General features: G+C 38.3%; 3 protein-coding genes across 3 annotated transcripts; 2 read left to right on the top strand and 1 right to left on the bottom strand.

Annotated features, from left to right (window-relative positions):
* Nucleotides 1–30,958: 30,958 nt before the first annotated feature.
* On the bottom strand, nucleotides 30,959–37,290 carry MRPL32 (mitochondrial ribosomal protein L32). The gene is made up of 3 exons (XM_037837140.1): nucleotides 37,136–37,290; nucleotides 35,426–35,607; nucleotides 30,959–33,536 (listed from the first exon to the last, which is right to left on the bottom strand). Exons 1-3 carry the CDS (start codon nucleotides 37,263–37,265, stop codon nucleotides 33,282–33,284), a joined length of 567 nt encoding a protein of 188 aa, XP_037693068.1. The 5' UTR covers nucleotides 37,266–37,290; the 3' UTR covers nucleotides 30,959–33,281.
* Nucleotides 37,291–37,439: 149 nt separating this feature from the next.
* PSMA2 (proteasome 20S subunit alpha 2) lies at nucleotides 37,440–49,371 on the top strand. Its single transcript, XM_037837139.1, has 8 exons — nucleotides 37,440–37,523; nucleotides 41,126–41,202; nucleotides 41,970–42,102; nucleotides 43,710–43,832; nucleotides 44,763–44,844; nucleotides 47,752–47,825; nucleotides 48,945–49,002; nucleotides 49,090–49,371. The coding sequence occupies exons 1-8, from the start codon at nucleotides 37,483–37,485 to the stop codon at nucleotides 49,204–49,206; spliced, it is 705 nt and encodes a 234-aa protein (XP_037693067.1). The 5' UTR covers nucleotides 37,440–37,482; the 3' UTR covers nucleotides 49,207–49,371.
* Nucleotides 49,372–54,191: 4,820 nt separating this feature from the next.
* C5H7orf25 (chromosome 5 C7orf25 homolog) lies at nucleotides 54,192–60,671 on the top strand. Its single transcript, XM_037837562.1, has 2 exons — nucleotides 54,192–54,347; nucleotides 55,326–60,671. Exon 2 carries the CDS (start codon nucleotides 55,342–55,344, stop codon nucleotides 56,605–56,607), a length of 1,266 nt encoding a protein of 421 aa, XP_037693490.1. The 5' UTR covers nucleotides 54,192–54,347; nucleotides 55,326–55,341; the 3' UTR covers nucleotides 56,608–60,671.
* Nucleotides 60,672–72,089: the final 11,418 nt, after the last annotated feature.

The raw sequence follows: 72,089 nt of genomic DNA, 5'->3' as shown, positions 1-72,089 counted from the left end.
CACAGCATCTCGGAATTTAGAAATAACACTTAAAACTCAGGAATAAGTGTGACTGCTGTAAGAGCTTACAATCTAGGCCCTAGTTTTCTTATAAACATTTTCTAAATGAGGCCATACAATATTTGTCCTTTTGGCTGTGGCATATTTTGCTCAACATAATGTCCTTAAGTTTCATTCACCTTGTTGCATCCCTTATGACTTCATTCCCTTCTGTAGCCATGCTTTTGTGGATGGTTTTAACATGTGAAAATGGACTAATTGTGAAATTCTCACTGCAGGCTCAAGTTTCCAATCACCTACACATGTATATTTCTAAAATGACCCACTTTCTAGAATTCCAGACCTGCATTCCCAAATCCCGGCTCACCTCCTGATTTGGACACCTTGCCACGCACTGTAAACTCAGCAATATCAAAAACTAAAACCCCATCTGGGTTAATGGCCTCCCTTTCTTCCTCTGACCCAGTTTGCCCATCATTCCTTTGCCCCTTCCCATGAGTCACAGTGTGTGTTCACTTTTGCCTTTGCTCTGTGATACCTCAACTGCCCTGTCCTTCCAGTGGACAAATTAAACCATTATAATGGCTTCTTAAGTGGTCCCACTCAGTCTTTCCCCAGATGACTTCTTTCCACACACTGCTCACCAGATTAACCTTTGTTAAGCACTAGTATGATCATGGCACTCACCTTGTTCAAACATTCCCATGGGCTCCTTATTAAATAGAGAAACCAAGCCTGACTCCCAAGCATCATGCTCAAGGCCCTTCACAATCTGATCTCCAGCTACCTTGCTGGCTTATCACTCATGGCTCCCTTTTATGTATTTTATATTCCACCCAAAACAGGCTATCCATGATTTCTTGAACTTGCTGTGTGCCTGCCCATCTTGGCGCCTTCACTTATGTGGTCCTTTTTCCCTATTAAGCTCAACCCCACCACTTTCAGTTTGGCTCTTTATATTCCACCAGTCCTTCAGGGTACAGTTTGAATGCTACCTCTTCCAGGAAGGCTTCCTTGATTCTTCTAGCCAATCTCTCCTCCTTTAAATCTCCCTTCAAATGCTTTTTTATGGCACCAATAGTAGTATGCTTTATCACCTATTGGAAATGTATTCATTCCCCAAACTCCACAGGGCAAAGACTATATGCTGTTTACTTTAACATGTCTTTCATCCTGCACCTAAGGTAAGGGAAGATAAGAGAACTGGCACTTGCTATCAACTATATAGTAGGTATGAATTTAAATGCATTTATACATTATTTAATTATTCACATTTAACAGATCAGGACACCAAGATTCTAAGAAGTTGGACAACCTGCTCCAGTCACTGAACTAACAAGCAAGTAAGATTGTTAGGACATGTGCTTCTCACTCCGCTGCTTCTCACAGCATTGTAGACATCTGTGGGTGGGGCAGGAAGGAGTGCCTGCTGTTGGTAAGCTTTCCTTTGCTGTTGCTCTTCAAATAAAAAGAGAATCACATGAACCACAGTGAACTCCTATTTACTCATAAGTGGGTGCTCTCACTTGGTTTATTCTTTTGCCTGTAAAAAAATGAGTTTTTACCATTCTACTTGCTGTTTTGGTTTGCTAAAGCTGATGAAATGCAATATATCAGAAATGCACCGGCTTTTAACAATCAGGATTTATTAGCTTGTAAGTTACAACTCTAAGGCTGTGACAATGTCCAAATTAAGGGATCAACAGGACAATACCCTCTTCCTGAAGAAAGACTGCTAGTGATCTGGACTTCTCTGTCACATGGCCAGGCATATGGTGATGTCTGCTGGTCCTTCCCTCCCAGTTTTATTGCTTCCAGCTTCTGGCTTCAGTGGCTTCATCTCTCAGCTTCTGTGGTTATGTCCTTGTCTCTAAGCTTCTCTGGGGCTCCTCTGAGCTCTCTGTGCTTTTCCTGTGTGTCCTTATCCTCTTATAAAGGACTCCAGTAAAGGAATTAAGACCCACCTTGAATGGGTGGGGTAACAGCTCAATTGAAACAACCTAATCAAAAGGTCCCACCCACAATAGGTCTGCACCCACAGGAATGGATTAAAAGAAAATGGCTTTTTCTGGGGAACAGAACAGCTTCAGACCACCACACTTGCTCTTCAGCATGACTGCCACCCAGGGCAGGTGTTCTGGTTTGCTAATGCTGCCATTATGTAAACTACCAGAAATGGATCGACTTTTACAAAGGTGGTTTATTTGGTTACAAATGTATAGTCTGAAGGCCATGAAAATGTCCAAATTAAGGCACCAACATGAGTATACCTTCACCAAAGGAAAGCCGATGGTGTCCGGAAAAACTCTGTCAGCTGGAAAGACATGTGACTGGCGTCTGCTGATCCCAGGTTGTTTTCCAGCTACTCTCTTACCTCCTGTGCATTCTTCAAAATGTTGCTCTTGGGTCGTTTTGTCCTCTCTTAGCTTCTTGGGAGCAAACTCTGGGCTAGCATCTCCGAAGTGTTAGCAAAAGCCTGCTTTCAACAGCCGTCTCCAAAATGTCTCTCTCAGCTGCTCTGAGATCCTTCTGTCTGTGAGCTCTTTTATAGGACTCCAATGATTAAATCAAGACTCTTGCCAAATGGGCAGGGCCATAACTCTGTGGAAATAATCTAATCAAACATATTACCCACGGTTGGGTGGGTCACAGCTCCATGGAAACAATCAATCAAAGGATTCTAACCTAATCAATACTAATACGTCTGCTCCCACAAGACTGCATCAAAGAACATGGAATTTGGGGGGACGTAATACATCCAAACAGGCACAGCAAGCAAGGCAGAACCCAGGAGGAGAACTCAGGTTTGGATTTCACTCTTCCTTGAGAACTCTGGGGAAATATAGTACATAAAAATGATTTCCTTAACCTAGATTCGTGGGCTAACGTTCTGACTTCTTAGAAACTTAAAATGTCCTATTTTGAAGGGAGCTAAGAGATCACGTGTAGTATCTGTTGGCCTCTCACTTCTTGTTACAGATACAGTGACTGTCTGAGATGCACTCTGGAGATCTCCGGAGTTAGGGGCCTCTTGTTATATATTGTGGGGCATGTCTTGTGATTGTTAACATTTATATCCTTTTAATAAAAGAAGGAAAAAAAGCCTGGTATACAATGCTTCCCTTTTGGCAGCAGAATCTGGGGAGGTAGACATTTAGCAAGGGATCTATTAAACTGGAAGGTAATTTTCTCCATCTTTTACTAAACTTCTGATCCCTCCATCAAAACCCCAAATGCAAAGCCATTAGGGGCATTCATTGCTCCCTTTAAGAGCTGGAGTGTACCCCCAGATTGTTGCCTTTGGATCACAAAGAGCCTGTGCACAAGATATGCAGTATTGTTCAGAACCATTCTCTCCCACTCCAAATAGATACTACTCTTCCATGGCTTCTCCTGGGCTCTATTATTATCATCTGACCCCAGGCTCCATCTTCCTTTGTAACCTCTCAGATGAGTAATAACTGCACTGTGGTCTTCGAATGCCAGGAAATAAAAAGAAAGGTAATGAGCACTCCCTGTCAGAGAAGTTTTCTTTTATTGCTTTCTTCCATCTTTCTTCATCTCCCCAGTGGGGGAAATTAAAGCAATGCATTTATCGGCGTTTATTATCTTGATTGATAACCTTAGATCACAATTTGGAGATAAAGCATAAAGGCTTGGATTTAAAGGGTACCAATGGTGCCTTCTCCATTTATTTTTTTCCTTTTGCCAGAAAAAAAAAAAAACAAAAAACGCTTTGATTTAATTTCATCACTCCTTGTAATAGTGTAGATCTGCCAGAGTAGAGACTGCATCACCTGCTCTCTTGTCTTTAGGTAATATCACACCCTATGAATGAACTACAATACACAAACTGTACGTTTGTGATATCCATGCCTGGTTTGCACGTGTTAAAGTCTATGTATAATGTGCGCCACATGGTTTATTGAATTGATTTTGACTAACTGTGACGAATGGCATTCACTAGCTTTAATTTATTATCTAGAAAGCTTTACTTCTTAACTTCAATCAGGCAATTGAAAGGATAGCTATTAAGATGACCTATTGAGTGTCTTCTTTCTTTTTCATTTTTTCACATCCACTATGATTCACAGTACAGAATGAAGACACTCATTCATTCAAGTATTCAAACAAATTTCATCAAATGTTTTTTATGGGCCAGGAATCGGTTATGGCACAGGAAACAACAGTGAAATAATAATCTCCTGCTTTCATGTAGCTAACAGGAAAGAGATGGAGAAGGACAATTGACAAATAAATAGTCTCTTTTATGACATATCCAGGGCAGGGCAAGGCAAGGGGAAAGTGGGTGACAGCAAATGTAACTGAGGTCTCAGTAGTCAGGGAAGGCTCTCTAAGAAGGTGAGCAAGAGAAAATACCTGAATGACAGGGTTGGGGTGTATGAGGGACAGAAAGGACAAGAAATCTGGAGTCCAGACAGTATCAGGGAAAGTGGTTGGAGAGCAGGTGGCTGATGGCCAGATTTATGTAAAGCATTGAGGACTAAAATAAGCAGCTTAAATTTCATTCTGAGATAGTTGCAGGCACCATTGGAGATTTTGAGCAGAGAGGACATAATCTGACCTTTGTTTTGAAAAAATCAGTCCACCTGTGGTGAGGAAAATGGATAATTCAATGAAAGATAATGGTGGCATGGGCCAAGATGGTAGTTGTGGATAAATAAGAGACAAGGTAAGAGTCATAATATCATAAGATAAAGTCAATATCCATTTGCTGACAGTTGGCTTGGGGTATGAGAAAGGAGACAAGGATAACACCAGGAATTGGGGATGCATAGCTGGATTACTGAAGGAGGTGTTCATTGAGAGAGGGATATCTGAGGGAAGAGAAGATGAGAGGGCAGGAGGAAGAAATCAAGAGTTCTCTTTAGGACACACTAAATTAGAAAAGGTTGTTGGACATCTAGGCAGAGATGAAGTTCAGAGTTGAGGTGAGGCTGCAAATGTGAGCCACCCCTCTTTTGGCATCTCCACATCATGCTAACCTCAAGTTTGTGTCTTTGATTAGGTATAAAGTTTAGTTCCTTTTCTTTTCCTTTTACCCCCTTATTTCCCTTCATGACCACATCTTATAAACTCTCCTTTCCCAAACCTCTAAACCAAGTATCTCCAGAGCACTGTGTGTGAACTAAAGAACTCCTTTGGAGAAAAGCAAATTCCTTCTCTCTAAAGTGTGTCCTAATTACCAACTCCAGTGTCTCATACATGGCATTCCTGAGGTACTTTACATTTTGAGAAATGTTGAAGATTCTTATTGAGAAAAATGGTTGCCTATAGGGTAAGTGCTGAACTTATTGGGCTGGCATTTATGTTTCTGAATAATGTGACTCTAGTTCACCTCTTCAAAGCTCCACAGTTCAACCTCAATTCCCAAGTCCCACAGAGGGCACTTTGAGAACTCCAAGAGTTGGTCAGGTTTCACTCAGTGGGAGAAGGCAGAGTGACTCCAAGACACCCAGGGAGAGCAGGCAGTAGGAGATGGAAGGAAGACACACATGAACAGAAGCTCAGTCCCAGAGGGAAGGGCTATTGCTTGGAGGACATACATGGCCCTGTCCCTGGGGAAGGTCTCTCCAGTGTATAGGAAAGCAATTTCACCACTGCTTAAGAAGAGCAGCCTCTTTGGACCCAGTTTCCATGTTCTTTTGTAAACATGCAGTGTCTTGATCTTGAGACGAGGGGTGCCCTAAATTGCAGCCAGAAGTATTTAGACCTCTGTAAACAGGCTCCTGCCTCACAAAACCACCACTCAATAAATTGTTCTTCTTAATAGAATAGTCTCAGCTGCAGCACAGAGTTGTGGTTGATTGTGGCCTCTGGAGCTCATCTTCCTGGGATGATACCCACCCATGCCATTTACTAGCTCTGAGATCTGGAAGAAAAGACTTAACTTTTCTGCACCACAGTTTCCTCACCTGATGATAATGAAAGAACCTATTTCATAGGGTTGTGGGGAATAGTAAACAACTTCATATGCATTACATCCTGGAACAGTACTTGTTGGGCATGTAGTCAATGTTTAATGAGTGACAGCTGTTGTTATTGTCATCAATCCACCATCACTGAGAATGTGATCATTGTGGGGTAATGAGGAATGTGCAGCATATGGAACTGAGAGGCTGCAGAGGAAACCTGGACTTAGATATTGACTCAGGCATGGTGCTGTTCTTGAAAGTTTCCCCCAGTGAAATCCCACCTTCCCATACCCCTCTCCCTCCAGTGTCTATCCTGAACCCATCATTACAGACTCAGTCCTTTTCTTTATGTCTCCTCCAGAAAAATATGTCATCATTAATGTATAAGTTATCTATTACTGTGTAACAAATCGTTCTAAAATTTTGTGGGTTAAAACAATAAATATTTATTGTGTGACAGTTTCTGTGAATCAAGGATCAGTTTGCAGCTTAGCTAGAAGGTTGTGGCTCAGGGTCTGTCATGAGATTGCAGTTAAGATGGTGGCCTGGGCTACAGTCATCTGAAGGCTTGACTGGGGCTGGGAGACCTGCCTCCAAAATGGCTCATTCACATGAGCTCCTCACCATAGACCTCTCCATGGGGCTGCTTGAGTGTCCTCTTGTGGCCCTGACTTGCTCCAGGATGAATGATTCAAGAGAGCAAGAAGGAAGCTGCAATGCCTTTTATGACTGGTTTCAGAAGTCACCTACTTCACTTCTACTACATTCCATTTGTTAGAAGCAAATCCCTAAGTCCCACACACACTTGAGGGGAGAAGACTTGGGCTCCACCTTTCAAAGAAAGGATTGTTAAAACATTTGTGAACATATTATAAAACCACCACAACTGGTGACTGAGACTCAGAACTAGTGAATTAAAAAATTTAAGGCAGTATAGTCATGCCTTCCTCATTTTTAAAGCTCTTATTGATTTATAGAACCTTGGGCCATCCACCCCATGGGATGTACTAAAACCTCTGAGGACCCCAATGTAGTTTTTTCTGTTCAGCCCAAATTGGGCCACTATGAACACCCTGACTACAGAGAAGTCCCTAGAAGCACACATGAGAATGGCACATATTGGGGATGGTAAAGAGAACATTTTGGTGTCTTGAGGCTCTGTTCTGTCAGCAATATGTTTGAGTGCCCCAGCCTCTTTTACCTTCAATATTAAAACCTTTTCCTCTCAGTCATGAGACTGAACTCTGTTAAATGAATTTTGGCATCAGTGGAGCGCTGCACTCAGGATTTTTAATTCTCTCATCCCTAGCTGGTGTCAAAGGTCTGAGGCTTCTAAGTAAATGATGGAATACACTTACCACAGAATCCTCTGCAGAAGTTGTAGAAGGATATTTTTAATAAGAAAAGATGTTTATTATAACATTAGAACTGAAAGAAGAGAAAGTTATAAAATAACATATACAGCTGTATCCCTTGTTAATTAAAAGCATGTACGGTGGGTTTATATTTCTATGTCAATTTATATCAACAGATACACCAAAAAGTTAACATTGGTTAACAATGATGATTTCTGGGTGGTAGATTATGAGGGATTTATGTTTTCCTTTTTGCTTATTGATTTTCTCTAATTTCTTAGTGATATATACATACTGTTCATTTTATAAGATAGTAATTTTTCAAGGAAGAAAGTCTGTGGAAAACAATTTGCACTAGAAAATATGTGCACTTAAATTGTCATATTTGGAACTTTCAAGTCATTTATAGACACAAAAAAAGCCTTGTTGGCATCTTGATTTGAGCTGAAAACACTAAAAAGACATTTTAGAGACAATCTGGGAAATCTGGTCATCCACTGGTTGTTAGATCAGGTTGGCAATCTGATGCCTATCTTTGTAAAGAAAATTTTATTAGAGCACAGCCATCCCTTGTTTATGTATAATTTTAGGTTGCTTTTCCTCTACAACAGGAGAAGTTAAGTCATTGTGACAATGAACCTATGGCCCACAAGACCAAAAGTAATTATGTCTGATCTCTTACAGAAAAAGTTTGCCAAGTCATTGCGGCTGTGTGAGAAACATCCATAACTTTTGGAGAACCAAATTGAATAATCCCTAAATATTTCACTATACATGTCTAGGATTTTCTTTATTTTTTATTTTTATTTTTATTTTTTTTAGGATTTTCTTTAAAATACTCAGCAAAGAAAAAAGAAAGAAAGAAAAGTATAAATGAAGTAAATTCTTGAGAGTCATGAAGCAGACGAAGACCATATGGGGATTCATTGCATTATTCTAATTTGTTTGAATTTTGTTTTACAGAGATAGGATATAGAGATGTGTTTATAATGAATTAGTTAATATGTGTGTCAGATTGTTTGCCAAAATGGTTCAATTACTCTCTTCCATCTTCCTCAGCTGGGGAATGGATAAACCACTGCAGAACATCCATACAGAGGAATGATATTCAGCAATAAAAAGGAATGAACCAATACACTCAATCACATCGATGAATCTCAAGCACACTATGCTAAGTGAAAGAAGTGTAGACTCAATTGGCTGCATGCTGTATTATTCCATTTGTATAGCATTCTGGAAAAGGTTGAACCATAGAGATGGAGAAGAGATCAGTGCTTATCAGGAGTTAAGGCTGGGGAGGGGGATTGACTACAAAGGGGAAATTCTGAAGGTTTCGTTACTGTCAGTCCATCAGCAGCACTCTGAGTGTTTCTGCCTTACAAGGGATATCCAGTTTCTGAGACGCTAATACTGTAGCCTCACTTTCTACTGTATTCTTTCCTGTATTCCTCTCAGTATGGACTCTCCTTTCCCGTGAAAACTCTCCATACATGACTTTTCTTCCCTGGTTCCCACTCAACAAAATGCCTTACTTTGATTTGCACTTGCCTGATAAATCTTTGCACAAGGAATAAAAAGCTTTGTGCTCAGAACCTTAGGTTGACACTCATGGTATCTCCTGACCCATCCCTGAGGGACTTGAGTCTTGTTCTTAAGGAAAAGGCGATTGGAATAAGCTGAATGAGTCAAGCGTAGGAGCTGTACCCCAGAGGGTGTTGCCAGAAAACTGCAGCAGGATCTGCCCTGTTTTATAATCTAACCATGACAACCCCCAAAACGTATGTTTACCCTGGGGAGAATGGCCCTTTCCTTCTCCAGGGTGGTGAAGGTTGGAGTGTAAGAAAGACTAGAACCTACTAGGAGGAATTCCAACAACGTGAGCCGCCAGGAAAAGGCAGGAGGTGACCAAAGTGAGGCCACGAGGGGCCCTTATAGGTGACCAGAAGGACCACTGGGAACACACAGGGGGTGGGCAAAGCACTAAAAGGGTGGTTTGTTGGCTGCTACAGAAGAGATGTAAGGTGCTCTAGGATCCTGCTGTTAAGGAAGGAGAAACCGGAGAGATGAGGGACTCTCAAGACAGATTCAGTCTCCCTCTTAATTGTGCCCTGCACTATGCAACCTGGGAGATGTGGCTTCATAAATCACTTTCACCTAGAAGTGTATGATTTCAGGACACTCTCTTTTGTACCTTCTTACTAGTTTCACAATAACCCTGAGATTGGGATCATTCTTACCCTTTGTTTTAGTTTGCTAAGTCTGCCAGAATGCAATATACCGGAAATGAGTTGGCTTTTACAATGGTCATTTGTTGGCTTACAAATTTACAGTTCTAAAGCTGTCAAAATGTCCAAATTAAGGCATCAACAGGACAATACCTTCTCTGAAGAATGGCTGCTGGCATCTGGGGCACCTCTGTCACATGGGAAGGCACATGGCTGGTGTCTGCTGGTCCTTCTCTCCTGGGTTTGCTTACCTTCAGTTTCTGGCTTCAGTGGCTTCCTCTCTCAGCAACTCTGGGGGCTTTTTTTCTCTCTACGCTCCCTTGGCTTTTCCTGTCCTTTATCCTCTCACAGAAGACTTCAGTAAAAGGATTAAGATACACCTTGAATAGGTGGGGTCACATCTCAATTGAAACAACCTAACAAAAAGGTCCCACACACAACAGGTCTGCACCAGCAAGAACAGATTAAAAGAACATGGCCTTTTCTGGGGTACATAACAGCTTTAGACCAGCACACCTTTGCTGTGTAACCAGGGAAGACAAAGCTCCTTACCATCATGGAGCAATACCAAATCCTCACTGTGTTCCCTGAAAGAGGACTTAGCTTTCCACCTGCAACTGTACAGATTTCCTCCCCTTGTTGACCACCAGTGACCCATAATTCAAACACCTCATTTATTATTCTGTGAGTCCTCTCCCATAATTCTTTCTAATTCTGACCTATACAACCCTTTCCCCATCACCTTCTCATTCCATCTCAATAAATTTTTCTTCATTCTCAGCCTCTGTGAAGGAGATGCTGTCCTTGTCCACGCATGGCAGGATTGGCATTCTTCAAGCTCTACATTGTTACTTCCCCTTCCTCCACATGCTTAACTCTTCCACGATGGAGTTCTGGCCGCCTATGCTTATTTCTGGGCAGTGGACCCCTGACCATTCTCCCTCATTCACAGGCACCTGAATTTCTGCCCAAGCCCTTACATATCCCTGGAAAACTCCACTGCTCATGTTCTGAGGCCCACAAACATCCTTGACTCATTACATTTTGGTCTTGGAACTCTGTTATCTTCACCACCATTGCTCATCAGCTACCCATTCCTGAGACCACACCCTAATCCAGGATGGCAAGCATGTGGCACTATTGCCCAAATGCCCACATCCTGGGGCTATCGTGAATTGGTCACAGCATCCTTCCACCTGACCTGGACAAGGCATTAGAGTCCTTTCCAACACCTGCATCGGGAGTGACCCTTATCCACACTCTTACACTAGACCATTATGCAGAACGGCACAATGCCTGACACCTTAACTTTCAGTAAACAATTCTCTCACTTCCATTGCCAACCACTCTTCAAAGTCATAGAGAACTTGATAGTTTATGGTGGTTTTTCCTACTTCTGTATACTTTTTTTTCAGTTCAGCTACAGATTAGGAATTGAATTTAAGGCCCCATGCATTAAAGAGTTCACAGAGTGTTGCTTCATTGACCTGTTTGCTAGGACACTTGACATCCTAGTAACCATGTCCTCCTGTTACTACCGTAAACCTTAGATCAAACCAACCATCCATTTTCTTTGTTCCCACTTTGTTTGGCTTAGTACAGCAGAGGTCATTTACATAATCATGCAGACTGGTGCTAAAACAAAAGCTTGGTCTCCAGCATCACATGGGCCTTCATTGCCATTTGGAAGTCTTTTTATGTGGCATATTTTCTGGCTGCCCAGCACATTTTAAATGACTTTTTAATAGCTGAAAAAATTTAAAATTTGAGTTCCCCTCTTCCCTAGCCTACTTTATGACTAAGCCACAGCCTAAGGCCTGGTTGACCTAGATGACCATGTGAGACCTTGATTTGGGAGTCAGCAATGAAAAGAAACAGGCTCATTGTGAGGCATCAGTTTGACTGGTGAGGGGGTTAGCAGAAGCATCCAGCTTTCAGAAGTGGCAATGGCTACAAGAGGAGGGGACAGAAGTCCCTTCCACTAAGGACCTAGGCAGACTCATGGGGAAAATGGGAGAACATTTCCCATATGGTCTTGCAGTGATCTGTCTACTTGTCTGCCTCCAAAATTAGATTATAAGTTCCTGGAATGCCCATAATCTACCTTTACAATCTTTGTCCTTGTGTACTTGGCTCACAGTAGGAATTTAATAAATTGTTAGCATCAATGACTTGCTCAAGGTGACTCATTTAATAGGTTGAGGAGCCAGACCTCAAACCCACATCTTATGATTCTAAAGCTATTGACCTTTCCCAGACAGTTACAACTGACAGGGCTATTTTCTGTAACTGACTCCCCACCATCAGGCCTGGGATAAAGAGTGACAATCGCTTGCAATAAATGACACAAACTCTCCAGCCTTCCTACTTCTGGCTCAGCAGCAGACATAGTGGGACAGTTTGCAGAAGCTAGAGTGCATTCTGTATTTGCCAAAGAGGATGACTCACTGTGCCCTCTAAAGGAGGAGCTGAAGTTGTGTCCCAGTAAGAGACTCGACCTTGAGGAAACTGTGAATGGGCACTGCAGGGATCCTGACAGAGGGGAAGGTGATGAGGGGCTTGGAGACCTTCCAAAACACCAGAGAACTTGCAGAGGAAATGTTCAGGGGTAAAGGAAAACCGTTCTCTCCCAACCCCAAAAGAGAATAATCCAGTCATTTCAGAAGTATTTTTACAGAAGAGCTCCTTAAGACCCTCTACAAATGGCAGACTAGGAAACATGCAGTGGGGACAATGCTCTGTATTGAAACACCCATTTCCTTTTTGATCCAAACACAGAAAAGCTGCATTTCAAAGCCCCTTGCATGGAAGTGGGTCCACGTGACTTGGTGTAGCCAATGGAATGGGGGGTGGGGAGGAGTGATGTAACTGCTTTCAGGCTGGGGCCACAAATCCGTGAGACCCTCCAATCCTGCTCCCTCCCCTCCCCCTTCGTGGCTGGAAGTGAAGGATTCTGACACGTGGAGCCACGTGATGGAAGAAGTCAGGATCCCTGGGCTCACTGCTTCGAGAAGAGACACCCCAAAGAGTCACCCTGGAGAGCCGGCCAACCTAACTCCCTCATGGACTGGAATGTAGGTAAGAAACAAGCCTTTTATTGTGATATGCCATGGACACTGGGGGTTTTTACTACAGCAACTAGCATTAATTATCCTGATTATATAGACCATGCCCAAGATTCTCAATCACTGCTTAAAAACATCAGTGGCTGAGACCATTTAATATAAAATTTACATGAGGGAAATATTCAAGTATTAACAATCTTTTCCCCTTCTTAATTTGGGAATCTCGTATCTGCTCTATGCCTGGAATTTTCATCTCAAGTGTATTGCCTCCCTTACTTTCACACATCCCTCAAGTCTTAGTTTATGGGCTGAAAAGCCTTTTCAGAGAAGCCTTTGTCTAAAGTAGTTTCCCTCTTCATTTCCTCCTATCATTCCCTGTTTGTTTCCTTCCATAGCACTAATCACACTAATTACAATTTCTAATAATTATAATTAGAGATAATTATTCCTAATAATACATATTTCTGTGTATTCTCCATCAGATAGTGGAGAATGTTGCAGGCTCTGTGAGACTGGAGAGTATGTGCATTTTGTTTATCACTGCAGGTCCCACATGCATCATAGTACACAGCACGTTGCAGGAGATGTTGTGTGAATGAGTGGATGAATGAATGAATATATGCAAGATATGGTAATTAGCATTGCGAAGAAGCAAAGATGAATAAAATTGGTTAATGACTATTAGTAAGGCTTAGTCAAGTACCCAATAAAGAATAAGATAAAAATCAACATAGTTAAAGATGAACAATGAGACCCTAGTACGGGATATGAAGGAAATCAAGAAGACCCTAGAAGAGCATAAAGAAGACATTGCAAGACTAAATAAAAAAATGGATGATCTTATGGAAATTAAAGAAACTGTTGACCAAATTAAAAAGATTCTGGACACTCATAGTACAAGACTAGAGGAAGTTGAACAACGAATCAGTGACCTGGAAGATGACAGAATGGAAAATGAAAACATAAAAGAAAGAATGGGGAAAAAAATTGAAAAACTCGAAATGGACCTCAGGGATATGATAGATAATCTGAAACGTCCAAATATAAGACTCATTGGTGTCCCAGAAGGGGAAGAAAAGGGTAAAGGTCTAGGAAGAGTATTCAAAGAAATTGTTGGGGAAAACTTCCCAAATCTTCTAAACAACATAAATACACAAATCATAAATGCTCAGCGAACTCCAAATAGAATAAATCCAAAAAAACCCACTCCGAGACATATACTGATCACACTGTCAAACATAGAAGAGAAGGAGCAAGTTCTGAAAGCAGCAAGAGAAAAGCAATTCACCACATACAAAGGAAACAGCATAAGACTAAGTAGTGACTACTCAGCAGCCACCATGGAGGCGAGAAGGCAGTGGCACGATATATTTAAAATTCTGAGTGAGAGGAATTTCCAGCCAAGAATACTTTATCCAGCAAAGCTCTCCTTCAAATTTGAGGGAGAGCTTAAATTTTTCACAGACAAAGAAATGCTGAGAGAATTTGCTAACAAGAGACCTGCCCTACTGGAGATACTAAAGGGAGCCCTACAGACAGACAAACAAAGACAGGACAGAGAGACTTGGAGAAAGGTTCAGTACTAAAGAGATTCGGTATGGGTACAATAAAGGATATTAATAGAGAGAGGGAAAAATATGGCAAACATAATCCAAAGGATAAGATGGCCGATTCAAGAAATGCCTTCACGGTTTTAACGTTGAATGTAAATGGATTAAACTCCCCAATTAAAAGATATAGATTCGCAGAATGGATCAAAAAAAATGAACCATCAATATGTTGCATACAAGAGACTCATCTTAGACACAGGGACACAAAGAAACTGAAAGTGAAAGGATGGAAAAAATATTTCATGCAAGCTACAGCCAAAAGAAAGCAGGTGTAGCAATATTAATCTCAGATAAAATAGACTTCAAATGCAGGGATGTTTTGAGAGACAAAGAAGGCCACTACATACTAATAAAAGGGGCAATTCAGCAAGAAGAAATAACAATCGTAAATGTCTATGCACCCAATCAAGGTGCCACAAAATACATGAGAGAAACTTTGGCAAAACTAAAGGAAGCAATTGATGTTTCCACAATAATTGTGGGAGACTTCAACACATCACTCTCTCCTATAGATAGATCAACCAGACAGAAGACCAATAAGGAAATTGAAAACCTAAACAATCTGATAAATGAATTAGATTTAACAGACATCTACAGGACATTACATCCCAAATCAACAGGATACACATACTTTTCTAGTGCTCACGGAACTTTCTCCAGAATAGATCATATGCTGGGACATAAAACAAGCCTCAATAAATTTAAAAAGATTGAAATTATTCAAAGCACATTCTCTGACCACAATGGAATACAATTAGAAGTCAATAACCATCAGAGACTTAGAAAATTCACAAATACCTGGAGGTTAAACAACACACTCCTAAACAATCAGTGGGTTAAAGAAGAAATAGCAAGAGAAATTGCTAAATATATAGAAACGAATGAAAATGAGAACACAACATACCAAAACCTATGGGATGCAGCAAAAGCAGTGCTAAGGGGGAAATTTATAGCACTAAACGCATATATTAAAAAGGAAGAAAGAGCCAAAATCAAAGAACTAATGGATCAACTGAAGAAGCTAGAAAATGAACAGCAAACCAATCCTAAACCAAGTACAAGAAAAGAAATAACAAGGATTAAAGCAGAAATAAATGACATAGAGAACAAAAAAACAATAGAAAGGATAAATATCACCAAAAGTTGGTTCTTTGAGAAGATCAACAAGATTGACAAGCCCCTAGCTAGACTGACAAAATCAAAAAGAGAGAAGACCCATATAAACAAAATAATGAATGAAAAAGGTGACATAACTGCAGATCCTGAAGAAATTAAAAAAATTATAAGAGGATATTATGAACAACTGTATGGCAACAAACTGGATAATGTAGAAGAAATGGACAATTTCCTGGAAACATATGAACAACCTAGACTGACCAGAGAAGAAATAGAAGACCTCAACCAACCCATCACAAGCAAAGAGATCCAATCAGTCATCAAAAATCTTCCCACAAATAAATGCCCAGGGCCAGATGGCTTCACAGGGGAATTCTACCAAACTTTCCAGAAAGAACTGACACCAATCTTACTCAAACTCTTTCAAAACATTGAAAAAAATGGAACACTACCTAATTCATTTTATGAAGCTAACATCAATCTAATACCAAAACCAGGCAAAGATGCTACAAAAAAGGAAAACTACCGGCCAATCTCCCTAATGAATATAGATGCAAAAATCCTCAACAAAATACTTGCAAATCGAATCCAAAGACACATTAAAAAAATCATACACCATGACCAAGTGGGGTTCATTCCAGGCATGCAAGGATGGTTCAACATAAGAAAAACAATCAATGTATTACAACACATTAAAAACTCGAAAGGGAAAAATCAATTGATCATCTCAATAGATGCTGAAAAAGCATTTGACAAAATCCAACATCCCTTTTTGATAAAAACACTTCAAAAGGTAGGAATTGAAGGAAACTTCCTCAACATGATAAAGAGCATATATGAAAAACCCACAGCCAGCATAGTACTCAATGGTGAGAGACTGAAAGCCTTCCCTCTAAGATCAGGAACAAGACAAGGATGCCCGCTGTCACCACTGTTATTCAACATTGTGCTGGAAGTGCTAGCCAGGGCAATCCGGCAAGACAAAGAAATAAAAGGCATCCAAATTGGAAAAGAAGAAGTAAAACTGTCATTGTTTGCAGATGATATGATCTTATATCTAGAAAACCCTGAGAAATCAACGATACACCTACTAGAGCTAATAAACAAATTTAGCAAAGTAGCGGGATACAAGATTAATGCACATAAGTCAGTAATGTTTCTATATGCTAGAAATGAACAAACTGAAGAGACACTCAAGAAAAAGATACCATTTTCAATAGCAACTAAAAAAATCAAGTACCTAGGAATAAACTTAACCAAAGATGTAAAAGACCTATACAAAGAAAACTACATAACTCTACTAAAAGAAATAGAAGGGGACCTTAAAAGATGGAAAAATATTCCATGTTCATGGATAGGAAGGCTAAATGTCATTAAGATGTCAATTCTACCCAAACTCATCTACAGATTCAATGCAATCCCAATCAAAATTCCAACAACCTACTTTGCAGACTTGGAAAAGCTAGTTATCAAATTTATTTGGAAAGGGAAGATGCCTCGAATTGCTAAAGACACTTTAAAAAAGAAAAACGAAGTGGGAGGACTTACACTCCCTGACTTTGAAGCTTATTATAAAGCCACAGTTGCCAAAACAGCATGGTACTGGCACAAAGATAGACATATAGATCAATGGAATCGAATTGAGAATTCAGAGATAGACCCTCAGATCTATGGCCGACTGATCTTTGATAAGGCCCCCAAAGTCACCGAACTGAGCCATAATGGTCTTTTCAACAAATGGGGCTCGGAGAGTTGGATATCCATATCCAAAAGAATGAAAGAGGACCCCTACCTCACCCCCTACACAAAAATTAACTCAAAATGGACCAAAGATCTCAATATAAAAGAAAGTACCATTAAACTCCTAGAAGATAATGTAGGAAAACATCTTCAAGACCTTGTATTAGGAGGCCACTTCCTAGACTTTACACCCAAAGCACAAGCAACAAAAGAGAAAATAGATAAATGGGAACTCCTCAAGCTTAGAAGTTTCTGCACCTCAAAGGAATTTCTCAAAAAGGTAAAGAGGCAGCCAACTCAATGGGAAAAAATTTTTGGAAACCATGTATCTGACAAAAGACTGATATCTTGCATATACAAAGAAATCCTACAACTCAATGACAATAGTACAGACAGCCCAATTATAAAATGGGCAAAAGATATGAAAAGACAGTTCTCGGAAGAGGAAATACAAATGGCCAAGAAACACATGAAAAAATGTTCAGCTTCACTAGCTATTAGAGAGATGCAAATTAAGACCACAATGAGATACCATCTAACACCGGTTAGAATGGCTGCCATTAAACAAACAGGAAACTACAAATGCTGGAGGGGATGTGGAGAAATTGGAACTCTTATTCATTGTTGGTGGGACTGTATAATGGTTCAGCCACTCTGGAAGTCAGTCTGGCAGTTCCTTAGAAAACTAGAGATAGAGCTACCATTCGATCCAGCGATTGCACTTCTCGGGATATACCCGGAAGATCGGAAAGCAGTGACACGAACAGATATCTGCACGCCAATGTTCATAGCAGCATTATTCACAATTGCCAAGAGATGGAAACAACCCAAATGTCCATCAACAGATGAGTGGATAAATAAAATGTGGTATATACACACGATGGAATACTACGCGGCAGTAAGAAGGAACGATCTGGTGAAACATATGACAACATGGATGAACCTTGAAGACATAATGCTGAGCGAAATAAGCCAGGCACAAAAAGAGAAATATTATATGCTACCACTAATGTGAACTTTGAAAAATGTAAAACAAATGGTTTATAATGTAGAATGTAGGGGATCTAGCAGTAGAGAGCAATTAAGGAAGGGGGAACAATAATCCAAGAAGAACAGATAAGCTATTTAACGTTCTGGGGATGCCCAGAAATGACTATGGTCTGTTAATTTCTGATGGATGTAGTAGGAACAAGTTCACTGAAATGTTGCTATAGTATGTAACTTTCTTGGGGTAAAGTAGGAACATGTTGGAAGTTAAGCAGTTATCTTAGGTTAGTTGTCTTTTTCTTACTCCCTTGCTATGGTCTCTTTGAAATGTTCTTTTATTGTATGTTTGTTTTCTTTTTAACTTTTTTTTTCATACAGTTGATTTGAAAAAAGAAGGGAAAGTTAAAAAAAAAAAAAAAAGAAAAAAGACAAACAAGGAAAAAAAAAAAAAAAAATAGTGCCCCCTTGAGGAGCCTGTGGAGAATGCAGGGGTATTCGCCTATCCCACCTCCATGGTTGCTAACATGACCACAGACATAGGGGACTGGTGGTTTGATGGGTTGAGCCCTCTACCATAAGTTTCACCCTTGGGAAGACGGTTGCTGCAAAGGAGAGGCTAGGCCTCCCTGTATTTGTGCCTAAGAGTCTCCTCCTGAATGCCTCTTTGTTGCTCAGATGTGGCCCTCTCTCTCTGGCTAAGCCAACTTGAAAGGTGAAATCACTGCCCTCCCCCCTACGTGGGATCAGACACCCAGGGAAGTGAATCTCCCTGGCAACGTGGAATATGACTCCCGGGGAGGAATGTAGACCCGGCATCGTGGGATGGAGAACATCTTCTTGACCAAAAGGGGGATGTGAAAGGAAATGAAATAAGCTTCAGTGGCAGAGAGATTCCAAAACGAGCCGAGAGATCACTCTGGTGGGCACTCTTACGCACACTTTAGACAACCTTTTTTAGGTTCTAAAGAATTGGGGTAGCTGGTGGTGGATACCTGAAACTATTAAACTACAACCCAGAACCCATGAATCTCGAAGACAGTTGTATAAAAATGTAGCTTATGAGGGGTGACAGTGGGATTGGGAATGCCATAAGGACCAAACTCCACTTTGTCTAGTTTATGGATCGATGTGTAGAAAAGTAGGGGAAGCAAACAAACAGACAAAGGTACCTAGTGTTCTTTTTTACTTCAATTGCTCTTTTTCACTCTAATTATTATTCTTGTTATTTTTGTGTGTGTGCTAATGAAGGTGTCAGGGATTGATTTAGGTGATGAATGTACAACTATGTAATGGTACTGTAAACAATCGAAAGTACAATTTGTTTTGTATGACTGCGTGGTATGTGAATATATCTCAATAAAATGATGATTAAAAAAAAAAAAAAAAAAAAATCAACATAGTATTTTTTAAAAGCAATAAAATAAGGAGCCTACATGAAAGAGCTCCCAACGGCCAAAGTCGGAATGAGTTGAGCAAGAAAATAAATAACATAGCATTGGATTATCACCCAAAGTATAAAATAAAGATCCCTGAGTTCATACTGATGTAAATAAGTGTTTGAATAAATACCTAATTGAAGGAGAAGAGACAAATCTTACATACTAAAGAATCCAAAGTCTTTATATAGGTACTTGAGCATGGGCTGTGTTTAGTGACTTGCTTCCAAGGAGTAGAGTACGGAAAGGGGGACAAGGTGACTTAACTTTAACCTCATCAGTGATAGGTCAAGTTGAAAACATGTACCCTTGATATGAGGAGATGGTGGGATAAGAAGAGCATTTCACCCCTGGGATATTCCTCTCCAAAACCAAAAACCCTAGCCTAACCATATGAAAACCATTAGACAAGCCCCAGTTGAGGGATATTCTATAAAATACCAGACCAGTATGCCTCAAAAGTCACCAAAAACTAGGAAAGCCTGAGGAACCCTCACAACCAAGAGGATCCTAAGGAGTCTTGATGACTAAATGTCATGTGGCATCGTAGATGGGATTCTGGAACACAAAAAGACATGGATAAGAAAATCTGAATGACGTATGAACTTCAGTTAATAATAATGTATCAATATTGGTTTATTATTTATGACAAATGTACAGGGAGAACTGGTTAAGATGTTTATGGGAATTCTATACTACCTTTGCAATTTTTCTGTAAACCTAAAACTTGTCTAATATTAAAAGTGTATTTTAAAAAGTAACGGCATAATTTGTATGTAAGAAACACTACATCTGTTTGACGATGGCAATGAGAAAGGCTTCGTTGAGGAGGTGGCTTTTGAAATAATCATTTCAAATGCAGATGGACACTAGGTTGTGGAAACCCTTGAATGCCAAGCCAGTAAATTTTTGTGCAAGAATATCTTCATCAGAGCTCTGGATATGATATTTTAAAACAGGGCAAGAGTGGGACAGGGAAACCAAGGTGAGAGATCATTTGCTGGGGTCTAAGGGAAGATGAAGAGGGATCATATGTGGGAAGACAGTGTGGGAAAAGAACAGAGTCGAGCAGCTTTGGGAGACATCAAGAAGTGAGTTGACAGGATTTAGGAACTGACTAGATATAATAAAAAAGGAACTGAGAGATTTTAAAGGACTTTAAGGGATTTTTAGCTTGAATGACTTGAAGGATGGCAGTGATCTAAATAAAGATAAAACAAGAGCAAGAGCAGGTTTAGGGAAGAATGAAAGGTAAATATGCATTGTCCTCAAATCTTCTGGGACAGAACATCTGGAAGACCATGGGAAACACACATGTGGGACTTGGGAAGGTATGTCTCATTAGAGACATGGGTATCAGAGTCCTTGTCAGAGGTGGATTGTAGCTAGAGTCCTAGAGGTAGAAGATGGTGCCCAAAGAATGGGATAGGAAGAAGACTAAGGGAAAACACCTACCTTTAAGGGGAAAAGGTACATGGAAATCAAGAGTGCAAGAGGTCAAATCAGACCAAAGGGTAAAGGACGATATTGAAGGATAAAAAAATTCAATTTCTGTTTGAGACCAAGGAAAGAGATGTTTATTTGGTGCAAGATGTATATTTTCTGAAGCTCACTAAATAATTTAACTTGTCTGGTCAGTTTATTCAAACACCATAATTACATGGAACTTTGAATACAAAGTGAGATCTGGTAGGTTTGTACAGGTTAGTGTGAAATTCCAATACATCCCCAAGAAATTCAGGCAGAGTATGAGGATATATTTGCAGGCCCCCCCTGGGGAACTGGAGAAGAAGGTGGAAATGTTGGATTTCCCCATCTGGGTTGTTACTGGTGTTCTCGCAAACGTTGAGGACTGACAGTTTGGTAGGATGAGCCCTTGATCTTGGGACGTGCCCTTGTGAAGCTTGATTCTGCAAAGGAGAGGCTAAGCCTACTTATAATTGCGTGTAAGAGACTCCCCCAGGGAACCTCTTTGTTGTTCAGATGTGGCCTCTCTCTCTAAGCCAACTCTGCAGGTGAACTCACTGCCCTCCCCACTACATGGGACATGGCTGCCAGGAGTATAAATTCCCTGGCAACCTGGAACGTGACTCCTGAGGATGAGGCTGGGCATGGCATTGCGGGATTGAGAAAATCTTCTTGACCAAAAGGGGGAAGTGAAATAAAACAAAATAAAGTTTCAGTCACTAAGAGATTCCAAATGGAGTTGAGAGGTCACTCTGGAGGGCATTCTAATGTGCTATATAGATACTCCTTTTTAGTTTTTAGTGTAATTGAATAGCTAGAAGGAAATACCTGAAACTGTCTAACTGCAACCCAGTAGCCTTGATTCTTGAAGATGATTGCATAACTATGTAGCCTACGTGGTGTGACTGTGTAATTGTGAAAACCTCATGGCTCACACTCCCTTTATCCAGTGTATGGACAGATGAGTAGAAAAATGGGGACAAAAACTAAATGAAAAATAGGGTGCAATGGAGGGGGATGGAATGCTTTGAATGTTCTTTTTTACTTTTATTTTTATTTTTATTTTTATTCTTTTTGGAGTAAGGAAAATGTTCAAAAATTGATTGGGGTGATGAACGCACAAGTATATGATAGTATTGTGGACAGCTGATTGTACACCATGGATGATTATATGGTACGTGAATATATCTCAATAAAATTGAATTTTAAAAAAGGAGGGCAAGAGGTCAGAGGAAGAATGGGAAATGCTGCTTGTGGTGGTTTGAAGCTGTGTATACCCCAGAAAAACATGTTCTTAAATCCAATCCATTCCTGTGGGCATGAACCCATTGTAAGCAGGACCTTTTGATGTGGCTCCTTCAGTTAAGGTGTGGCCCACTCAGTCTGGGATGGGTCTTTATCCTCTTAATGGAGTCATTTACAAATGGAATGAAATTCAGACAAAGAGAAAAAAAAGCCACAAGAAGCAAGAAGCTGAAATGGAACAGAGGAGAGAAGGAGGAGACCAGGAGCTGCTGCCATGTGCCTTCCCATGTGGCAGAGGAGCCAAGGATCAACAGCAGCCAGCCCCAGAACAACACAGTCTACAGGGAGAAAGCATCGACTTAATGATGCCTTGATTTGGACATTTTCCTGGCCTCAAACCATGAATAAATAAATTCCCATTGTTTAACCCAACCCATTTCATGGTATTTGCTGAAACAGCCTAGGAAACTTAAACACTCATGTAACTTGAGTTTAATATAACCTGCCTGTCTCCTTCTTCAGGAAACAAAGCAAAACAAAATAAAAAGAAAACAACAGCCCTATACAATACACTATAGCTAACCAGAAAATCAGGTAAAGAAGAAGTTATCGCTTATATAGAAGTCCTTTAATGTTAAGTAAAAATGACCATTATAGGTATGGTAAACAAATTGAAAGCAAAAGCCAAGAATGATTTCTGCTTGGGAATTGTTGCTATGAATAAGGGAATATAATAATAAAAAGCAGGATCTATAAATTACAATAACAGTTAAAGATTTAATCATAGAATTAAGTGCATATTTATGTTTAAATAATAAGCAAAAGTTACTGTTTTATGTAGATATATGTTTATTATTTTTTGATGTTCTTAAATGTAAATACCAATGGTTTAAAAGCATGATTTCTAACATTGAAGTTACTTAAAAAGTGAAAGCAAATGAAACAGCCTATATGGGACTGGAAACAAATGAGTCAGCACAGAAGAGTAAAAAGCAGGAAACATTAAAGTCATTAGAAATAGAAAAAAAAATCGTTTTGACCTATAAATGTGATTCAGTTAATCAAACCTATTAAAATGTAAAAAAAAAATCAGATTAGGCTAAAAATACTAGCTCAAAGGAACACAAAGCATGACAGTAAAGTTTTAAAAATAGGCAGATACTCTAGCAAAACTACAAATGACCTATCACAAGGTTACTTATCACGATATTAATAGTAATATGAAAGGAACGCAAACATTCCCAATGTCAATCAATAGGAGACTGTTTGAATAACCTTTGATACATCCACATGGGCTTTAACAGGAATGAGGGTAAACACTACATCCTGCCTATGGAGATGTTTCCAAGATATACCACAGTGGCTGTTCTCTCTCTCCAGACACACGACAAGCCTGCACTTCTCTGCCCACTTGAATTTTGCTTTTGCCAGAAAAATGTGATGTGTATCACTTCTTGTGGAGTTGTTGAGAGGCAGTGTATAATTCGCCTTTCTCTCCTTCCCCTTGGCTGAGGCTATTCAGTGTTCTGGATGGGTCTGCTCCTTTAGCTTGGGGTCTGGAGCAAGCAGCATGTAACATGTGTGAGGGATAAGCCTTTGTTGTATGAAGGCACTGAGATTTCGCATTCGTTTTTGCTGCAGTTTAACACAATCTCCTGACAGATACATAAAACAATATCCAGAAGTAGGGTGCTGGCATATATCTATATATGGTATATGGTGTTGTCATAAGGCCCAGCAGTAGATGGTTTGGAAACGGATACAGTAGGCTGGAAGAATGGTGATTTGTGTTACGCAGGGGTAAAACATTTGGTAACATTTGGTCAAAGACGATAATGGGAAGAGAAGACTCTCCCAGAATTTGGAGCCAAGAGCCATAGAAAACAAGGGTCTTGAGGAGAGCAGAACGGCCCTAGTTAAGAAGCAGCCCCCAGGGTGAAGAGTCATCGCAACATCTGCCCAGCGGGACTTCAGAGTTACAGTGATGGCTATGTTCCCCCCCTCTCCGGATGGGAATGGCCACTGTAATTCTCTTCCTCCATTTTGTCTTTGTATATTGGAGGGATGGATGTGTGGGTGGGGTGGAGGGGAAGATAACATCTTTTTGGTTCATAATTCTCTAGATCAAGAAAAGCCTATCTAGTGTAACATTATACAGTCAATTTAGACAACTGCTTAGCAGCTAAATATAAATAATATAAATATACTGAAAGCAAAATACATGTCTGTTCTATTACTCAGGAATTTCACTCTTAGGTATAAACTCAAGAGAAATGAGTGCATGTGTCCTAAGAGGCATGTACAGAATGTTCACAGCAGCTTTATCCTTATTAACTAAAAATAAGAAACTACCCCAATGCCCATCCACAGTAGAATGAATAAATAATTGTGGTACATTTATACAATAGAATAATACTCATAGAACATGCAAAGGAACAAATTCTTATTACAGAAAACAGTATGAATGACTATCACAGACACAATGTTGACTAAAAACCAAACAGAGGAGTATGTACTTCATGGTTCAACATACATGAAGTTGAAGAAGAGTTTGGCAGTTCCTCAGAATTTTAAGAATAGAATTACCATATGATCTGCAATCCTGCTTCTAGGTATATACTGAAAAGAAGTGAAAGCAGGGACTCAAATAGACATTTGTGCACCAGTGTTGACAGCAGCATTATTCACAAGGGGCAAAAGTGGAAGCAGTTCAAGTGTCCATCAGCAGAAGAATGGAAAAGCAAAATGTCATGCAGACAACGGAATATTATTCAGCTGTGAAAAGGAATGAAGTTCTGATACATGCGACAACATGGGTGAACCTTGAAGACATCATGTTGAGTGAAATAAGCCAGACACAAAAGGACGCAAATTGCATGACCTCACTTATATGAAATAGAGTATGCAAATTCTTAGAGACAGAAAGTAGATCACAAGATTTCAGGAGTGGGTGTGGGTTGGGTATGGGTAGTTAATGGTGAATGGGTACAGAATTTGTTTGGATGATGGAAAAGTTTTGGTAGCGGATTGTGTTGATGGCAGCACAACATTGTGATGTAATTTACACCACTGAATTGTGTACTGGAAAGTGGCTAAAATGGGAAACATGTTGTGCATATGTTACCAGATTATAACTTTTAAAAAATATTTAACTGGTAGTCTCCTAGACATTCATATGAAAAATAACCTATTATTATCATAATAAATGTTTAAATATTCAAAGTGCAAAGAGAAAACTTCAGAAACCCAGTTGCTATGGCAAGCTTTCACATTATGACTGGTCTATGGTAACAGACAAAAAAACATATTTGGATTTGACTAATTTTTATCACAGTTTGAATTCTATGCATATGTATGAAATAAGAAAGGCAAAAATCTGAAATTAATGAATTGGAAAAACAAAAAAGTAAAATGTATAAATAAATATAGAAACTGTAACTTTTGAAATACCATAAAATAGAAACACAACACATGTGCAAGACATTCTCAGTGTTGGTGACACACAGTGAGATGGATTCTATAGTTCTTCACTTCTCTGTGATACTGTGAAAGGTGAACCTGCCTAGAAACCCCAGATAACCACTTCTTCTCTGAAGTCCATCTTCTTTCCTGGGGCTCCACCCAAAAAGCATGACCTCAAGCCTCCCCATTGACTGGCAGAAGTTGCCTGGGGGCTGGGTGGATGGGCAGGGCACAGGAAACTTTCTCAGACTCCTGCCCCCCTCATTGCTTCCAACCAACTCCCTCTCCCCTGCTCTGGCCCACTAGGGAATTTTTATGTAATCCTTTGGACAGGGAAGCCTAGCTACTAAATAAATACATGCCTTCCCCATTCATTATTTCCAGGACTTTAGTTCTTTGCTTTCTTCCCTGAAGGATTTTAAAACTCCTGTTTTTGTTTTCTCTGTGTCTGCTCTTTGCACTGTTTTGCCTTCCTTGAAAAAATGAAAACAAAATGCGTTGGCCCTCTGAATCAGATGAAGGCCAAATGATACAAGAAAATATAACAGAAAGAAAGTCTGTTGAAATTTTAAAATAATATGCCTTATAAATATTTAGTCAGGGAGGTATGCAAAAGACAGAGCTGTGCCTGATGCATGGCAAACACTTAATAAATAATGGCACAATTATTAATATTTGCTCTACAACATTATGTTAAAGATTGTTTATAACATATGCAAATGCCTGGGGTATAATAGTTGCTTGATAAATGGCAGACACTATATTGAAGAAAAAATGGTTTCGTGCTTAATATAAAATTAATACTGTTTTTGAATGAAGAAGTTTGCTGAAAAAATATATATATATATTTAAACTTTGAGAATTTATGTTACTCATTGCTCATTTTTCCTCCCTGTAAATCACATCCTAAGGTAACTCAAAGTATACAACTTGATGTCTCCGGCCTTCATCTTTTGGAAGATAAATTGGAAGAAATACCAATAAACCTTTGGAAAGACACATGACATACAACACTGGCCATTAAATCATCAATACATTGGACTGAATGGAATCATTTGCTTTATCTAAATCTAATGGCAGAAAAATGAGAAAATCAAAAGTATAGGTGGGTCTGGGGTAAAGGATTCTGAGATACAGGCTTCTAAGCATGTTCCAGAAAGGTAGGAAAATGAATCAGACTTCTGAGATTTCTTCTGGCTTCTAAGACTATTTTAGTAAACAGGAACTGTCCAAAAGAAGTGGAAACCACTGTGGATAACTAATAGGAAATGCTTTCCTCTCCACTGCCACGATTTGGGACCAGGGCATAGGATTGGCCCTTGCAATGAATGTGTGGGGTACAGGTGGGGAAAACCAGAGAACCCTAATTAAGGCTAGGAAATAAGAATGGAATAAATATAGAGAAATACCATGTTACTATGTAAAGAGACTGAATATTGCCAAATTAAGTAAACTTTAGGGTTAAGACTGTCCTGAGCAAAATCCCAATGAATATAGAATTGGACCAAATGATTTTTAAGTCCAGTTTGAAAAATAAATGTAGAACAATAGATAAATTATTTTTAAAAAAGAGTAATGAGAAGCCACTTCCTTTTACCATATACTAAGATGGATTATAATGTTGCAGTAATTGAAGTGGTATTGTACTGGTACAATACCAGAAAAAACAGGCAATGGAAGGGCCTGAAACAAATGCTGGCATTTGGAATAACTTATAAATGTGTGAGAATGTCAATGGGATAGGATAGGTAGTTCAACTTTCCCTAAGTAGTAGAGAAATATATGCTGTACCTGAGGAAAGAAATTAGTTAAGATTCTGTCCACATATACAACCAAATTAATTCCAGATGGATTAAGTAATTGCATGTAAAAAAATCAAATCATAGACAAATTGCAGAAATTATTTTTCTAATCTGAGGATATAGAATAATGTGTTATAATCATAAAAATAAAATCAGAGTAAGAAATCCCAAACAAAAATGATCATACATCTGGCTACCAGCCTGGGAACCCAATAGAGTTAGGCTGAAACTTTTTCCTTTTGAAACCAATTTGCAGGTTCTCTCAGTAAATACTATGCACACCCTCTTCTTGTTATTTTTAATGAGAAAAAATCATTTCTTTGATATGAACTTGCTGCAGTCTTGTCCCAGGTCTTCACCCTGGTTTAACCTTTAAGTGTTACAATGGAAGCTACATTCTCTTTCTAACAAGAGCCAAGGGTCTCCTCTTCTTACACTGCAATAAATATTCTCTCTTTTTCTCTGTCTCTCTCCTGGATCAACAGTCTCCTGTTTTACTGTTTAATTCCCATCAGCATAAATACATGCCAGTCTCTCAGTTGATAAAATACACACACTCAAACACACCCCTTAATCCCTTATCCTCCTCTTATTATTGCTTCATTTCTCTATTCTCCTGCAGAGGGAAACATTTGGAAAGAGTTGTCTAGGAACACTCCCTCCACCTCCTCAACACACATCCACTCTTCTGCCCACTCCAATCTCACTTCAGCTCCGACACTCAAACAGAATCGCTTTTGCATGTCACAAACAAAGCCCATCTTGCTGCAATCTTTGGGCACTTTTCAATCATCGTATTTCACTTCCCTGCACCATTTGACAGAATTGATGATTCCTTCTTCTTGAAACGCTCTCCTCTCTTGGTTATTTGTGGCACCACAATTTCCTGATTTCCTCCTCAGCAGGCTCCCCCTCTGCAGGGTTCAGTTTAGGGCTCTCTTCTCTCTGAGTATGCATCCTGGATAATCTCATTCATTTCCATGGCTTTAAATACATTGCATATGCTGGCTGCTTCCAAATTTACATACTCATATCCATTAGCTTATCAAAAATGGGTATCTTGAGTTTCCCACAATCTGCTCTTATTTTACTCAGGCTTCTAATCACATCCCTTCTGTTGCTCAAACTAGAAACTTGGGACTCATCTTTGATATCCCCCTCTCACACCCCTAAAATCCAGTAATCACCAAATCCTGTGGATTCTGCTTCTGAAATATATTCTGATTTACTCTGTTCTGTGCCCACTGCCACACTTCCAGGTAACTAGGTGTTCTAGTTTGCTAATGCTGCAGAATGCAAAACACCAGAGATGGACAGGCTTTTATAAAACGGGGGTTTATTTCACTACACAATTACAGTCTTAAGGCCACAAAAAGTCCAAGGTAACACCTCAACAATCGGGTACCTTCACCGGAGGACGGCCAATGGCATCCGGAAAACCTCTGCTAGCTAGGAAGGCAGCTGGCGTCTGCTTCAAAGCTCCGGCCTCAAAACGGCTTTCTCCCAGGACATTCCTCTCCAGCAAGCTTGCTCCTCCTCAAAACGCCACTCACAGCTGCACTCACTTCCCTCTCTTTGAGTCAGCTCATTTATATAGCCCCACTTATCAAGGCCCACCCTGAATGGGCGGGGCCATGCCTCCATGGGAACATCTCATCAAAATCATCTCCCACAGCTGGGTGGGGCACATTCCAAGGAAATCCAACCAGCACCAAAAACGTCTGCCCCACACAAGACCACAAAGATAATGGCATTTGGGGGACACAATACATTCAAACTGGCACACTAGGTTACTCTGGTCTAGATTACTGCCAGAGACCCTTAGCCCACCTCCCTCAATCCATTCTTGCCACTCTCCAATGCATTCTCCTTGTAGCATCCCTGACTATCATTCTAAACCGCATGCCACTGGGGACTCCAGATATGTTATGGGGGTGGAGCCAAAATGAGTTGCTTATGAAGTGGATGTGGGATGGGAGGGAAAGAGAGAAACCAAGAATGACTAGTGTTCTGCTGTAGCAATTGCGCAGGAGGTGGTGACTTTTATCAAGGTGGTGTTAGAGACAGATTTGGCTGGTAGTGTGTGAGGGAAGGGTGATCAAGGGTTCTATTTTCCATGTGCTAAACCTAGAATGTTAGTTAACCAGGCTGAGATGTGTTACTGCTGGAGAGAAATGGACACAATAAATATTTGTTGAATGAATGAGTGAGCTGAAATGGGCCACCATAGGAGAAGCAAGTTTAGGAGGAACAATTTGGAAGTGTTGTGATGTGTTGGAGGGATCTATATGACATCCTAATGGAGATGTCTAGTATTATTTGGGTATACGGGCCTAGAGATAAATGGGAAAATCAGACCTGGAGGCATAGAGTAAAGGGTAAGAGTTTAAAGCATGTGAAGGAGAAATGTTCACAGGGAGATTTCTAGAAAATTAAAATATTTTCCCGTCATGTTTGTTATTCAAAATAAAACTAGTTTTATTGAATTTGATAGGGAAAATGTTTCAGCAGCATCCCCTGATTTACCTATCAGAAGCCATAGCACACCCTTTCCCCCCAGTTGTGACAACCAAAAATGTCTCCAGACATTGCCAGATGTTCATGTGTGTGAATCACCTTTGCTGAGAACTTCTTTTTAGCTACTGAAGTGTTAATATTTGGGAACACTGGAGAAGTAGAAACATAGCATTAGCATTATCGGTTTTTATCCTGAAAAAGGCACCTGGGGAGAATTTTACAATTAAGCAGGCAACATCTACCCCAAGAAGAGGTGGGTCAAGGAGAACATCCTGAGGGGTAGCAGCACTGAACCACAGAGCAGAGGAAGGGAAGCCCTGAGCACGGAGATCTGAAGCACTTCATTTTGTCAGCAGACCTGTGGCCTTGGCTTAGCCTCACAGACAGCCCTTTCCCCCGCCGCTGCAGAAATCCTGTCTGCTATTCTCAGGCTGACATCTTTGGTAGAACGGGACTGAGCTGTTCCCAGCTTTGCTGGGACTGACCGTTTCTGGTTTTGGTTGAGAAGACTCTCAATGCAAATTCACCTGCTGCCCCCTAGCGAGGCTGCTTGGTGATGCCTGGTAAATGATGCTGGCGATGTCTGATTTGGGGTCAAGGCTGAAACCATCCAGCCAGCTCCCAGCTTGAGTAACAGCGTCCAGGAGACCAAAGCCCCCTTCATTGCTCCAAATGGCATCCCTAACCCTCAGTACCGACATCACAAACATGGAGAAGTTGGAAGGCACAGGAGGTCAACAAGGAAGGAAGAGGAATACCGACAGCGTAACACAAAGGCATAACTACTGCAACAGTTTTCAATAAGGTTAAAAGTCGCCCTGAGAAGAGTGGGCCAGGGCACCTCTTTGCGACCCAGGAGATATGCTTCCCATTTGCCTCAGTGTTGCTGTCCTTGTAGACACTTGTGAAGAACAGCTGGAAGAGATACCATTCTGTTGGAGACACAAATGAAAAATGTTAACTAATGCACACCATGGAATGACAGCTCCTAAGAGTTGCAGCAGAAGACAGAACGTTTATTTTTGCATATGTGCCAGGAAAAGAAATGCTATTCATAGACAGTAGAGTTCCTTAGCACAGATTTAGAAATATTGTGGGGCTAATCCTGCCTCTGAAACATAACAACTGTATATGGGAGGATGGGGGCAGGGACAGAAAACAGTTCTGAAGTGGCGTAAAGCAATCCCCATTAAAACGAATATTTTAAAGTTCCTTAGTCTTTGTACTTCCTTCAAGAAGAAATCTTAAATTTAAGTCACAAAAATTATGAAAAATAGTTTATATTTTTAAGAGATTTATCACAGTTTCTTTAAATAAAGTCATACTATAGTACACTGAAAATATTTTTGATTGATGACAACTCAATTTATTCACAAGTGTGCGTGTGTACATGTCAAGCGAAATCCTCATGCATGTGTCTATCTGCCAGATTTTTATTTGGGTTAAGATTCTGATAAAGTATTTTGAACAGAGGAGAGACATGACCTGACATGTTTTAAAAGAATTTTGGCTGCCAAGTTGAGAATACAGGAGACCAGGGTGGAAGCAGGAAGACTAGTTAGTGCCTTCATTTTAGGCCAGTTGGAGGAAGCTCTGATTGGGGTGGTAGCCATGGAAGTGGTGATAAGTGGAAAGATTCTAGGGATACTCTAAGTATATTTTGAATGTAAAACCCATGGGCTTTGCTCCCAAATTGGCTGTGGGTTTGGGGAGGGAGAGATAGAGAAGAGATAGAAGATAGAAGACAGAGATAGAGATAGAGAAACTATGAAGTTGAGGATGGCTCCAAGATTTTGGGACTGAGCAACAAGAAGAATGGAGTTGCCATCAACAGAGATGGAGAAGAGTTGGGGAGCAGCAGAACTGGAAGAGAAGACATTATGAGTTGGAGGTAATTGAGTTTAAGATATTTGAAATCTGTTAAGACACAACTGGAAATACTGAGTAGGCAGCTGAATATATGTCGGTAGTTCAGAGAAGAGGTCCATGCTGAAAATACCAAATTGGAAGCTGTCCACATACAGTTGATATTTAAAGGCCTGAGACTGGATGAGATCACTCAGGTGAGTGAGGATAGAGAAGAGTTCCAATGATGGAGTCTTGGGGTACTCAAGTCCAGAGGTTGGCGAGACTGAGAAGGAATAATCAGTGAGGTAGGAAGAAAACTGTGAAGCCAAATGAAGACACTGGAAGAAGAGAGATGTATAAGAAGGTAGCTAACAGGGTCTGCTACCTGTGGTTGTGATTTCTAACTTCAAGAGCCACAGGTGTGGGGTGTGCAGCGTACTGTTAGGAGGTGAACATATAGAGTTGGACAGATCATTAGGACACAAGAAGGGGTTTAATTAGGAGCTTGATTTTGATCAGTGGAGTGATATGATCAGATCTGTTTTAGAACTATAATCTTGTGGCAGTGTGGAGAAGCATTTACAAGCATATACACCAAGGTGGGGTGGGAAAAGGTGTGGTGGGGGAGAAACAATTAGTTCTTTTTGGTAAATTGCTTTGCATTCCTTTATTATGGGCTTATGTATTACATACGAAGATGTATTACTTTTGTAATTTAAAAACTAATAGAGAAAATTAAACATTCAAGAAGACTGGAAACTGTGAATATTTGGACAAACTAGAAGGGAAATGCAAAGACAACATCCTTAGCACAGTACTATTGACTTTACTGACAGTTCCCTACTAAAAATCTTTCTTCCACAATCATAAAATATAAATCTCATGAACCACCTAATGAATTCTTGAAATGTCAAGAACTATTTCTATCATCTAACTAAATTAACACAATACTGCATATAGAGTGGTTTCAAGAGTAATTTCCTAAAACAAAACAACAAAACAAAGAACAAAACCTTTCCATACTGTCATGACTACCATCTTAAAAATACTAACAATTCAAATAATAACCTATTTCTAGGTGTTATTTAAATGAAAAGTATTTGTGTAAGTATTCTTGTGTAAGAGAAAATACTGGCAAACAAACAAGAACTTGAGCCAAAATGAACAATTCTTGCTATGAAGTTTAAAGTATTTGTTTTACTTTTCTGTGTTGGAAGTTCTTTTTACTTAAAACCTTACAGTGTAACAGAAACAGACATATTAAATCCATTTACCCTCTACACAAACATTTTCAAAATTTATTCATGATGTGTTCTTCAAAATATTCTACATAAAATTGTCTATCAAGAATGTTTTCAACTATGTTGATGATTTTAAAACAGTAAGTACAACAACACAAAAACAATGAATCTTCCTCTCTTTAGGAGAAATGTTTTTCTGTGGAGTCATTTTGTTTAAATATCTGTGGTATCAATTCTGGGTGAACCAGGAAGGCCTCTTCCTGTCTCGTTCGATGATCCTCTTGCCCTGATCTTGTTCAGCTGGTGTCTCTCCCGTGTACAGCACCACAGTCTCCACAGTGGGAGCCTTAAAAGGGCCCCCTTCTTGTTTCCCTATCTGTCTTCTGATTTCTGCAGTCTCCTTGCACACCTTTGCATAGCAATTGCCACAAAGGACGTGTTTCTGTTTCAGGTGGCCACATTCAGGACAAATGTCTATATTTTTCTTTAAAAAGACAAAGAAATGAACATATTTTAACAAGAAGCATAATGCACAAAAAAATCACTGACAGGAATGGTGCTACATTTTAACTATCTAGTTCAATCTCACTTTAATAGAGAAACTGAGGGCAAGCAACATTGAGTTTGAGTTCAAGAAATTGGGGCCTGAACTCCCATCTACTGACTTTGAATCTGCTAAGTTTTACTTAAACACAACAGTCATACTTACGTAAAATGGTACTATTTCCCCTGAAACCCCAAAACTAAACTACTAAAAAGGAACATATGAACAGAGTGGATCTATCCATAAAGCAAGCAACTTAAATAAAGAGTCCAAAGAAAAATTAATTCATTTTCTCTTTCCATCTATCTTGGGGAAAACAAGATGATAAAAACATTATGAGTTGACTTCCCCTGCTTTATCAGTGTCACTAAAATTCCTGTATAAAGTATAGGTTTCGTATATGGTATAATTCTTTTTGTAAATGAGCACTGGTTATTCCTTAATGTAAAACTACCTTGTTATTGTTACAATTTAAGGTATTTTAATGAGTTTTTATACATATCTAAAGACAATTATAACTTTAAACAGACTTTTCTACATGTTCCAAAGGTAGATTTGAGAGAAAATCTAAAAAGAGTAAACAGGAGCATCAGCGAACCTTCAAACACTTTATACATTTATTATACTAATACTTGTGAGGTAGATGACAAAAAGAATTTCATTTTCTGATAGAAATAAAGAATCTTGCAAATTATTTGCCCCACTGACCATTTACTCTGCTACACTGGAAATTGGGTTGCATGTCTAACAGGGGGGTTTGGAAAAGGTACCCATGGACAGAACACTATTATCAGCTGGTGTTCTTTTCTTGGTCAAAGCACTCAACATAATAGATATAACAGAAGATGACTCACGGAAGAAAATAAACTCATGGTATGAGAGCTACTCTTCTCCCTCTAAATAAATGCAGTCAGAGAAGTCATGTAACAACAGACTAGTGCAAGAACTCATTCCTAAAATCTTAAATTCTCAACCAAATTGTATGAACTATTAGAAGACTAAGTAATGAAATACTTTTCAGTTTCAGAGTTTAAGTCCAGCCCCAACTGTGATTCAGTAATCCTCTCTGGCTCAAGTTCTAGGGGGCTGGTTTAATATGGAATGTGTAAGTTTATGAAAGTCAACTTTCTGTTCTTAGGTTCATTTGTATGCTGCTGCTGCTGTGGAATGCCATGAGATCAATGGTCTTTGAAAGCACAACTGTTAAAGCCATGAATTAACAGATCAGAGGCAATGAACCCTTTTGATTTCTGTCTACTGGATCAATGAAGAGTGCATCCTTATATGGGAGAATCTACTGTTGTCTGAGGGTTAAGAATCAAACTGCTAGGTCTCAAATCCTGACTCCACCACTTAATAGGTATGTGCCTACAGGCATTCTTTTTGCCACAGTTTCTTCATGAAGAAAATGGTATTTACTTTGGAGAGCTGTTGTGAGGATTTGGTGAGATAAGTCAAATAAAGCACCTAGATATCCAATATACCTATACCTTCTGACTTTACATTTAAGCTCTGCCATAGTTAAGATGCTTACCGATATATGATTCAAAATCACACACCTCAGGACTGGCACAGCTCACAACTCAAAAGGCTCTTCAAAACCCAGTACACTGTCCAATCCCCAACTTACTTCCTTGACACTGTTTCTAATGTTTAGGCTAAAGGACAGTAGACATATATAATGTGAGAATATTGTATATTGTTTCACCCAAAGGAAAGTAGACATATAAAACATGAAAATAAGTTATCCATAGGCTATGTGAATATACCATGAGGATGTTCAATGGTGGACTTGAGGAAAAGCACCACTCATAAAATCAACACATTACCTTAACTTTAATAAGCTTCTCAGGATTTCTTCTCCTACACCGGTTAACTTCAATAGTGCGTCTGTTTTTGGGAGCTGCCATCCAAAAGATACTATCCCCAAAGCTGGAAATCTCCTTACTTCCAATGGTATCATTTGCAGGATCTACAAATATGGCTGGGCCCTGGACTGCTAATGCTGGACCTATAAAATAAAATATGGAGGCACAGAAGGTTTCCAGTTTTTAGAAGAGTATTTATAGATATCATTTTCTTTAACAACCAACAGTGATCATTCCAACAGATACATAAACAAAGACATACATGCAGAGAGAAAAAAATTAGAAGTTAGTTAAATTAAATAAAGACTAAATTTAACAGGAAAGCTTAGCTATTCAAACATACTAAAGCTCATACAAGAAGCCATAAGGAATTTTTAAAAACACTAGAATTTTTTCCTCAAAGGAATCTGCTGAAAGGAGATCACTGAAATTCTACCAAGAGTTTCTAACCTCCTGAAATGCAAAACTCAGGAGTTTAGTAGCAAACATGAATAAAAATCTGGGAACCACCTACCTTAAACAAAACCACCAAGCAACCAAACAACAAAATCACTCCATAATCCACATGCAGAAGGTAGGCAGACCCTAATTACTTCACAAACAATAAACTTAAAGACTGAGATTCCCAAGATACACTTCTGACTTGCACTGAGATAACTGCCTAACTGCTCTATTTTTTTACTTTATTCAAATGGAGTAAAGCTCCTCTGTCAGATAACCTGTTAGACCCCTTAAGCTTGATTCTCCTCTGTATTCTAAGGACAAGGGCTAGCTCACCTCTTTGTCTGACAGCCATTAATTTATGCATGTGATATCAAAGTTTCACGTTTGTTTTTCTAAATTGTTTTAAAAGTCAAAGATTTCTTTGCCATTTCCGTGCTATTCCTCAGACTTAAAATACTTCTCAATGAACTTCAGAGATGCTTTAAAAAAAATACAAAGCTCTCTAACACTTAATAACTGATACTCCTTTTCAATATATCTGTAAGTACTGATAAACACAGTCCAATGGTTAAGAGCACAGGCTCTGGACCGCCTGGTTTTGAATTCCCGATTTGTGTGATCTTGGGGCTTCTCTGAGCCTACTTCTCCAGCTGTAAGGTGGAGACACCTAAGGGGATTGTCGTGAAGATTATCGAGGAAACAAATACATGTAGATGGCTTACTTTGCACATTGCTTGGCACATACTGGGGCTCCCTGTTCAGAATACCTGGGTATTATCACTTTCGAGCTATACTAGCTCGAAAACCTGGGATACCTTACAAATTGAGTAGAATGTAAACGTCAAAACTTTTTTAACAGCCAAGACACTTAAAATTAATTCCCAGGAGAAACGGAGAAATCAGGTCTGGTCTTCACACTACTAGAACTCTTTGGACAAAATGCATTCCGAGGACTGGAAACCAACGGTATAACAAATCCATATAGCAGCGGGCCTTTAGGCTAAGCTAAAACACTTGGATTATAATCTGTGCAGGGAGGATGGGGCGGGCGGGAGGTGGAGTAGCAGCTGTCTGTTGTTTCTGAGTAAGCAAAAATCACCAACAATATCCCCTAGGTCTCGTACCAGAAAGCAGGCAAGGACCTAGGTAGGCTGTTAACCATGTCTTACAGCGATGCCTAGGGCCCACTAATCCAACTCCTTCCCCACGGCGGTCTTTTTCACCTACCACACAGAGGACTGGGAAAACCTGGCTGGCTTTGCAGAAGTTTCCGCTGCAGCCGCTCACAACAGCTTCGGAGAAGTCTCCTTGCCGCCAGCCAAGGGGAAATGACCAGGACCAGCATGGACGACGCCATCTTCCCGGCTGACTGCCGCCCTCACCTGGGGCATGCGCACAGACGCAGCGCCTCGGCGAACCTGGCTCCTGGAACTACAACGCCCAGAATGCTCCAGGAGCGACTCTGACTGTCCTCCAATCAGAGAGAGAGAAGAGTTCAGGCGTGGGAGGGGAAGCGAAAGGAAACCGGCCGCAGGGCGTATGCGTGCGAATGCGCCTTGGCTTTCGGTGTAAAGATGGCGGAACGCGGTTACAGCTTTTCGCTGACTACATTCAGGTATGGAAGGGCCGCCTAGGTCATTCGCGTCGCGGAGATTTCAGGTACTCTGTCGGCTCCGTTCCTTGCGTCCTGGCCTCTGACCTAGTGCTTCCAGAGGGTCTAATAGAGAATAGGGATGGATATGCGGCGTTGCAAAGTCATTTGTCGGACCAGGCGGGGGCCCGGGGAGCAGCGGTCCCAGGAGGCCGCGGGAACCCGGGTGACGGGATTTGTGGTGAACTTAAGGCTGATGGACGATGAGGCCCCCAGCCAGGGATTCTTTTGGTTTTTGGAGACCAGATAGGAAGGCAGTTTTGGGTAAACTATCTCTGAGTAACCCTTTCAGAACTCAGCATTTTCTTTCTGGCCCAGTCATGCCTGATTCGGGAGCGTCCGAAACTCGGAATCTTGCTTGGTCCAGTTTGTGGAGTCCCGTTTTCTCGGAAAGCCTTCGCTTGGAGTTTTACTCTCCATTTGGTCCTAGTGACTTTCGAAACCTCCTCCCGCTTTCGGTTTCTTCTGTGCCTCTCTTAGAAACATGAAAAAATGGAAGCATTTATCGTTCTATCACTTAGTGTTTGTGGAGCTCAAATTACTAGGCTATACTTGAGTTTTAGCCATTTTTTTGAGGATGGTACATTTACCTTAAAAAGGATTATAGCCTTTTCTATTATAGAACAAGGGATTAGAATTGTAAGGGTATTTTTGAAAATACAGTTGAGATGATCATCGTTCCCAAATATAAGAAAACCATCGCCAAAGGATTTAGTAAGTCGAAAAGGAAAGGATTCTAATTTGATCATTTTCTGAAGGAGCAGGAATGCTTTACTTAGAATATACTCCTGTCTGACGACTGAAGTAGGCTGGATCTAAGTTTGTTGAGTACGGTCTTGCGTGGGTGCAGCTTAATCTATTCCTTCTCTTTCCGCAACCATGTATGATAAATGTCATCCTAACATTTTACAGATGAGGAAACCAGAGCTCTGAAATTAAGTAACTCCTTCAAGGTCATCAAGCCGAGTTGGCATTCAAACCGGTTTCTCCTTGATGACAAAATTAATGCACTTTCCATTACATTGTTGTCTTAAAAATCCTAAAATACCTTCCTCCTGATAGTTTTGGATAAGCAAGGATATGTACTAGATTTCTTTTTTTTTCCCTTTGAATGAAATTAATTTAGTTCTGCAATAAATGTTCTCATCATATACAATAACAGGGACAGTATGTGCCAGGTAGTCATTTCATATTAATGAACAAAGCAAACATGATCCTTTATCTTTAAGAGAGTGTAATCCTGGTAAAACAAAAACAACATGAACCTTTTTATAATAAGTTTCTTTATTAAAATAACTCTTGTGAAATGAGTTCATCTTTTGCTTTTTAACACAGTGAGTTCAACTCTTAACTAAAAAAACACATTTGTCTCTAGCCTGTTTTAATCAAATTTAAATTATTGTAGAAGTGACTAGAGACTACATAAACAGGTGTTTTTTTGTGAATTATATTTGGTTGAGGAGGGTGACAATAAATGAGTAAAACAAATGAATCCTGAAAAAATGCTTTCCTTTCCCCAGAAAGTTTTATTAAGTATAAGAGAGTGGAAGGATTGGGTAGTAAGGAAAGGCCTGTGCTTAGAGGTGATTTTTGAGACTAGAATATGAAAAGTAGTCAGCCATTTGAGATTTTAGGGGTAAGAAGAGTTGTGGGCAGAGAGAACAGCTTGTGTGAAAGCCCTAAAGGTGAGAAAAAGCTTGCCTTCTTAAAGGACTTGAAATAAATGAGTATAGTGAGCAAGGACATATGTAGCTAAGGGCCAAATTGTGCAGGCTAGAGTAAGGAATTTTTATTTTATTTTAAGTGAACCAAGAAGTTATTACAAGATTTAAGGAGGGAGGTGATGTGCTGCAAAAATACAAAAATTAATTAGTAGGCTATTTTCAGTTTTCCTGGGTTGAGATGCTCCTGCTTTGAAATAAGAGTAGTGGCATATTTAAGTACAAAGATGCCTTCGGTTGCTTGCTCAGTGAGCACACAGGTTAGTGGGATAGACCAGCATGTGCACGGACGCAAAAGACAAAAGGATAAAAGTTTGTAAGGTGGCTATGGGAATAGACAAAAGGGAGCCGTTAAGTTTTCCTGAGCCTTTATAATGATTCACAGTTATTTCAACTAGGTATTAAACAATAATCGAAAGCTGGATTGACCTGGAAAGTCATAATATAATTATTGAAATAGTGACCATTGAAGAACAAGTACAGTCTAATTTTTAAAATTTAAGTGTCTACTGATGTTATTCTGTTTAAGTCAGCTAAAGTCTTTCTAAGTCTACCACCCTTAGGTTTATTCCTTAAATAGCTCTAGGTATGTCTCTATTAGCCAAATGATCGTGGACTCCTGGTACTAGGTTAAGTGCTAGAATCCTATGAATAGAGTTTATGCTCTCTTGAGGAAGAGAAATATTGTAAAAATAATTCAAATATGATGAATCTTAGCCAGAGAGGAAGTACAAGACAACATGGCATAAATGTATAGGTATTTAACCTGGTCTGAGGGGTGGCTTCTTCCTTGAGGATGTGACATTTCTGCTGAGGAAGAATAGCAAGGAAGGAATTCATCAGGCCTCGAGTGAAAAGCATTTCAGAGGAATTAGCTTGTTAAGGGGGCCTTTGAGGTCTAAGAGTAGTTTCTCTGGAGACAGATGAGATGATACGAGGTTAAGACCTGAGTGAAAAAGGGAGTATCTATAATTTTGTGAAGATGGCCTTATTTTCTTTAGTAGACAGGAGATGTAAACCTAGCTGTGTCACACTGGACAAATTACTTTGACTCAAGGACAACTTTTCCTTATCTGTAAAATGAGAAGCTTGGTCTGTAATATTTGTAATGCTTCTAACTCAACAAATAAATAGAAATAAATAAAGTATGACCTACAAAGCCAGTTTGGGACTAAAATTTGACCACCAAACCCATGGAACCAGATTTGTTAAGTATATTCAATCTCACAGCTCTTAGAAATAGTTTTATTATATAGAAAATAATTTGTCATAGATGATATCTAGGTCTTGTATCTTAAGCCATGTCCAATTCCTAAAACTTATGACCACACATGAAGTATATGCTGTTGTTTGGTTTCTGACAGACACACACACATTCTTAGTACCTTTACTATTCAGTGTTTACTTAGTGCTAATTTTGTGCCAGGGACTGTTCTAATTAATTTAATAGACATTATTTCAATTAGTCTTCACAGCAGCCTTTTAAAATAGGCAACTATAGTATTTTTATACCCATTTTACAGGTGAGAAAACTAAGACACAGAGATTAACTAACTTGTCCAAAGTCACAGGCTGTTTAGTGGTGAAAATAACAGTAATGATGTTGCTCAAAGTGACAGACAAGAGAAAGCAACCAAAGGAAGGAGCTTCACTATGTGTACAAATCTTGGAAACTTAGTTTCTCTACAACTTCATGATAAAGGTTTCAAGGCCTCACTATTCAAATGGATATTTGACTAGTGGAATTTGACCTGTACATCTGCCTTCTCACAGAGATGTTCCTACAATAAATACTGGAGAATATGTGTACTTAGCAAATACCTGTTTTGTTTTGTCTTTTAAAAGCCCATCTGGTAAACTTGTCCAGATTGAATACGCTTTGGCTGCTGTAGCTGGAGGAGCCCCTTCAGTGGGAATTAAAGGTAATTAAATTGTAGATGATGAAGGATGTGGTAAAATAGAAGTTTATTCAATGCTTCATTCATTTCAGATGCCTATAAGTTACCCTAATTTCCTTTTGGGATTAATAGTAATTAATTTGCAGATATAGCTGTGGCGACATAATTTTTGATAGTTCTTTTTGCTAATTTATACTGTTTTGAAGTCTAAAGAAAATAGTAATATGCCTTAGAAATTGATTAAAAATATTTTTCAAAGTACATATAGCACTTTTGTATTAGTTGTGATAATCCACAAATACTATTTCACATGCAGAAAACTGTTATTTTCTTTTTCCACTGATTATATTACTGTTCTCTGACAGTTTTTAATCTTCCCTAAAATTTAAAAAAGGTTAATTATGAAACTTAATGTAAAGATATTATAATTGCTTTATACCCTAATACATTTTTTAAAAACCTGTATCATTGGCTTTAAATTTCATACTATAAGAGCAGTGGTATATTTTTCAGGTAAGTAGAAATTCCAGTATTTTAAAACATGTGAACTCTCAGGTGTACTACAGTACTTTAAGAACAGTCTTATAATACCTTTTACTGTAGGGATTTCTTATACAGTATAAATGACTGATGACAAAAACTGATTTTCTGTTCCTTAGGTAATCTTGACATGGAAGTCCAGCAAAAAAGGAAATAAATAAAGGAGTTTTGGTGAAATGCATCTGTAGTCGAATCTGTTGAAGCAGAGTCTTTGAATGATGAAACATTTAACTGTTTTGTTTTGTTTATAGCTGCAAATGGTGTTGTGTTGGCAACTGAGAAGAAACAGAAGTCCATTCTATATGATGAGCGAAGTGTACACAAAGTAGAACCAATTACCAAACATATAGGTTTGGTGTATAGTGGCATGGGCCCAGATTACAGGTACTTTATTCTTGTTTTCCTTACCATCTCATGAATTGCTTATAATCTTTACTTTGAGGAGGGAAATCAAGAGATATTTTTCCTTTAAAATCTCCCAACTCTTTTGTGTGTGTGTGTTTTATTTGGAAGCAGCAGCTCATAGGCACCTGAATTAAGTTTGCCCTTGTTAGGCAGGCTGAGGGTTACTTTAAAGCTGATAACTCCACCATGCCACTCAGTTCTAGAAGAAAAGGTAGATATAGTATTCCTCCTCCTTTCATCTGTTTAACGGACTTTCGCTTCTGATCACAGTCCCTCTTCTGCCATCCTAGAGTGGGCTTAAAGGGCTTAGGTGTTCTATATTGCACTTTAAAAATGATAAAAGCTGTACATACTTTGATAAACTATAATTTAAAAAGTTTCAGGCAGCAAAAAGAATGCCTCACCACCCAGAGTTAACCTCACTGTCTCTGTTCTTAGCAAAGAGATGAAATTCCCGAAAGCTGCTAAAGCATGCTGATGAGGCAGCCAACCAGGATCCAGATGCTCATATAATCACTCTATTTCACAGAAAAAAAGAGAGTTGTTATTTTATACAAAATAGTAATCAAAGCCACCTATAATTTCTATCCTGTCATATCAGGGTACTGTCAAGTTGAAAGAGACTGAGAGTTTTCTGTATTTAGTGAGTAAAAGGACTAATTAAAAGGACTCATTTAGTGAGTAAAAGGACTAATTATTACTTTTAATTTTGTGTAACAAGATTGGTAGAGGCAAAATTTAATGAACCAGAAAAAGTAACAAAGTCAAATAAAGTCATTGGAATGTGGTTAGGCTTCAGTACAATGGATCCTGTTATCGTGGTATAGAAGGGATATTGCAGTGTGCAACCACTGATAGAAATAAACTTGAGAGATGGGAGATGAAGAGTGCATGGAGGATTAAGGTGTATATTTCACATCAGTAGTACATGAGCAGGTAAAGGTAAATCCTTGTCCTACTGTTATATTTGGGAATTTATTTAGCTGTTATGTAATCTATTCTTAATAACTTTTGACAAATTTTATATTTTTTAAGTTACGGAGTAGTTTCTTGCTGTTCCTTAATGTCTGAGGGGTACTACCTGACGTGCAAGCATAGAGATTAAGGCATTCTTTGGAAAGATTGAGCCAGAGTAAAAGAAATATGCCAGGAATTGTGTGTGTATGTTATTTTAAGGTACCTGTGTGTATGTGTGTGTTGGTTGGGGTAAGATATAAAAAGACATGTGGCTCCCCTCTGGATAAGGGGGACAGTCCTGAAAAAGCCATGGAAGGAGATAAAGTTCTGATTTTGTACACTAAAACTGTTGCTGCTGAGCTGACTGGTACCCTGGTCCCTAATTTTCCTCATTTTTCTATGTTCTTTTCCATCTCCTATGGCTCAGCTCCTCTGTAATGCTCTAATTCTCTTCTAAGTCACCGGGAATCAGATCTGTGAGCAAGACTGACTTTGAGCTGATGGCTACAATTAAAGAGATACATGTGTAAAACTTGTGCTGTAGGTCTATTCCTATAGAAGGAGAATGAGTCTTTAGGTAGTAGAGCATCTTAATTTTAATTAAATATTATTTCTTCCTTGTCTGTTAGAGTACTTGTGCACAGAGCTCGGAAACTAGCTCAGCAGTATTACCTTGTTTACCAAGAACCCATTCCCACAGCTCAACTAGTACAGAGAGTAGCTTCTGTGATGCAAGAATACACCCAGTCAGGGTAAGTTGCTTTTACTACTTGAAATGTGTTGTGAATTAAGAAAAAATACCATTTTAAAAGAGTATAAATAGAAGCGCACTTGCTATTCCCATATTTGTGTAACAAGTAGAGAAAATCACTGTGATGAATATTTCTGCTCTTAACTGGATCTAGAGTATTTTCTTAAGGAAAACAATGTGAATTTTTCTTGCTGTTCATAAAGCAGCAGGAAAGCAGCCTCTAGATATACAAAGTCCTTTGCCAGTGATTAAAACACTTCTTTATGGGCACATAATCATTTCTGCTTCCAAATTTATCTTTCTAACCAGAAATGATTGTAAACAAATGATGAAAGCAAAGCTGTTTGACATATTATATTCATCTTAATTCTAACATTCTTAAGTTTTGGTGTGAACATGGAAGAGGTGATATAAAAGTGATTGTTGGTATATAAAATAGCCAGTGGAAAAACTGCATATTTTGAAAGTTGTCATTTTATTAGGACTAAATGTTATACAACATTTATTAACCCTAATGTTATTTTTTTAACCCTAATGTTATTAATTTATTAACCCTAGGTGTCATTCTATTTTATCCAAAATGATTTGACTACTGTTTCTCAATACCATAAAGAGAATTCATTTTTTTATTTATTTTTATTTTTTTTAAATTCAGTTTTATTGAAATACATTCACACACCATACAATCATCCATGATATACAATCCACTGTCCACAGTATGATAACATAGTTATGTGTTCATCACCACAATCTAAGGAGAATTCATTTTTAATTTATTCCATCGGAAAGGTGTTAAATATATTTTTAAGGAACTTTTCAGGTAATTCAGTTTACCTGATATCTGCCTTGCTTGAGAGTATTGATGAATTCTTACCTTAGGATGACTTAACACACCGAAGATGCCAAGTAATTTTCATTTTCCTTTCTTCAGTGGTGTTCGTCCATTTGGAGTCTCTTTACTTATTTGTGGTTGGAATGAAGGACGGCCATATTTATTTCAGTCAGATCCATCTGTAAGTATCGTTAGATGTGTTTGACGTGCTGATTAACATGTTGTTTGGGTATCTAATCAAAATAGCTGTCATAGAAAAGTTTAAAATTGAGCAGTATTTTCTTTTTTTTTTTTTTTCATTTGGGCTTTAGAAAGTATGAAGTTGTGCATATTCATTTGCACATCTGAAATTTTGGTAATTCAGTCTTCTGATGAGGAAGCTACATTGGTTCTACCCTCTGTTCTTCTCTTGTGTTCATTAACTTCACATTCTTGATTGAAATGATTTGTCAAAATAGCTATTACCTAGTCTCTTTAAATCTATAGAACTCTGTTACTTTGAAAATATTACAATTATATAGTTCTGGAGGACAGTGTTGTACTTTTTGCCACCAATTTAATTTTGGGGTTGACTAGAGTGTGACTCTTCAAGCAAAAACATTGATGTAACTATCTTGAATTCAGTTTTGTGCAAAGTGATCATGTAACAGTATCTTGAGTAAGCGCTCTGCTCTAAAGGAGAAGGTTAGTATCAGATATACTGTTCTAGTTTGCTAATGCTGCGGAATGCAAAACACCAGAGATGGATTGGCTTTTATAAAGAGGGGGTTTATTTGGCTACACAGTTACAGTCTTAAGGCCATAAAGTGTCCAAGGCAACACATCAGTAATCGGGTACCTTCACTGGAGGATGGCCAACGGCGTCTGGAAGACCTCTGTTAGCTGGGAAGGCAATGTGGCTGCGTCTGCTCCAAAGTTCTCGTTTCAAAATGGCTTTCTCCCCAGGACGTTCCTCTCTAGCAAAGCTTGCTCCTCTTCAAACGTCACTCACAGCTGCACTGATTTCCTTCTCTTTGAGGTCAGCTCATTTATATGGCTCCACTGATCAAGGCCCACCTGAATGGGCAGGGCCTTGCCTCCATGGGAATACCTCATCAGAGTCATCACCCACAGCTGGGTGGGGCACATACCAGCAAATCTAATCAGCACCAAAACGTCTGCTCCCACAAGACTACATTCAAACTGGCACTATACAAAGCATTCATAGTGGAATTATATAATGCTCACATCTTTCTCATTTGCTAGAAGGAGAACCTTAAAAAAATCAAAGGTTAGGAACTGATCAGATCAAAAATAGTTGTTAGTGGATAATTGCAAGTTCACTCAATTCAGACTTAAGATCTAGCCTTATATCTTGAAAAGGCAAAGAAAAAATATTTTGGTTGGTTGTTACTTAAATCAGAAAAGTATTTTGGGAACTTTGACGACTGTGTTGTTACACCGTCTCTGAACTTCTGAAGCTATATGAGAGGCCCTCTCCATCTTCCTTCCCAGTGGGTAGCAGTAACCACCGTCATGAATTCAGGAATTTATGCCTTTTTTTTCCCTGAGTATTTAAAAGGCAATTGCTTCTTTAAAAATGTAATTGGTGTGTTTCTTTCTTTCAGCATTTTTCTGTATGTATGTGTATGGGTCAAGTTATACATGAGATTTTGCTTGCTTTCATTTAACATTAGATTACAAAATATCAAAATATTGATATATTTAATTGAAAACTTTTTAATTTATTCCATTAATGATGTTGAAGAGTTAGATGTGTATGTAATATATGATATATATATGTAACAGCTTTTAGATCCCTTCAAATCCTATTAAGCTAAAATATTACTTTTGATTATTGCTTTAAGTTAACTTCAATTTCCTTTAACTACTTTTTTACTTTACTTATAACAGATTTGCACAAAGTGTACAAATTGGTGAATTTGATACATAAGAATATCTGAGGAAACCATTACCATAATCTAGATAGCAGACTTCCTCAATAACCCCAAAGTTTCCCTCATTCCTCCTTGTAATACCATCTTCTTACCTTTTAAAGAATAGTCTGTTGTGTGATGTATTCCATTCTACTCCAATAAATATTCTGTTAGCCCCAGAATTTAGAGCTAAATTATAGAACTGATAAGGTAAATGGTAAAGTAATGTATAATTTTTTTAACTTTTTGTGGCCAATATAAAGCACAAAATCTGCCATTTTAACCATATTCAAGTGCGTAGTTCCATAGTGTTAGTTACATTCACAATATTTTACCACCATTACTGACATCCATCACCTCAAAAGAAACTTTTCACCCATTCCACCCTCTTCCCACTCCCCACCCTTTGTGTAACCTGTAAGCACCATCTGTCTATGAAGTTTGCTTCTTCTTGGTATTCATATAAGTGCGAGAGTATAATTTGTCTTTTGTGTCGGCTGATTCACTCAATATTGAGACTTCAAGGGTTCATCCATGTTGCAGGATGCATCAGAATTTCATCCCTTTCACAGCTGAGTAATATTCCATTGTATGTGTATACCACATTTTGTTTATCCATTATCTGTTGATGGACACGGGTTCCTCCCACATTTTGGCTGTTGTGAATAATGCTGCCATCAACGTTGTGCAAAGATCTGCTTAAGTCCTTGGTTTCATTTCTTTTGGGCATATACCAAAAAGTGGGATTGCTGGGTCATATTGTAATTCTATTTTCATTTTTTCTGAAAAGTGCCAAACTCATTTTCACAGTGGCCACACCATTCTACAGTATCACCAGCTACGTATTGGTGTTCTTATTTCTCCCCATCCTCGCAACACTTTTTATTTTCTGTTTGTTTTTTCAAAATATAGCCATCCTACAGTGGATTGTATACCATGGATAATTGTATGGTGTGTGAATGTATTTCAATAAAACTGAATTTAATAAGAAAAAAAAAAAATATATATATATATATATAGCCATCCTAGTAGATGTGATGTATCTCTGGTTTTGATTTTCATTTCCATGATGACCACTGATGTTGAGCATTTTTTCATGTGCTTTTTGGCCATTTGTTATATTAATGTCTTAAAATATGGTTCTACCCCCTCCCACCCCCCCTTCTAATTAGGGTGCTTACTTTGCCTGGAAAGCCACAGCAATGGGAAAGAACTATGTGAATGGGAAAACTTTCCTGGAGAAAAGGTAGGCTCACTGTAACCAGAGTCATTACCAAACTTGGTATATAGTGTTCAACTATTTTTAAATAATTAACAAATTATGAATCTAAACAAATTTCTTGTATCACTGTGTATTTGACCCTAATTACAGATAAAACAAACAAACAAGAACTTTTCTCCACCCTGGTTCCCAGCTTTCAATATGTTAAGTGATAAATTATTTATTTATAAAGGATGTCTCTTTCTATATTCTTATGGTAGTTTCCTAAAAAAATTTTTGTTTTACTTTATTTTTCCTACCATCTCAATTTTAAAAATGAGAGAGAACATTGGATTTGGAAAAGCATGAGAAAAAATGTTGTACAAGAAATTTCTTTAAATGATAGGGGTAATATTGTGGCAACTACTAAAAAAATTGTGGAACACAATGCTGGTATTGATTGTAGGTTAAATATATAATGTATGTGCTTGATAAAATATGGAACACTGTAAAAATCTGCTGTCAGTGCCCTAGCACAGCAAACTGCTCACTTATTTCCAACAGTAGTCTCGATTCACCATTATTATAAGGCAACAAAAATGTTGCCCAGCCTTTTGAAGGTAAAAATGTTGTGACTTTAAAACCAACAGATAAACCTTCTAACTATACTTTTCACATAATATTAGAGTTACTAGAACTTTGACCTGGGATGAAACGGTAAACTTAAATAATCTTTAAGATTTCAAAGCACTTTTCCTTTTACATATTTATGATTCTTCCAAACATTTCACATGAAGTTGTAAGAACAAATATAAGAAACTTTAACCAAAGTCAGATTTCTCTGCTTTGTTTTTTTAAAGTATAATTTTGCTACCATATCCTGATTACATGAAAATTTATAAAGAATTTTCCTAAAATAAACTCATTTTGAGTTTATACATATATTTTTCATGATATTGAGAATTGAACACCGTATAATTATCAGTTTCTTAGTTTGAGAGCTATCTCAATAGGTGACTAAAAGAACTAATATGTAACTTAGTATTTTTGAAAGTGTTTTAGATTTTTAAAAATCTCATACTGTTGCTATCGTTGTGTTTAAATAGTGATAAAGAATGCAAACAGTGCCATATTTAGAAAATCGTTTTTTCAACAATTCTTTAGATATAATGAAGATCTGGAACTTGAAGATGCCATTCATACAGCCATCTTAACCCTAAAGGTGAGCTCAATATCTAACAATTGGATTTACAGTGATTTTATGATTAACTATATGGAAAAATTGACCTTTTTCCTCCCTCTTCAATAGGAAAGCTTTGAAGGGCAAATGACAGAAGATAATATAGAAGTTGGAATCTGCAATGAAGCTGGATTTAGGAGACTTTCTCCAACTGAAGTTAAGGATTACTTGGCTGCCATAGCGTAATAATGAAGTGACTGAATAGTATGGAATTTCAGATGATCTATGTACTTAAACATGTTTAAAGTATGTTTTGTTTTGCAGACTTTTTGCATACTTATTTCTACATGGTTTAATGGACTGATGTTTTTAAAATGACACTTATAAATCACAATAAACTGTTAAACCCAACTTCTAGCTTTTTAGTTCTTACTAAAATTTTAACATAGGTATTCCCTGGTTTTTATCATAATTGATTTCTGGAAACTCCATTCCAAAGAATGATGAAATTGCTCTTTAGTCCTCATGCAATTTCAGTTAAGACAAAATCTTGTTACTCTCCTGCTATCAGATGTTGCCTGTGTATCAGTAAAGCAAAATGCTGATTTTGGTAAATAAGTGCTTTTAGAACTGGGAGAATCTGCAGACTTTCATGAATTCATGAAACAGATAAAAAGCAAGGCGTTTTTTAGGCACATTTAGGTATGGATTAGTGAAATCCTGGGATGCTCTGTGAGATAGAGATAAGAAGAGTGCCAAGTCACATAGGTCTCTTATAGATTGATATATTGTGTCAGTAAATAAAAATTGGTTTGTTGATTCCCTATTGGTTTTCCATCACAAGTAAAAAAGTATTTTTAATGGAGCCCCTGATTATACTAGACCTTTTTAACTCAAGGATGAACATGAGTGCTGGAAATTAAAAACTAATACTTAAGTATTTCTTATGGTTTAAGGCTATCTCCATTTATGTAATCTCAGTGTAATCGGAATCTTCACTATAAATATAAGGTCTATACAAGCAAGCAAGTAATGGGGCATCTGCTCTCATTATACGTGAGGGCATAGGACTTAGTTTTCTTTGTTTTTTAAAGCATCTTAAGTTAACAGAAGTCATTTCATTAGTCTAGCTCACAAAGCAGAGGGAGAATTTATAAGCTTCATTCTTACCAACATGAGTAGGCAAGTTCATCATTTAAGTGTAGCTCAAAAGATTCACCTAAGTTTAGAGGAGAAGAACCTTATCTTGGATTATTTTTGTGAGGATTTCCAGTTCAGCTAACTACAGCCACTGGAACACCTATATCATATTTGGCAGCGGAATTATGAGAGAAGGGAGATGGCAAATTGCCCCTCCTCCCATTTCAAGACATTTATTTTGAAAGTCTCATCTAATACTAGTGTATTGTGACTCTAGCACACTATAAATAGAACCTAGTAGTAAAAGGAATGGTATTTGGAGTCAGGTAAACCTCTCCCACTTCCTAGCTGAGTGACTAAGCAAGGTAATTATCTCAGAGAAATGTTCTAAGGACTACATTGGATAATGCGTGTGAAAAGCCTGGCATGGCTAGTGGTTAAGAACTCTAATTTGCTTAGGCCCTCTCTAATGTCCAATATTAAAAAACCAGAGGAATATGAAATACCAAAAATACAAATCAATGAAGGGAATAATACGGACAACAGACAATCAATCCTACAGGATGAAGGAAGGAAAAATTAGCTGAAGCAGATTGGAGTCCACATTGTATTTTGTCTCTTACCCCTATTAAATGGGAAGCCCAATTCCAATTGAAGCTGCCTATTACCTTCTCCCTTTGTCCTCAGTTTATTCAGTGGCCTTAAAATTTCAGTTATAACAAGGTTACTCCCTGAACCATCTAGCTAAACTACCCCTTTTTGTCCCAGTTGTTGGGCTATCAATGCTCAAGTAACTTCTGTCCTATGGATTCTATCTTCTAATATTAAATATCATAAGACTTCTTTTGTTCATACACCTACTTTTGGTTCAATTTGTATCTTCTCACTTTTACAAATTTTGTCTCCATTTGTTCTGTCGTTTCTCTCTCCTGGTTCTTCTCGAAACCAGGAATTTATATTTGCACAGCAATTATTAGCAAAGAAACATGGAAAGACTGAAAGTTCACATACATTGGGGAGTTGAGAGGAAAAGGCATGAGAAAGAAGGTTAATACAGAACTTGATAAGTGCTAACACATTGCGCACTGATGAACATCAAAGAAGTTTTCATCTATTACTCAATTATTTTCATGGGATGAAATAAGTAGGAAACCACCTCATTATCAGGTGTCTCCTTGCCCCTGCAGGCAAACTGTAATCCCTCTAGCCCCACCCCCAAGTGTAAACAAGAGAGATCCAAAGTCCAAGGAATTGCTCAAGAACACACAGGAAGGAGTTGTTCACTCCCTTGGATTAGAATCCTGATTTCCTGAAAACCAGTGTGGTTATCCTGCATTAACATCATATTCCCTTACATGGTTCCCTTAATTCAGAGCCCCCCCTAGTCCTGGACCCTGCTCTCAAGGACCTTAAAGAACCAGCAACCCCTGGCTGCCAATTAAGTGACAACTTCATGAAGTAGTATTTTTTAAAGTTAGATAACTAACACTTCATCAAAGCCCATGTCCCGGAGTTGCACTCCCTGAAAGCTATCACATTTAACTCAGGAATTTCATCAGGTACTTGCCTCCAGTATTTAAAAATACAGTATTTCAGCTATTTGTGGAGTCATGAACTCTAGCCACTGTATAGTAACTTTCTCTTCTGAAGATGAGAATTTAAAACTTATTCTACCCTCACTTTCCTACCTCCATACTCAAATAGATCACAAGGTTTAGTTTTTAAAGGTTTTCCTCAGTATGAGTATATAAGTATACTGTGATTACATTTCCTTTCTTATAGAACTTTTTGTATGTTTCCTGAAATGCCACTTTTATAACTGCTTTGCTTTTTTGCTGCTTTTTCTGTGTTTCTATTATTAATTCTTCCCAGATTCCCCAACAGAATTGTAAAACCCTCTGCATACTGTTTTTCTCATGGTCAAATAATCAGGTAATCTAACAGTTCTCTCCCCCCCATCTCCGAGGAGTTTTGCCCTTGGAACTCTGTCTTCCTGCTCCTGTCCAGATTAGTTGCATGTTTGAAACTTTTCATTCTCCTCCCTCCCTTCATTATCTGGGTTTAAAAATTCTAGGTTAGATATAATCATCTCCAAATTTTGAAAACATTGCTCCACCTCTCGATTCCAGTGTTGCTGATATAAACTGGATTCCAATGCCAAATCCTTTATGACTTTTCTCCCTGAAGCTCTCAGGATCTTTTGTTTTATCCCCAGTTCTGAAACTTCACGATGATGTGCCTTTGTATGAATTTCTTAACCTTCATTGTGCTGAGCACTTAACAGGCTGTTTCACTATAGAAACTGAGATCTTTCAGTTTTGGTAGATTTTCTAGTAGTAGTTCTTTGAAAAAAAACATCCCTCCTCTATTTTCTTTGTTTTTGTTTATGAAACTCCTATTAATTGGATTTTAAAAATGTTTTTGCAACATTTTTCATGTCTTTATTCGTTCTAGTAAGTTTTTTCCCACCCATCCAATTCTGTTGATGATTTAAAATTAAGGCTGTCATTTTAAATTTTGAAGAACTCTTAAACTGTGCCCCCTCTTTTTAAAACAAACAAAAAATAACATCCTTCTCTTGTTTCATGGTCGAAATATCTTTTATCTGAGGATACTAGTTATGGAATACTTTTTAAAACCATTTAGTTCTGCTTTGTTTCCTTCAAATTCCAAGCAGAAAAATATTTGAAGTGCTGTGTTTGTGAGTGGGGCTCAGACCTGCTTATAGGAAGATGCTAAATGACAGTATCTACAAGCCATTTCTCTAGGGTCTTTCATTTGCTCAGTCTTTCCAGAAGAAAGGGGTTTTGGAGAGACAGTGATGGGGAAGTGAAGAGGGAAGTGTTACAGATGTCTGCATTCTGGGAGGGTCAGTGGCATTTTACCATTCAGTATGAAAACTTCTACTCTTCATAATGACACCTCTCACCATCCTTTAGTTGTCTGCCTTGTGCCTGGAAAACCTCTGGTTCTTTATCTTCAGCATCATAAACTCTAGTCTTCTGCCAGGGGAAGGATGGTAGTCGGCTGGCACCTGGTGGAAGAGAGAACCTGAGTGTTCCTTACACAGATTTTCACGCTATCTCTATTTTCTGCACTGCTTCACTGCTCCCTTCCCTTCTGCCTTCCAGGCACCAGCAGTTCCAGATCCTTTCTACATTTAAAAGCATCCAATAAATTTAAATGCATAAAGCACTTACACCAATGCCTGGCATATAGAAAGCACTGAATAATTCTTCCAGAAATGTGTTGACACATCTCGTCTGCATTCATTTCTCTTGTTCTTTTTGTCTTTATAGGTTTGTAAGTTTTTCATTCCCTCACTGTCATTTAAGTAAGATTTGAGGAAAAATTAAGATTAATTTTAATTGAAGTCCTCTTTAATTTTTAAAATTAGCGTCGCCTTTTTTAAAGCCCTTAGTTTCTGAGTGGCTCTGGACACCCTGCTAGGCTAAAATAAAGTTTCCCAGCGCCTCAGAAGCCGCCCAAACCTTTGTCTTCAGAAGGGCAGCACATCTCCACAATAGCACACGTTCTTAGGGGAGCCCGGCACAGTGCAATGGAATATGCGGTCGCTTGGAGTCAGAAATCCCAGCTCCAGCATTTACCAGTTGTATGAAATTTGACAAGCCTCTGGAGCCTTTTTCTTCCGTTACAATGCCCACCACCCTACCTTTACCCCCCTTTTCTTTAAAGACACTCACTGCCTGGTACTTGAAAGGGGTTCGAGCTTGTAGCAAAATAGGGTGTACTTGGCTGAACCCTGGGAGTTAGGCGCAATCGGGAGGTTTTCTCCACTAATACACCGACTCCCACCCCAGGCAAACTCCAACCGCTATTGCGGGCTGAGGCGCGGGGTCAGCTTGCCTGTGACTCCGCACAGACCTAGCAGCCGGCGTCCCAGGGTCTAAGGCCCAGCACTGGCCTTTCATGACGCCAGGTGGGTGCGCACCTCCAAGCTCATCTATTAGCAGGAGTCAAACCCTGGCGCCCTCAACAAACATGGCCGCCGCGTTAGCGTCAGCCCGCGCTAGAGACCGCGCTGCCGCCTGGGAATCGCAGGCTCGGCATCACCCGGCCCGGAACCACGTGACGCTAGGGTGCCCGAGGCGGCGGAGCTCTCGCGAGTGGAACCGCGTCGGCGGCCTAGAGGCGGGGTGGGGGCTCCCCCTTGAGCTTTCCCGGCGGCTCTCAGCCTCGCAGTGCACGCGCCCACCTGCTCGCGCTCCCAGTCCCGGGCGCTGCCGGTGAGGAGCCGGGAGTGAATGAGGGAGGGAGTGGGGCGCCCCTTCTGAGGCCGGGAACTGGGCTGGGCCTGCCTGGGGGCGGGAGGTGAGGAGGGTGGTCTGATGCCGGGGTCCGGGGGAGCACCCCTGCGCTAACAGTGGGGGTTGCTGTGACCCTGTCAGGCAGGGTCCGGTCGTGCAGGTCAATGGTGGGGCCCAGGAGCTGGATGCCCACCCGGAAGGCCCCGCGGATCTCTGCGGTGCCCGCACTGCTTGCCACGGGCCGCAGCGTGGTGCACCTTTGGAGTTTAGATGTCATAATCTTCTCTGTTTTCATTAGGAGAGGGGGCGGAGGCCAAGTTGGTGGGCCCCTTAGGTCTTTTAAAATATGCTGGGTTGACGTCAAGTGTAGAAACGAGGCAACTTAATTCCTTGCCTCACGGTACAGTGTGTACTGTGTCCGGTGGGAAATCATGAGGCAGCCGATTAGAGGAGATCGACTCATGAAGAAAAGGGTTAGAAAGGCAAAGTGGTGAGTTTGGGGGAGACGCACTTACTTTGGACAATTCATCTAGTCTGTGTGCATATTTTTATTTAAGCATTTAGTCTTGACTTTCCGAGGAATTCATTAAAATTTCTCTGTAGCCAAACAGTGAGGCTGCTGATAGACATAAGGAAATTCCTTGGATATCACACTGCCAAATGCCTGTATTTTATCCTCACAGGTGACATGCCCCATGTTCTTGAAGCTCAAGAAATGAATGAATAAAGTGTGTCAGCATCCAGAATATTTTAATAAAATTATAACTCTCATTCTTTCCTTAGCTATTAGTTGAGGGAGTCACTCCAAAAGCAGATATGCAGAAGTCCAGGTTCATAGACTCAGCCGCCATAATGGAACAACTTTGTTGCTAGATTAAAGTTTTTAATCCTCAGTGAAGAACTGATTGTGGTAATTTTTGTTTTGTTCAAATTTGCCATGTTTCTTTATTTCAATAGGAATAATGCTGTCAGCATGTCTGCACATTCCATGCTCTGTGAACGAATCACCATAGCCAAGGAACTGATAAAGAGAGCAGAATCCCTTTCCAGATCAAGAAAAGGTGGCATAGAAGGTAGTGCCAAGCTGTGCAGCAAATTGAAGGCAGAATTAAAATTCTTACAAAAAGTAGAAGCCGGGAAAGTAGCTATTAAGGAATCCCATTTACAGAGCACTAATCTAACACATCTAAGAGCCATTGTGGAATCAGCAGAAAACCTGGAAGAAGTTGTTAGTGTTCTTCATGTCTTTGGTTACACGGATACCTTGGGAGAAAAGCAGACCCTTGTGGTGGATGTAGTTGCAAATGGTGGTCATACTTGGGTGAAAGCCATTGGCCGAAAGGCTGAAGCTCTGCATAACATTTGGCTGGGTAGGGGCCAATATGGTGACAAAAGCATCATTGAGCAAGCAGAAGACTTCCTCCAGGCCAGTCACCAGCAGCCAGTGCAGTATAGCAACCCTCACATCATCTTTGCCTTCTACAATGGTGTCTCCAGTCCCATGGCAGAGAAGCTGCAAGAAATGGGCATATCTGTGAGAGGAGACATAGTAGCAGTTAACTCACTGTTAGATCACCCTGAAGAGCTCCAAATGAGTGACAGTGAATCGGATGATGAGGGCCCTGAACTTTTGCAGGTGACCAGAGTGGACCGAGAAAACATACTAGCAAGTGTTGCATTTCCAACGGAGATTAAGGTTGATGTGTGCAAAAGGATAAATCTGGACATTACTACTTTAATCACATATGTCTCTGCCCTCAGCTATGGAGGCTGCCACTTTATCTTCAAAGAAAAAGTGCTCACAGAACAAGCAGAACAAGAGAGGAAAGAGCAGGTTCTACCTCAGCTGGAGGCATTTATGAAGGACAAGGAGTTGTTTGCTTGTGAATCTGCTGTCAGGGATTTTCAGTCTATTCTAGATACCTTAGGAGGTCCTGGGGAGAGAGAGAGGGCCACTATGCTAATTAAGCGAATTAATGTGGTGCCAGACCAGCCTTCCGAGCGTGCCTTGAGACTAGTAGCTAGTTCAAAAATCAATAGCCGTTCTTTAACCATTTTTGGGACTGGGGACACCCTAAAAGCCATCACAATGACTGCTAATAGTGGTTTTGTCAGAGCGGCAAACAACCAGGGTGTTAAATTTAGTGTGTTTATCCATCAGCCCAGAGCACTTACTGAGAGCAAAGAGGTTCTAGCCACCCCCTTACCAAAAGACTACACAAGTGGCTATGAACACTAATGGTATCCTGTAAATATTGTCATGGAAATAAGTTATTTACACCAAAGGTTGGCTCTTCCCATCTAAATTGGAAACAATAATAATTAAAAAAAAAAAAAAAATGGTCTGTAGTAAAAATAATTACTTACAACTCTAAAACTAGTAAGAGTTTTTGTTTATCTCATTTATATTTAAAAGTGTATAACCTCCTAAAGGTAGAAAAAGCACAAGAGACAACATTATTTATCAAACTATGTTATAACAGTTAAGAGCAAAAATACATCTATCTAAGGCTTTTAGCTGTTTTGCAGTTGTTTTGTTTAATTCCATAGGGCTATAACCCTTCCAATTAGGTATTCACATTTCATGGAATATGGCTGCACTGCATCTTGTTTTAAATATCTAGAGAAAACTGATACTTGTTTTTCATTGTATTGGTTTATCAGTTGATCTGGGTTGAGGCTGAGAGGTAATAGTTCATAGTTAATTTTAGGTTCTAAAATTAATGGCTGTTAACACTGAAACAGTTTAATTTGAGCATCAAATTCAGTCTAGTGGGTATATTTACAAAGAATCTCTAATGCAGAAGAAATTAAATTGAATTCTGACTATGTGAGTCCCATGAATCTATTGATACAACTTTGTGAAAAGAAAGACAGCTAACAACCTTACTACTATAAAATAAACCCAGAACACCTAAGGGAAAATACTAACTTGAATAAATTGAAAAAGTGAATTATATACAATTTTTAAAAAAATTTAGATGTTATTTTTAAGTACAAACAGTGCCCATATTGCAAGTATTTCAATAGTGAATGCTCCTTTTTCTGTTCCTTTTGCAAGTGGAAAGTGATAACCAGGCATTACCTCACTCTGGTGAAATGGTGACAGGAGCGATTCCATGCCTGTCACATGACACAGTCCTAATAAAAATAAATTTTTATGCCCACATCGCGCCAGGTGCTTTATTTTACCAATTTACAGCAAAGCAAAGCAAAAATCAGCAAAGTAGATACGTATTCACCGTATTTTACAAATTGGGAAACTGAGTGTTAGAGATTAAGTACTGTGCTTTTGTGTCACCAGAACCTGACCTCAGAAAGACTTGACAAATTTCCTCTTGTGGAAAGGGAAGTCCATTCCCAGCCTTCATGTTTGGTAGGAGGTGGTATTTGATTACAAGTCTGAATTAGGATATTCTTAAACTGGGCTCCATGAACACTGAAATAAAGCACAGAAGTAAGTGTGTGGGACATTTCTTGGGAGAGATTCTATTACTAACTTAGGACACATTTATTAGGGGAAAAAATCTGTGGTTGGGGTTCCAGTTTAGTGCAAAGAGATATTTTACTTGTTTCACAGCTGAAATAGTCTAGTGTTAGAAATCGAAGTTGGGTTTTTTGAGCACCGATTAAATACCAAGCATATTGTAATAGTTTGGTATGGAAAGATGAATTCTTCATCTTAGTCGAGTGGAGATTAACAACTGAAGTGCAATGTCTGAAGTGCAATGTCATAAATTCTTGAAAAGAGTTATGTTTACAGTACTTTGGGAACACAGTAAGGGAGTAATTCTTGCTATGGGACCAGGAAGTCAGAGAGGAAGTAATATTTGAGGGTCTTGGGTGTGAGATTTTGCAAGGTATGTAAGAGAAGGGGGTACTCTAGTACAGGGAATGGGATTGGGCAGGTAGAGAAATGTGAATGTGAGGGTGTGTTCAGGGAACAGGCTCAAGTGGACTGTTTATAAAACAAGGTGAAGCTAGTAGGAAAGTAGATGAAGTTCTCTGAAGAGTTTGGCATTAAGAGAGCAATTGCACTTTCTAAGGAAGGCTGGGTCATGATCAGATCTCTTAGGGAAGCCATCAACAAAAATCTCCTGTAGCGTGGAGGAAGAATTAAAGGAAGGGAAGATGGAGCAATAATGGCCTCAGCAAGGACAGTGATAAAGGAATATAGGGTCATGGGTGTATGCTGGATTTGAGGCAGAATCGGCATGATATTCGTTCGTTCACTTAGTTAGTAGTGCCTATTAAGTGCCAGAAACAGTACGAAGGACTGGGATATAAAGAAAAGGTTTGCTTTCAGGGAATAGCAGAAAGAAGGTAGGTTTCTGTGCTTGCCCATTATAAATTGATACTGGAATCTTTGCCAGCTAGAAAGCGGGACAGCCACAACACTTCTCTGAGGGGAATTGTGTTCTGAAGAGGGCACGGCTGTGTCCCACCAAAACCATTCTCTGTTTCCAACCATTCAGTGTTCACAATTCCTAAGAACATAATTAATACAAGTGGTAGATGTGGACAAGTAATGGGGCAATGCATCCTGGAATGTAAAGTAAGAAATAGTACACACACACACACCGAAGACCTTCTCTTATTTACTAAAAGATAAATTAATAAAGGTAAAATATGAGGGAAGTCATTATAAAAGAAATGTCCCTCAAGTATTAAATGCCAGTTAAAAATTGGCAAGTCAAAGGAATCATAATAGTTATGAAGCAAAGCAAATGTTCAAAAAAATTATGCAAAAAGATAGGTAATGTAAATAATATACTATGATTATGATGCGGAATTGGAAGGCATAGGAATGGGGAAAAATAAAAACATGTTAAAATCCTCATCTTATTTAGAAGGGAGTTGACAGCAACTTTCTAATTTTTTTACCTTTGAAAATAGAGTGTATAGTTCTGGGTAAAAAACAGGAAATGTAACTATTAATATAAATTAAACCAAGTTGAATAACTTCCTAATAAAGAGAGAGGATAAAGAATGACTGTAGTCCATATAGGAAAAGACAAAAGAATTATCAAGGAAGCGTAAAAAAAAGCATAAAGTAGGAGAGGTGTAAGAACAAGAAGGCTATAAAAACGGCTTTGGAGAAGAATTAATTGAAGGGAAATTATACACTATTTTATGTAAATTTGGAAATCTCATTGAAACAGATTTCTTAGGAAATATAAATTAGAACTGAAGAAATCAAAGCCTAAATAATCAATAATCATTGAAAAAATTGTTTTTAAGTGGTCCAGTAATTTTCTCCAAAAAGTGTCCAGCTCCAGATAGCTTTATTAGATCAGTTTTTTTCTTCCTTTAAAATATAATTCCCTTGCTCATTCCCATGTAAACAGAACCTATCTTCCCCATCTATGTTCTGAAATAGAGAGAGAGAGAATTCAAAGTGGTTAGATGGAGGCTAAAATACTACCTGTAACAAAACATTGAATACAACTATGTTGGAGGGCGTGGTTTATGTCTGCAGTTACAGGTAGTGTTGGGGTGTTGGGGTGGATGAAGAGGAGAGTTTATCCCCAAAAGAACTGCAGAGAACACCTCTCTTGTGGGAAGTCTGTTCCCAAGAAGAAATAGGGCAAAGCTGAGCCACTCTAGACTTGGCTCTCAAATTTAGGAATTAAGTAGATGATCTTTCCTGAAGCAGATAAGGACCAGGAGTATGCTCGGGGTGAAAGAAAGCCCTCTATCACAGAGACAATGTGGGGAAAAAGGCGTTTCCCTCTCCATGGAAATGTAAAATCATTAAAGGAGATACACTAAGGTACAGAAACCGTAAGGAAGGAATACAAGCAAATAGGACTTCTGGAAATGAAAAAAAACTCTCACTGAAATTAAAAGCTCAAAAATAAACTTTTTTAAAAAGTAGGCAAAACTGAAGAGAAAATATCTGAACTAAAATATAAATCTTAATAAATACCCCAGAATTTAGCAAAGGAGTAAAAAGATGGAAAATGTGAAAGAGAAATTGAGACAGGAGTGGCCATCTTCCTTGCCAAGGAGACACAAGTGGACGTCTATTAGTACTGCCTCCTCTTCCTGCCACCTCCCGCCTGATTTTCATGTGCACAATGTCTGTGGCTTGCAACCATTTTATGAGGATGAGAGGCCAACAGAATCTCACAGACATGGTGCTGATTTTATGCTTCCCTCAGGACTTCTTGCTGTGTGAGAAAATAAAATCCTACTTGTTTATGCCACTGTTGTGGGCTTTTCCATTACATGTAGTTGAAAATGCTTCTAACTCATATTAGGTTTATTTGTTCCAAAAAGAGGGGATAGACAAAATGGGGGAGAGGCAATAAATACATGTTTTAAACATATGGAAAAAAAGTTAAAATAGGCTATGAACAGTGTACCTATAAGCTAGGTTTAAAAAAGGTTTTGAGTTTTTGTTTGTTTATTTCGCCTTATTTACTTTGTTTAGGTTTTCTTTTGCTGAAATATTTCAAACTGAAGACATCATTTCATTTCACTTATAAGTACCTAAGTATTCAGTTGTAAAACAAACATTTTCCTACACGTTCATGATTCCATGAGGTCACCTAACAAAATTAGCAATAGTAATTCTGAGCATCATCTAATGCCCAGTCCATATTCAGATGTCAGGAGAGACTGGTTCAGTCAAGAATCAGACATGTACTTAGGTTTAATGTTTCTGAATTCTATTTTAATCTAAAACAGTACCCCACTCTTCTTTCATGACTCTGACATTTTGAAGATTCCAGGACAGTTGTTTTATAGGATATCCCAGATTTGTGATTTGTCTGTTTTCTAGCAGTGAGCTGTATTTCCTGTAAGCTGGAAATTACAGCTAAAGGCTGGATTCAATTCCAATTAAACATATTGAGCAAGAATACTTTGTAGGCGATACTGTGTCATCATTTTGTATTATACCAAGAGGCACCTAAGATCTGGTTGTACCATTTTAGTGATCTTAAGAATTATCCTTTGGATAAGGTGGTAATAGCTAGAACTTTCCACTGGAAAGCTACAGTTACTCCTTTGTGATTAGTCAACTGTGAAATGATACTTTGGCACCAATGTGGATATTCAATTCCTCCTCACCCTTTTACCTAATGATTTTAGCAGGCATTGATGATTGTTATCCGAATCGATTGTTTCCCTGGGGGCAATATGGTGACTTTACCTGATTCTGTCTTTTCTTTTACATTTGTTAGCTATCATTCTTATTTCCGTCATGAAAGGGGCCATTTGTTTACTTACCCTGAAGTACAGTTTCCCCTGGAATGACAGAGTATGTGCTTAATTCTTACTCTTGAATAATTTTCAGAGTAAGGGGGTTTGGTGTAAAAAATAGTAAATTAATTTTTTAGGAGGGCAGTTTTATTTTTTGAGAATCATACTTGACTCATAAATTATTATATATTCAAATGTGCCTAAGTCAATTGCACTTATTATTCTTTTTTAATTAAACATTTTATTCTGAAATAATCATGGATTCACAAGCAGTTGTAAGAAATAACACAGAGAACTCGTGTACCCTTTACTTAGTTTCCCCCGATGGTAACATCATGGAAAACTCTAATACAATATTATAGCATATTGACATTAATAATGTCAACACAAAGAGCATTTCCATGTTGCCCTTTTATTTATTATTCTTCCTAATGTTTTAATGGTCCAAACTTTTGCTGGTTAGAAACCCCTTCAAGGCCCTGTTCTGGTTTCTTAAAGCTGCTCTTATGCAAAATACCAGAAATAGATTGGCCTTTATAAGGGGATTTATTAGGTTACAGATTTACAGTTCTGAGGCCATTAAATGATACTAAGGCATCAACAAGAGGATACCTTCACTGGAGGAAGGCCTATGGTGTCTGAAACACCTCTGTTAGCTGGGAGAGCATGTGGCTGGTATTTGCTGGTCCCTTTGCTCCTGGGTTCTGGTTTCAAAATGGCTTCCTCCATAATGTCTCTGGGTTTCTATCTCTCAGCCTCTGTACATTCTTGCTTGTTCTCCCAGGGCATTTCTCTTTAAGCATCTGGGGGTCCTCTCTTAGCTTTTCTGGGGTAAACTCTGGGCTTCCTTCTATCAGCGTCTCCAGGGATCTCCAAGCATCTGGGGCTGTGTCAGCTCTTAGCTTCTGAAGACAAACTCTGGATTAGATATTTTAGCTTCTCTCCAAAATGTCTCTCTCAGCTTCTCTGAGCTCCTTGTTTTCGGGAACTCTCTTAAAGGACTCCAGTGATCTAATTAAGACTCACCGTGAATGGGCATGGTCACATCTCTATGGAAATAAATTAATAAAAGGTCTCACCCACAGTTGGGTGAGTCACATCTCCATGGAAACAATCAAAAGACTCCACCCTAACCAAAAGACTATTAAGTTTGCTCCCACAAGATTGCATTAAAGAATATGACTTTTGTGGGGTACATAATAGATTCAAACCAGCATAGTCCCTGTGAGTTTTTGACATAATCCCATTGTATTTGGTTTCTTGCTTTCTGGCATAACAAGATGCTTCAGAACCACCTTGCACTTTCCTGCCAAAGACCTGGAATCAGTGATTTCTTCAAGGAGCCTGAATTCCCTTTAAAAAACAATGGCATTTGAAAACAAAAGTCTGAGGACTAAAAGCCCTCATTGCTGCTTGATAGTCACTGCTCCAGGGCCCGTTCAGTGTGCAAAGATGAAATATGTTTATTTCAAAGTAGTTAATTTGTATTGATATTTTCAGTTCAAATGAACATTATAGGATTTTATTCAACTTGAATTTTAAACTTTTTGTCTCCTTTCTCTTGCACTGAAAGTATTTTCCTGATTAATAATTACTTATAGGCTTTATGCTTTGTAGTTGGGTTTTTTTGTTTGTTTGGTTGGTTTTTGGTCCTTTTAGCCCATTAAGGATATATAGTTAAAGTACTGTTTTAAAGTCATGTAAAAAAATTTTCCCCTTGTGCAGTTGTATTATTAATTTGATATATATAGTTTGGTTCACTTGTTTCAGTTTATATATTTTTCCTTTTTGGATTTAATTTGTTTAAATATGTTTAACATTTGTGTGGTTCAAAAGTAAAAACCATATTTAAAATATCATTAGAAACTGTTGTTTCTGTATCTATTCCTTGACATCATTTACTTCCACCCCCAAATAAACCATTTTTACCCATTTCACAGTTTCTTTTCCTCCGTCTTTCCATCCCTTTATCTCTTCTTCCCTCCTTTCTTTCCTTCTTTTCTCAAAACTAAACAGATACATAAGAATATTTTTCCCTTTCTTAAACAAACTTTTAAAATAAACTTTTTTTGCAGCCTTTTTTTTAAATTTAGAATTATGAGCTGGAGATCACTCCCTATGAACTGGGGTCTTCCTCAAGGTTGTGAAGGTGATATGTACTCTAAAGTGTGGATGTGCAATTGTTTAGTCAACCACTCTCCTCCTCATGGACGTTGGGTTGTTTCTAATCTTTTGCTTTCACAAATACCACCATGTGCACAGTTTATGGGATTTTGTTCTTGTTGTTTGTCCCACTGCAAGTGAATCTTTAGAAATGAGATTTATCTTTAGGAATGAGATTTTGTCAGAGAGTCTTTGTAGTTTGGTCAGATATTATCAAATTTCCCTCACTGGGGATATTAACTGTGTGATGGATTTTATTTTGTATCTCGATTTGGTTCTCAGTCCTGATCTGCATTCCTGTAGGTGTGGACCCCATTCATTGTAAATAGGACCTCTTGAAGACATCGTTTTAATTAGGATGTGACCCAGCTGAATGAGAGTTGGCTTTAACCTGCATTACTGGAGTCCTTCACAAGCGAAGAAATTTAGATAAGTATGAAGCAAAGCCAAGGGAGGGAGCCGGAAGCCGGAAGTTGGCCGAAACCGGAAGAAAGAGGAGAGGACATCACTATGTGATGAGAAAGCCAAGGAAGTCCAAGGATGCTGGCAGCCAGCACCAGAAAGCTACCAGCACTGGAGAAAACATGCAGTGTTGCCAATGCACCTTGATTTGGACTTCTAGCCTCAAAACTATAAGCCAATGAATTCTCATTGTTTAAGCATGGTGTGGTATTTGTCATAGCAGTTGAGGCAAAGCTAAGACAGACAGTTTGCATTCTCACCAGTAATGTGTGTAAGTGACTGCTTTCCCACAGCCTCACCAGTAGAGTATGTTGTCACACTGTTGGATCTATTTTTACTTTTTGCATTTCCCTTTTAAGAAAGAACTTGAGAATCTTTTCATGTTTAAAGGCCTTTTCCATTTTTTTTCCTGTGAACTCTTCAGGTATCTGTAAGATCTACCTTTTTTTTATGATGTTGTTTATGCCTTCAATATCCTCTGGTTTTTGGCCCATTTGATCTATCTTGTATTGAGATAGATGTATTACATTATCCTTGAATACTCAATAGTTTCTGCTTTATGAAAGTTTCTGCTGGGTTGTTTTGTGTATAAAAATATGTTAAATTGTCATTGTGAATTGTAGTCTTTATCAAGTATCCTTCTTTGCCAGCCTTTATACTCTATTTTGTCTGATATGTAAGATCCCCTGCTGAATGTTATAGCACTTGCCTAGTATATCTTTTCCCATTATTTTATTTTTTCCTTTTTAGCCTTTTGAGTCATTGTGTTTTAGATATGTCTTTTGTTTATAGCAAAGATTTGAGTTTTACTATGTGATCACATTTGAAAATCATTTTATTTAATTGATCAGGTAAGTCGATAAATGAACATATATGCCTATACTCTTTTAGTCAATTCTGGCATATTATATATGTATATATATATTTACAGAAACTTTCACCCTGTGTTCTATTTTTCTAAGGGCTTTTTTGTTTGTTTTGGTTTTGCTTTTGATAATTGGAAATGTTTGAATATTTGCTCTGGTGACTAGCTTTTTATAATATCCATTGTTCTCCTTTTTATTTATTGGATCCCAACTCTGAGCAATAATATTTTTTGCAGCCTCTTCTTTCCTCCTCTCTTCCTTCTCTCCAGCATCCAACTTTAAGCATTAATATTATCATATTTTGGTTTCACTTTGTGTTCCTAAATATATTTAGGCTTCTGCTATTTTTTTTTTTCCTGTTTGAAATGATGTCACCTGTTTCACAACTTTTACTTACAAGTATATTGATGAGTTAATTATGCTTCCCCTTTCTGTTTTTTAATTTGTGCTATTTATACTTTGTCATAGAATTTTTACATACTATTTTCCACCCTATTCCCACCTTTGTTTTAGTCTTAGATATTCAGTTAAATATATTAAATGCTCACTACTAGTCTTTTTACCCAAAGATTTCTCAGGTGTCAGATTCCTCAAAAGAGCCAATGGGCACAATATTCTCTGCGTTTTTGCATGTTCAGAACTCTTCTTCTGTAGCTTGGATATGTGAAGGCAGCTTTATTGGTATGCAAAATTTGACATGTGAAGGTATGCTATGTGAAGAAAGCTGTGATAAGTGAAGGAAGCTTAGTTGTTCTTATAGTAAATGTTGCTTTTGAGAAGTTTGATGCCAATTTAAATTTCTTCCCTTGGTGAGTGATTCTGTCCTTTTTCTGGGAGGTTCAGAAGACTTTTTCTATAAAACATAATAACTGATTAAGATGTTTTGGAGTCTAATTCTCATATACATGTTATACCTTTCACTACGTAGACGCAGGACTTCAGTTTTTTTTTTTTTTTTCAGGAATCTTTTCTCGAATTATAGTTTTCTATATGCATAGTATTACATACTAGTTTTACTTTGGTTTTTCTTCTTCTGGTACTCCAATTACATTGGTGTTAGATTTTATTTGATGTTTATATCTATCATTTTCTCACTGCTCCTTTTAAAAAATCTTGTTTTTGTTCCATTTTCTTGACTTTTCTCGTTTCTAATCATATGTCCCTTACTGACAGTTTTATCATTTTATACTCCCTTGGACACCTAGTCATTTAATCTTTATTTTTGAAATGATTTGTCCTTTTCCTCAACTTCTTACAATAATTATGTCAGTTCTTGTTTCACTTCTTCCTATTTGTTCATCTGTTTTCTGAGTTGTGATTTTCATATTCATGGTGTTGTTTAATATCTTCCATTGCTTATTTAATTATTCTTCCCATTCATACCTCCCCATGCAGAAGGAACATTATTCTGACCTTTTTTTTGAACTTCATATAAATGAAGTAACATACTTTGTGCTTTTTTGTTTCTGACTCTCTCACTCAACATTTTGTCGGAGAGATTCATTAATATCATTGCATGTAGTAATAGTTCATTATTTTTCATACATGATTTACTTCCACTGTAATATTGATGGAAATCTGGATTGTTTCCAGTCTTTGGCTATTATGAGTAACATTGTTGTGGAATATTGTTTTACATGTCTTTTGAAGGACATTTATATTCACTTCTATTAGGTATATACCTGAGTGGAATTTCCAGGGCATAGTGTATATGTATGCTTAGTTTTATAAAGTATTGCTGTTCCCATTTGCTAAAGCTTCCAGAATGCAACCTACCAGAAATGGATTGGCTTTTTCAATGGGGGTTTATTAGTTCATAAATTTACAGTTCTAAAGCCATGAACATGTCCCAATTAAGGCATTGATAGGACATTACCTTCTCTGAAGAAACGCCGATGGCTTCTGGGGTTCCTCTGTCACATGGAAAGGCACATGGCCAGAGTCTGCTGGGCCTCTCCCGGGCTTAGCTTTTGGTTTCCATTGCTTTCTCCAAAATGTCTCTGGGCTTCTGTCTTAGCTGCTCTCTCTCAGCTCCTGTGCATCCTTGCTTGTTTCTCTCCAAGCATCTGGGGGGTCCTTTCTTATCTTCTCTGGGGCAAATTCTAGATTTCATCTCTTAGTTTCTCTCCTGGCTCTAATTTCAAAAGCTGTCTCTAAAATGTCTCTGGGCATTTTCTCTAAGCATTTCTGAGCTCTCTTCAAAATGTCTCTGCCTTTTATCCTCTCTTAGAGGGCGCCAGTGAACTAATTAGGACCCAACTTGAATGTGCAGGGTCACTTCTCCATGGAAATAATCTAATCAAAAAGCCCCACCCACAATTGGGTGGATCACATCTCCATGGAAACTACCTAATCAAAAGATCCCACCCATAACAGGTCTACCCCCACAAGATTGGGTTAAAGGAACATGGCTTTTGTGGCGGTAATAATAGATTCAACCCAGCACAATTGTGAAACATTTTCCCAATGAGATTGTACATATTGACACCAGTAGAAGCTATGTGAGAGAGCTTCAGTTATTCCACATTATTGCTAAACATCCGGTGTTGGCAGTCCTTCTATTTTAGCCATTCTGTTGAATGTGTAGTATTTATTCTGGCCATTTTAACATACTTTTTGGTGAAGTTCAAGTCTTTTGTCTATAGTTTAATTGGGTTGTCTGTATTTCCTTATTAATTTGTAGGAATTCTTTATTTGTATTCTGAATATGAGTCCTTTGTTAGATATATGCATTGAAAATTTCTCCTGTCATTCTGTGGTTTTCTTTTTTAACTGTTTTGTGGTGTCTTTTGATGAATAAATGCTCTTAATTTTAATGATGCCAACTTACCTATATTGTATTTTATTAGTGTTAGGTTTTGTGGCATATTTAAGAAATATTTGCCTTTCCCAAGCTAACAAACATATTTTCCTACATTTCTTCTAGAAACTTGATTGCCTTGGCTTTCATATTTAGGTTGGTATAAAGTAGGGATCAAGGTTCTTTTTTAATTTTTTCATGTGGATGTTGAGTTGACCCATTACTATGTAGTGATAAATCTGTGCTTTTCCCATTGAATTGCAGTGGATTTTTTTTTTTTTTCACAAATTAGGTGATTATATATTGCTGGGTATGGACTTGTCTTTCATTACATTGTTATTTGTGAATTGTAGCACCAATACTATGCTTAGTTTTTCTGTAGTTTTTTAGTAAGTTTTATATCAGGTGGATTAAATGCATTAGCTTTGTTCTACTTTGCTATTTCCTTGGGGATGTTAGGTCCTTTGCATTTCCATATACATTTTCAAATCAGCTTGTCAGTTTCTACCCACCCCACCCCTTGCTACACACTAAAAAATCCCATTGGGATTTTTACTGGGATTGCATTGAGTCTATAGATCAATTTTTAGAGAACTGACATCATAATAGCATTCAGTTTTCCAATCAATGAACAAGGTACATTGTTCATCTTTTAAAAATTTTCTCACCAATGTTTTATAGTTTTCAGTGTAAAAGTCATAAACATCTTTCTTTAGATTTATTTATAGGCTTTTTATGTTTTGATGCTATTGTAACTGGAAATTTAAAATTGTATTTTCTAGTTGCTTGTTGCTAACATAGAAATATGATTATTTTTGTTTAGTGGCCCTATATCTAGCACCCTCAATAAATTCACTTATTGTTAATAGTCTGTTTGTAGATTCATTTGAATTTTACCAGTAGGTTTTTCTCATTTATTTTGTCAGTGTGATTTATTACATTGATTTTCAAATGTTAAACTAGCCTTGCATTCCTGTAATAAACCCCCTTGGTCAAGCTGTATTCTACTTTCTTTATATATTGCATTTAATTTACTAAAGCTTTCTTTAGGACATTTGCATTGATATTTATGAAATATATTGACCTGTGGTTTTTCTTTCTTATAATATACTTGTAGTTTTTGATGTCAACATTGTGGTGGCTTCATAAAATGAGTTGGAATGAATTCCCTCTTTTTATTCTCTCTCTTTTTCTTTAAAAGTTTGAGTAAGACTGGCTTCAAGTTTTCCTCAGTTGTTTGGGAAAATTCAGCAATACAGCCATTTGGCCTAGAGTTTTCTTTGTGGGAAAGTTTTTTAAAAAATTATTACTAAAGATTCAATATAGTTCACATTTTCTATTTCATCTTTTGCCAGTTATGGTAAGTTGGGGTTTTAAGGATTTTTCCCATGTCATCTAATTTATTCACATAAAAGCTTTCAAATTTATTGGAATACAGTTTTTCACGATGTTTTTTATTATCTTTGTAAATATCTGTAAGATCTGTGGTGATGTCTTCTATTTTATGTCTGATACTGATAATTTGTGTTTTCTCCTTTTTTCCATGATCAGCCCAGCTAGGGGTATATTGATTTTATTAAACTTTTCAAAGTAGCAGTTTTTGGCTTTGTTGAATTTCTGTAACATTTTTTCATTGATTTATGCTAATGTATTTATTATTTCCTTCCTTTTCTTACCCTTGGGTTTCATTTACTGTTCTTTTCCTAGATTCTTGAGTTGGAGGCTTAGATCAGTACTTTTCAATTTTTTTATTTTTTAATCCATGTATATAAAGCTATTAGGTTGTCCTAAAACACTCTTTAGCTGCATCCCACAGGTTTTGGTTTATTGTATTTTCTTTTTCTTTCAGCTCAAAATATGTTGAACATATCAAACACATGTGATTTCTTCCTTAACCCATGGGTCATTTAGGTGTATGTGACTTTTCTATTTATCTTTCTGATATTGAATTCTCATTTAATTCCATAGTGGTGAAAGAACATATACTGTATTATTTAAATCTTTTGAAATCTGTTGAGACTGGTTTTATGTACCTACGATATGATATACTTTGGTAAATGTCCCATCTTCATTTATATACATATGGATGGATGGATGGGGGCAGGGAGGGATGGATGGATGTTGAAATTTGCAACATTTTCATCCATTTCTCTCTATTTTTCTGTAGCTATATTAAGTCTTGTCTACTAACTCCAAAATCTGGACCTTCTATTGATCCTTTTTTTTTTTTTAATTAAATTCAGTTTTATTGAAATACATTCACACACCATACAATCATCCATGATATACAATCCACTGTCCACAGTATGATAACATAGTTATGCGTTCATCACCACAATCTATCTCTGAACATTTTCCTTACATCAGAAAGAACCAGAAGAAGAATAAAAAATAAAAGTGAAAAAAGAACACCCAAATCATCCCCCCATCCCACCCCATTTGTCCTTTAGCTTTTATCCCCATTCCTCCATTCATCCATACACTAGCTAAAGGGGGTGTGATCCACAAGGTCTTCACAATCACACTGTCACCCCTTGTAATCTACATTATTATATAATTGTCTTCAGGAGTCCAGACTGCTGGGTTGGAGTTTGGTAGTTTCGGGTATTTACTTCGAGCTATTCCAATACATTAAACCCTAAGAGGTGTTACTATTGATCCATTTTTATTGACTATTTTTCTCTCAATTATCTGTAACTTGTTTTTGTTTCTTTGCTTGCATAATAATTTTTTTGCCAGACTTTGTGGATGATAAGTTGTAGAAGATCTTCCTATTTTGTTCTGACAGACAGTCATTTACTTGTGGATTACCTTGATCCTGTTGAAGTTTGATTCTTTATTTGGTAGGCTATATTACTTTCAGTTTTGCTCTTACTTATAGGGCTTAGCCCTTACTCCTAGGATACAGTCTTTTTTGGGTTGTGGCCTTTTTGAGATTTCAACTGAAAACCAGTTTCTTTTATTTTTTTATACCCATTTTTGATACATATGCAATTTATTTTTGGATATATGAAGTAAGAACTTATGAAATATTTTCCAGAATAAGAAAATGAGTGTAAGTTTTTTTGCTTTTTTAATTTAATTTTATTATTGCTGAATGAATAAAAATTCTATTTTGTGTTTCCATATTATACTAATAAAATATCATTTTAAATATACCTAACATAATTTTGGATGACTAGTCTAATATGAATTAAGTCTCACAGATGAATTAAATCTTCTTCAAGGCTGTCAAAAATATTTAAAAAACATTTCCATTGAGCTGAACTATATTAATGTTCCCATTTTTTCTTATTACCTGTTTTGGTTTGCTAAAGCTACCAGAAGGCAATATACCAGAAATAGGTTGGCTTTTACAATGGAGATTTATTAGCTTACAAATTTATAGTTCTAAGTCCATGGAAATGTCCAAATTAAGGCATCAATAGGACGATGGCTTCTCTGAAGAAAGGCTGCCGGCATCCAGGACACCTCTGTCACATGGGAATGCACGTGGCGGTATCTGCTGGTCCTTCTCTCCCAGGTTTTGTTGCTATCAGCTTCTGGCTTCAGTGACTTCCTCTCTCAGTTTCTGTGGATGTGTCTTTGTCTCTCAGCTTCTCTAGGGCTCCTCTGAGCTCTCTGGGCCTTTCTGTGCATCCATTTTCCTCTTATAAAGGACTCCAGTAAGGGGATTAAGATGCACCTTGAATGAGACAGGTCATATCTCACTTGAAATAACCTAATCAAAAGGTCCCACCTGCAGTAGGTCTGTACCCATAGGAATGGATTAAAAGCACATGGTCTTTTTTGGGGTACAGAACAGCTTCAAACCACCACATTACCTCACTCAAAGTCATTTTTATGAGTATTATCTTCTCTTATTGTTGTATTTTAAAAGGATCTCTTTAGATCTGATCTGTACTTTTGGATCTGCTTCCAAGGTTTTGACCAATTATTTGAATCTTCCCCAAAGAAAGCAAAGCATACATCCATATAAAAGATTTTCAGATTTGAACACTAGAATTGGCCCAGGAGATAAACACTTTTAATGCAAAATATTTTGTTTCAGCAAAGAGTATCTTTGCTCTTCCACCTTGGGATATGTAAACACAAGAGTCTATAAATCATGAATGATTACCATAAAACTGAATTAAAATAAATTTCAAATTGTTTTGTCATATTTCTTTGATGACAGCTGGATTTACCAATAAGCCGTATAGCAAATACAACACACACATA

Source organism: Choloepus didactylus, chromosome 5 (assembly GCF_015220235.1).
Source record: "Choloepus didactylus isolate mChoDid1 chromosome 5, mChoDid1.pri, whole genome shotgun sequence".
Taxonomy (NCBI): Eukaryota; Metazoa; Chordata; class Mammalia; order Pilosa; family Megalonychidae; genus Choloepus; species Choloepus didactylus.
The sequence above is the reverse complement of the archived record's forward strand: the minus strand, read 5'-3'. Positions and strand labels throughout refer to the sequence as shown.

Bases quoted from the DNA above. Each gene is read 5' to 3' on its own strand.
- C5H7orf25 (XM_037837562.1), top strand. From the start codon at position 55,342: ATGTCTGCACATTCCATGCTCTGTGAACGAATCACCATAGCCAAGGAA.
- MRPL32 (XM_037837140.1), bottom strand. From the start codon at position 37,265: ATGGCGTCGTCCATGCTGGTCCTGGTCATTTCCCCTTGGCTGGCGGCA. The intron at 35,608-37,135 runs GTAGGTGAAAAA...TTTATTTTATAG, and splicing joins TTTTCCCAGTCCTCTGTGTG to GTCCAGCATTAGCAGTCCAG. The intron at 33,537-35,425 runs GTAATGTGTTGA...GTCTTTTTAAAG, and splicing joins AGAAGCTTATTAAAGTTAAG to AAAAATATAGACATTTGTCC.
- PSMA2 (XM_037837139.1), top strand. From the start codon at position 37,483: ATGGCGGAACGCGGTTACAGCTTTTCGCTGACTACATTCAG. The intron at 42,103-43,709 runs GTACTTTATTCT...CTTGTCTGTTAG, and splicing joins GGCATGGGCCCAGATTACAG to AGTACTTGTGCACAGAGCTC. The intron at 43,833-44,762 runs GTAAGTTGCTTT...TCCTTTCTTCAG, and splicing joins CAAGAATACACCCAGTCAGG to TGGTGTTCGTCCATTTGGAG.